Below are 63,807 nucleotides of genomic sequence, written 5' to 3' on the forward strand. Positions count from 1 at the left end.
GGCTACATGGTTCCTCCTCCTAGGGTCCCTCACAATCATGGAGAAGTTTTTAAGCTTAAGAAAGCTCTGTATGGTCTCAAACAGGCTTCTCGAGCATGGTTTGAGAGGTTCTCCAATGTTATTGCTTCTCTTGGGTTTCTCCCTAGTAATCATGACTCAGCTCTATTTGTTAAGTGTACTGATGCAGGTCGTATTCTCCTTTCCTTATATGTTGATAATATGATCATTACTGGTGATGATTTAGATGGAGTTGGAGTGTTAAAGTCTCAATTAGCTTCCTAGTTTGAGATGAAGGATTTGGGTCCTCTTCGGTATTTTCTAGGTATTGAAGTTGCCTTCTCCCCAAAAGGTTATCTTCTTTCTCAGTCAAAATACACTTCTGACATCATTGAGCATGCTCGTCTTACAGATACAAAAGTAGTTGCCACTCATTCTGAGCTCAATGTTCAGTATTCTTCTTCTGATGGCACTCCTTTGCATGATCCTGCTTTGTATCGCACTATTGTTGGCAATTTGGTTTATCTCATTATCACTCGCCCCGACATTGGATATGCTGTTCACATTGTTAGTCAAATTGTTTCCTCTCCTACTACTGTTCACTAGGCAGCTGTTCTTCGTATTTTGAGGTATCTTCGGGGTATTATATTTCAAATCCTTTTGTTTCCATCCACTTCTTCCTTGGAGCTTCGTGCATACTCCGATGCCGATCAAGGTTGTGATCCCACAGATCGGAAGTCTGTTACTGGTTTCTGTATCTTTTTGGGTGATTATCTTATTTCTTGGAAAAGTAAGAAACAAATTGTTGTCTCACAATCTTCCACTGAAGCAGAGTACCGCGCTATGTCATTTACTACTAAAGAAATTGTTTGGTTAAGATGGTTGCTTGAAGATATGGGTGTTTGTCATTCTCAACCCACTCCTATGTATTGTGACAATCAAAGCGCCATCCAGATTGCCCACAATTCAATTTTTCATGAACGCACCAAGCACATTGAGATTGATTTCCATTTTACTCGTCACCATCTGAAGCTTGGCACTATCACTTTGCCTTTTGTTCCTTATTCTTTACAGATAGCTGACTTCTTTACTAAGTCGCATTCTATTTCTCGTTTTCACTTTCTAGTAGGCAAACTCTCGATACTTATTGCTACTGCATCATGGGTTTGAGGGGGGGGGGGGTGTTAGAGTTGTTATCTTAAGGTTATTTTAGTATTTTAGTTTTTTATGCTATTTTATTATATTTTGCCTTTTATAAGGCTTTGCTGATTATTTTTTTGTATAAGAACATTTTTGCTTTTCTTTTGCAATATACTCTTTCTCTCTTCATCTATTTGTCTTTTTGCTTTCTCTTTGAGGTCTATAGATTGTGTAATATTTGCATAATTATCAGTAATTACATGTCATTTATTTTTTTATATATGTGAATTGAAATAATGGTTTATTGTTAGATGACTTCAGTAGCTTATTAGTTGAGTTAGTTAGACTTAGTTAGTTACAGTTGTAATTCTAGCGTTCTGTTACTTTCTGTTGTAACCTCTCTGTAACTCATCTTCTTCTTGTATCACTCAGTCTATATTGTAGAGTCCAAGAACTTTACTTAGCTAAGATAGATAATAGTATGATAGTATTTATAGCATTATCTTTGTTACTATGGATTTTTGGTTCAGACCGGGAATTATTTGGACACTCATAGTAGTACTTATAGATTTTCTAAGTTTAATCTATAGTTTAAGAATATTAAGTTTAACCTAAGGTTTGATTAATGTGACTGATATTAAGGATAATATTTATTATACTATAAGGTTTAGATATCAACCAATAGGAATTTAAGCACATGTTATGAATGATGATTAAGGATTAAGTATTTTTTAGGATTAAATTTAATAAGGAGTAAAGTTTGAATGTTATAGGGTCAGTCAGCAGCTTTGAATACGTTGAGGGCTTAGTCAAGGCTGTTTACTCCATTCAAACTTAGCTAAAAATGTGTAATTTCGTGTTTAATTAATCAGTGTATGCCGATATATCGCAGCTTTAGGGGGCGATATATCGCAGCACGTAGATACGGAAAACACGAGACGACGCACGGGAGCCTCGGGCATACTGGCCCAGGCGATATATCGCCTACAGGGGGCGATATATCGCCTCCACCAGCATGTTTTCAAACTCTTTTGAATTCATTTTCTTTCAGCCATTCAAACTCCTTCAACAGTCCAGCATCTCTTGAACGAGTCTTCAGCCTCTGCTGAACGATTATTCAAATGATTTTCACCTAAAAAGCCATTATTTTTATTCAAGTAAAATCAAGATCTTTTCATCTCCAAACTCTATAAATAGGACCTAGTACCCAGCCATTATTCACCTTTTGCTCTAAGTTCAGAAGCTGCTAGTGTTAAGTGAGTGTGAGAGTGTAAACACCTGGTTTGGGAAAATCATAAGCTTAAACATCATAAGCTTATCAAACACTTTGGGAAGTGAGGTTCTATAGTATTTCGGTTGAGGTGTAGATTGGTCTTTCAAGTCTTTGAGGTAACCAAAACTCTAGTTCATTTCTGTATTATGTTATTTTCTTCCTCATAGTCTTCTACTCAATCTCTAACCTTAATCTTCATTTTGGTTAGGGGATCTAAGTTCTTGAAGCACATAAGTTTGGTAAGTGTGACTTTTAATGGTTTAGTCTTTCCATCCCTTTCATTTCATCTCCTTTCTTCTTTAGACTCACTCTTTCTTATGGTTTTAGGAGTGTTCCAAAAAGTCCCAACTCAGTCCATTATATCCCGGTAATTTTGGTAAGGAAAATAGGCTAGAATCTATATGTTTATGTTTATGTTATCTTATGTGTTATGTTATGATATGTTATGAATATGTTATAAATGTATGTATGTTTGTAGGCTTGGGCATATGACCCATATGACTAACAAGACCCCAAATGGATTATGGGCATATGACCTACTTAGCTAGTAGGACCCCATTAATTCCATGAGCATATGCTTGTTTAGTCTATGGGACCCCAAGTAATAATGACCATTATAATAAGTGTATTATGTGTTATGATATGTCTTTACGTTATTATGAAATTGATGTGTATGACTATGTGTTAGATTTTTCCTTACTGGGCATTAGGCTCATTCCTTTCTGTTTATGTGCAGGACATAAGCTTTAGAGGCGGAAAGATTCGTGACGCTTAGAGGATGTGTATCGATGGTGAATGGAGTCAAGGGGCCGAGCGTTATTCGATTCGAGGATGTAGTCTTGTTTATGTTTTTTTATGGTTTTAAATGTATTTTCTGCATTTTCTATGTAACTCTTTTTACTTTAAGTTATTTTTGTTTTAAAGACAATGGGTACCCATATCCTACTTATTTTTATGAAAGTAACCTTTGTTTCTACAAGTTTATAATAAATTATGGTATTTTCGCAAATGTATGTTTTAGTAAGAATTTGTATGTATAGTTCGATAATGGTCCAAGAGTCTAGATTAGTGGGTCATTACAGTTGGTATCAGAGAAACGGTTCTTTTGCATGAAGTTCTCCTCGATACACACGCTCAAAGCTCCGAATCGGACCGCCAAGTAAGTGTTTAAGTTACTAATTATGTTACTTATGTGTATAGCTAACACTTTTAGTGTTTATGTTTTCAGTTAAGAATGAACGGAGCTTTAAGCAATGAGGATATCCGAGCCATTAAGGCTTTAAAAAGAATAAGGAAGCCAAGAAACACCGTAGGAGCACTAGAAAAGATCACTCGAAGATTGATCTTGTTCCACAAAGAGATAGGTCACCTTCAAGAGTCTAAGCAAATCATGATGAGAGTTGCAGAACAATATGTCCTAGTAATTAGGCTTTTAAAAGATTTTCCTTCAGCAATTTTAACTTTAGAAGAAATATGGGAGAATATAAATAATGATGATGACTTACAAGCAGCCCTAAGATATTATTCTCTCATGCTTAAGTTCACCTATGACTTAGAGTTTCAATTCACTAATGAGCAACAACATAGGATCTTCTTGAATCTTCCCCGAGGAAATTTTGAGGCTCAAGACAATGATGATTATAAGGAGATAGATGATGATATGCTAGATGAAGGATCGGATGTAGAAGATCCCGATTTTTAGAATAATAGTTTTCATTATTTGTTTTATTTCTTTCTTTATTTATGATTGTAATAAGTGAAAATTATTTTTCCAAATTAATTTCATGTTATTTTATCATCATGTATGAGTTTGATTCTATTTTCGCAATCATAATAAGTAATAAATAAAATAAATAATGACTAAGTTCAGTGAGGGTGGATACAAATCAATGAACCAAGTTTCTTTATTGAGAGTTAGGGGGCCTTAGTAGTGGGAACGATTTTACTGATCCCAGCCCTCCCTCAATATGGTTAACTTTGGAACAAAGATAAGTTTCGAGCCTGAGAATTAAGTCATATAGGATGATTAGAAACACACTTAGAAAATAAAGATGACTTGTTTTTCTAAGTATAGAAACCCACTCTAATAATAAATAAAGACCTATATAATTTTTCATAAGAAGTCATAATAAATAGGTCCGAGATATGTTTGTTTTAGAATAAGTTTTTGCCTTAGAGCCTATTAGGGTAAGTTCTAACAAGTTCTCGACTATTAGAACTTTTGGTGAAGATGTCGCTCCGAAGATCTGCACGCACCAACGGAAACGCCTCCAACGTTGTTCCAGCAACCAATGATGCCCTCCAGTTCGCAGAAGAGGAGTGCGTGCTACTACTAGCCGCAACGCGCCGACACTGTCAGTTGACAACATCACGGAAATCGCTAGACGGCGACAACAAGTCGAGGAACTCTTGCAGTAACAACGTTAACAGGCGCAGACTCAGCCTCAGCCTCCGCCGCAACCGCAGCTACAACAAATGGCCCTAGCACCCCAACAAGTTGGTCCATATGGGGGATGACCAGTGACGAACTACGCGCCACATCCAGTACCGAATATGGAGTCAGTGTATGAAAGATTCCGCAAGCAGCGCGCTCCAAACTTCGAAGGGACTATAGACCCCTTTGAGGCAGAAGAGTGGCTAAGGAATGTGGAGCCAATTCTTACGCACATGAATCTCAGTAATGCAGACCGCATATCCTGCGTCTCGTCATTACTCAAGAAGGATGCCAGAATATGGTGGGACTTAGTTCAGCAGACTAACGATGTCACCACCATGATATGGACAAGATTTGTGGAGCCGTTCCACAAGAAGTATTACACCTCGGCAGGCATCGCTAATGGTAGAAGAATATGCTCGTCAGTTCAACAGATTAGTCAAGTTTGCACCAGAGTTGGTCCCAACCGACTTTACGAGGTTGACCAAGTTCGTCAGAGGACTTAGACCAAAGATGGAATTAGGGGTTAAGTTAGCAAACCTGGGAACCACTACCTATGCCAATGTTCTAGAAACGGCAATCGAAGTAGAAAGGATTCTGATGAATGTTAGTAAGGAGAAGAAGGATTAAACGATGGTTCCAGACCAAAGTCTTTGCATTGACCCAAGGAGGAACCCATGCTAGTAACAAGGATTTACAGGTCAGATCCTATCCTCGATAGTATATGTTCTAGTATCGCTTGATTGGTAGCTGTATACTCGTAGATCTCGTTAGGAATGATAGAAAAACTAAACAAACCTAGTGAAAGATTTAGAACTAGATTTGTAACCAAGTTGCCTTCGGGCAAAGTAGTTCTATCATCACGAATAGTACGAGGCGTACCGATCAAGATTGAGGACATAGAACTAGAAGGAGACCTGATAGAGCTAGTGATCAAGGACTTCGACGTAATACTAGGCATGGATCGGCTAGCACGGCATGGCGCAACGACCAACGCAAGAAGGTGATGTTCGAGACTCCTGACGGGCAGAGACGATGCTTCATGGGACAAGCTTCAGGATTACGCACCCCGTTAGTGTCATCTCTCAAAGCTCAACAAAGGATAGAGAAAGGATGTCAAGCGTTCTTAGCCAGCATCACGAACGTGGAAAGGGAGACGCCACTCAAGGATGGAGATGTTTGAGTTATACAAGAATTTCCAGAGGTATTTCCTGATGACTTGCCAGGATTGCCGCCAACTCGAGAGATAGACTTCACGATAAAATTAGTACCAGGCACCGAGCCTATCTCTAAGGCACCATACCGGATGGCACCTACGGAACTCAAGGAGTTAAAGATGCAGCTACAAGAACTCCTAGACTTAGGCCAAGCCATTCACCATGGGGAGATTCGGTACTATTCGTGAAGAAGAAGGACGGAAGTAGGCGGATGTGCATAGACTATCATGAGCTGAACAAAGTAACGATTAAGAACAAGTACCCGCTACCTCGGATTGATGATTTGTTTGATCAACTCCGAGGCGCGACTGTATTTTCTAAGATCAATTTACGGTCCGGGTATCATCAGCTCAAGGTAAAGGGAGAAGATATTCCTAAGACAGCCTTTAGGACTCGTTATGGACATTACGAGTTCTTGGTTATGTCTTTTGGTCTTACTAACGCACCAGCCGCGTTTATGGACTTAATGAATAGGGTCTTCAAGGATTACTCAGATAAATTCGTCGTTGTATTCATCAACGATATCTTAGTATACTCCAAGGATGAAGTAGGGCACGAGGAACATTTGAGGATGAATTCGACGCGATTGAAGAACGCATCTGAAGTAAAAAGCTTCTTTGGGCTAGCAGGTTATTATAGGAAGTTTGTAGAGGGCTTTTCTAAGAAAGCCACTCCACTCACCAACCTGACCCGAAAGCAACAAAAGTTTAACTGGAACGATAAGTGTGAAGAAAGTTTCCAGTTGCTTAAAGATAAGCTTTGCTCAACACCAGTACTTAGTGTACCAACACCCGACGATAAGTTCGTTGTCTAATGCGATGCCTCAAAGCTAGGATTGGGATGCGTGTTGATGCAAAAACGACAAGGTGATAGCTTACGCCTCACGTCAGTTGAAGGAGTATGAACAACGCTATCCAACTCACGATATGGAGTTGGCAGCGGTGGTCGTTGCAAATCTGGCGCCATTATCTTGCTCAACCCTCGACCAGAATGAGGATCATTGGCTCACCAGACATCATACTTATAGGTAACCAACCTAGTCGCATATATTCATTTACTTCCGTCTGATATGCAATCTTGTAATGTAATTTTCATTATTATTGAGATACGGGTGTATTAATTGGAATTAAGGTCCATCGGCCCATGTAACCCATTTGAGCCTATAAATAAGAAGAAGAGGGCTCAAGGAAAAGACTTTTGAACCTTCAATCTTTGGATTAAGAGGAATGAGCATAGTGTGATTATCCATCGAAATTGTAATCCTCTCGAGACTTGTGAAACTCGTGAACCCTAGTTCATTGATCACAATATTGGGATTCAATAATAATAAGAACACTAAGTGGACGTAGGTCATTATCATATAGTTGGGGCCGAACCACTATAAATCGTTTGTGTCATTTTCTTCCCATTTGTTCTTGATTTCCTCTTGTTCTTTGTCGTTTATTTGACTCCATGTCGTTGGCCAAATCGAGGGTCAACAGCTTATTATTATTTTGTATAAGAACATTTTTGCTCTTCTTTTGCAATATAATCTTTCTCTCTTCATCTATTTGTCTTTTTGCTTTCTCTTTCAGTTCTATAGATTGTGTAATATTTGCATAACTATCATGGTATCAGAGAATGGTTTATAGAGTTGAATTTCCTAAGCGTAACCATAGCTTTCGCGGATCCAAATTTTTTCTGGCAGCTTGGGTCTTCTTCACATTGCAGCGATTTGGGTCGGAGCACCATTGCAACAGCCTGGTATGTGATTTTTGTGTTCGTCTGCAATTTTAGGGTTTCGTCAAATTGTAAAATTTGGGAATTTTTTGGCTGAGTTGGTTGTTTGAAGTTTGTTTTGTGTCTATAATGGCTAGTAATAAAGATGATTCCCTTCAGTCAATTAGTGTGAGGTTAGATGGAAAGAATTACTCTTATTGGAACTATGTGATGAAAAAAAAAATTGAAAGGGAAAAAGATGTGAGGTTATGTTTCTGGAACTGTGATTAAACCTACAAATGACAAAGCAGGTTATGCAACTTTGCTAGAAAATTGGGAAGTGGATAATTCAAAAATTATCACTTGGATAAACAACTCTGTGGAACACTCAATAGGTACCCAATTGGCTAAGTATGATACAACAAAAGAAGTTTGGGATCATCTTGCAAGATTGTATACACAGTCTAACTTTGCAAAACAATATTAGTTAGAATCAGATATTAGAGCTATTGAACAGAAAGATATGAGTATTCAAGAGTTCTATTCAATTATGACAGATCTTTGGGATCAATTAGCTCTTACCGAATCTGAAGAACTACGAGCTTTTGCACCTTACATTACTCGTATGGAGGAGCAACGTCTGGTTCAATTTTTAATGGCACTTCGTGATGAATTTGAGGGGCTGTGTGGCTCTATTTTGCATCGTACTCCACTTCCTTCGGTTGATTCATTAGTCAGTGAGTTGCTGGCTGATGAAATTCGTCTCAAGTCTCAAGCAGGAAAAGGCATCCTCCCTGTACCTAGTCCTTCTGTTTTGGTAGTTCCTCTTAGACCTTTTACTCACCATGAGAATAAACCTCACACAAATGTTGGGGTTGATGAAAGCAGTTTTTGTAAACAAAAGGGTCACTGGAAGGCTCGGTGTCCTAAAATAGTGAATCGTGCACCACAGCAACAGAGAAATCAGTTCAGACCACCTCATCATGCTAACAAACCATAATTCAGTAATCAGCCGTCTCATTATAGTAGTCAACCACATTTTGGCAACCACCCACAATCTCGACCATACCGTCCTCTGCAATTTAATGACGCTGCTACTGTACCTCCATCTGACTCATATGATTTTGGGGCCTCATCTTCCAATCTTGCTCTTGCTGCCCTCTCAAAACAATTTCAGAAGTTTCTTAGCATGCAGCCACATGCCATGTCTACCACTTCTTCAATAGGTCAGCCCCCTACTATCGCTTCAGGTATGACCTCCTCTACATGGGTTTTAGATTCTAGAGTCTCGCACCATATGTCTCCACATTCGAAATCTTTTGTTTCTTTGTGTCCTGCATCATCTGTCCCTGTCATGACTGCTAATGGTACTTTTATGCCATTATTAGGTGTTGGTTATGTTGTCAGTCCTCATTTATCACTTCCTAAAGTTTACTATATTCCTAAAATTTCACTAAACCTTGTATATGTTGGTCAATTGTGTGATTCTGGTTACTCAGTGTCCTTTTCTTCTACTTTTTGTCATGTGCAGGATCTGCAGTCTCAGAAGATGATTGGGACTGGCCGTAGGCGGAGGGGTTTATATGTTTTGGATGAGCTGAGATTACCAGTATTTGCAGCTCCTAGTGTTGACTTGTCTTCTTTTCGTTTGTCTCCCGCATTGTCTAGTTTTTATTTATGGCACTCTCGCCTTGGTCATGTTTCAGCTTCCAGTTTAAGATTCTTAGCTTCTACGGGAACCTTAGGAAATTTGCAAGTTCATGACATTTCTGATTGTAGTGGTTGTAAACTTGCTAAATTTTCTGCTTTACCTTTCAGTAAAAGTACTTCATTCTCTGTTGCACCTTTTGACTTAGTTCATTTTGATATGTGGGGACCCTCTCCCATTTCTACAAAAGGAGGGTCTAGATATTATGTCTCTTTTGTTGATGATTACACTCGATTTTGTTGGGTTTTTCTAATGAAACGTCGTTTTGATTTCTGGGATATTTATGATCGTTTTCGAGCTTATGTAAAAACTCAACATGTTGTTGTTATTAAATGTTTTAGATGTGATCAAGGTGGTGAATATACGTCAAATAAATTTTGTGATTTGCTTGCTTTTGATGGAACCGTGTATCAAACTTCTTGTGCAGATACCCCTGAACAAAATGGTGTTGTTGAAAGAAAGCATAGACACATTATTGAAATTGCTCGTTCTCTTTTGTTGTCCTCGTCTGTGCCTAGTCAGTTTTGGGGAGAAGCAGTTCTCACTGCAGTCAACCTTGTTAATAAGATTCCATCTTCAATCACTTCATGTTTGTCTCCTTTTGAAAAATTATATGGACATATTCCTGATTAATCTTCTTTGAGAGTCTTCGATTCTACTTGCTTTGTTCTTCGTCCTAGTGTAGAGCGTACAAAACTGTCATCACGCTCTGCACTTTGTGTGTTCCTTAGTTATGGTGATGGCAAAAAAGGATATCGTTGTTTTGATCAAACTTCTCAAAAATTATATGTATCTCGCTATGTTGTTTTTCTTGAGCACATACCCTTCTTTTTTATTCCTGACACTACTCACAACTTAACCAAATTAGATCTTATTCATATTGATCCTTTTTGTGAGCATACAAGTACCTCTTCTCCTCAAGTTCCTCAAACTGTAGAGTCTGAATCTTCTCCTACTCCTATAGTCCATTTTCCACTTCATTACTCTCACAGGTCTCGAGCTATTGATACTGGTATTTCGCAGGCTGACATTTCTGAAACACCTTCGCCTACAGCTGTTCTAGATCCTTCTGATATTGTGTATCCTCCTCGCTATCCTCAGCGCACTCGTAAGTCTACTAAACTACCACATTTTGTTTATTCGTCTTATTCTACCCCTTTCACTTCGTTTTGAGCGTCTACTTATTGTCTCTCTGAGCCTTTATCCTATAAAGAAGCAGTTACTGACCCTCTTTGGCAGCATGCTATGAAGGAGGAACTTTTAGCTTTGCACAAGACAGATACTTGGGATTTGGCATCTTTACTTCCTGGTAAACATACAACCGGTTCTCGTTGGGTCTATAAAATCAAGACTAAGTCTGATGGGTCTGTTGAACGCTACAAAGCTAGATTGTGGCTAAGGGGTTTTCTCAACAAGTATGGTATGGATTTTGAGGAAACTTTTGCCCCTGTTGCAAAAATGACTATTGTCTGTGTTCTTATAGCAGTTGCATCTGCTCGTCAGTGGAATATATGTTAGTTGGATGTTAAGAATGCTTTCTTGAATGGTGATTTACATGAAGATGACTACATGGTTCCTCCTCCTGGGGTCCCTCACAATCATGGAAAAGTTTTTAAGCTTAAGAAAGCTCTGTATGGTCTCAAACAGGCTTCTCGAGCATGGTTTGAGAGGTTCTCCAATGTTATTGCTTCTCTTGGGTTTCTCCCTAGTAATCATGACTCAGCTCTATTTGTTAAGTGTACTGATGCAGGTCGTATTCTCTTTTCCTTATATGTTGATGATATGATCATTACTGGTGATGATTTAGATGGAGTTGGAGTGTTAAAGTCTCAATTAGCTTCCCAGTTTGAAATGAAGGATTTGGGTCCTCTTCGGTATTTTCTAGGTATTGAAGTTGCCTTCTCCCCAAAATTTTATCCTCTTTCTCAGTCAAAATACACTTCTGACATCATTGAACGTGCTCGTCTTACAGATACAAAAGTAGTTGCCACTCATTCTGAGCTCAATGTTCAGTATTCTCCTTCTGCTGGCACTCCCTTGCATTATCATGCTTTGTATCGCACTATTGTTGGAAATTTGGTTTATCTCACTATCACTCGCCCCGACATTGCATATGCTGTTCACATTGGTAGTCAATTTGTTGCCTCTCTTACTACTGTTCACTAGGAAACTTTTCTTCGCATTTTGAGGTATCTTCGGGGTACTATATTTCAAAGCCTTTTGTTTCCATCCACGTCTTCCTTGGAGCTTCGTGCATACTCCGATGCCGATCATGGTCGTGATCCCACAGATCGGAAGTCTGTTACTGGTTTCTGTATCTTTTTGGGTGATTATCTTATTTCTTGGAAAAGTAAAAAACAAATTGTTGTCTCACAATCTTCCACTGAAGCAGAGTATCGCGCTATGTCATCTACTACTAAAGAAATTGTTTGGTTAAGATGGTTGCTTGAAGATATGGGTGTTTATCATTCTCAACCCACTCCTATGTATTGTGACAATCAAAGTGCCATCCAGATTGCCCACAATTCAGTTTTTCATGAACACACCAAGCACATTGAGATTGATTGCCATTTTACTCGTCACCATCTGAAGCTTGGCACTATCACTTTGCCTTTTGTTCCTTATTCTTTACAGATAGCTGACTTCTTTACTAAGTTCCCCAACTTAGTCAGCCAACCCAACACTAATACGCACACAACAATACTCGGATCACAAACTCACACACTCTCGTGTATCAGGTAATTAAACATGCATGAACACAAGTAAAGGCACACACCACAATTACGGGGGCCCTCTCCCAACTTTGTATATTACTCACAAATTACAAAGAACACAAGTGTACATGCGCTGGACATCACATCCCGATGTCTCAAGCGCCTAAGCCATATAAATAATATGCCAACAGTGGCAATGGTTGACAACCCCAACCACCTAGGTGTTAGCTGGACCAACCAGCATGCAACACGTCCACCAGGCAAGCCACTTGCCCCACAGATGGACACCTGTCGCCCAACCAAGCTCTTGGGACATCTACTGTTGGATTCTCCTCCAAGGGTCGCGACGTTCCACTTGAATCGTCCTCAGATCTTCCCTAATAACCGTCATGTAACTGCCCAATTACACCTGTTCGTAGGGACACCATCATCAGTCAACATGTGGACGCCCAGGAGCACGCCATCCGTCAGAGGCGCACGCACGCACAGGTGCGCGCGCACCACCCCTCTTGGCGCCATATGGCGCCAATAACCCAACACTTGATTTCCCACTTTTTTAGAAGCTTAGCAACACCTAAATATGGCCTAGACACCGTCCCTAGGCCATGGCTGAAGACCCTCCCTGGGGGCACCAAGGTCACCCCCTATATAGAGGATTCTGGAGATTTAGCCCTTTCACAGGAACTTATATGATTTTTGCTTGGGAGACATATTTCCATTTTTGGAAACCTACCCAAGCTCAAATCCTTAAGCCTTTTTAACCTCACATCCTAGACCCCTCTAGGATACTTTTCAACCATAAACCGCTTAAGGAATATTTGTTTGGCTCGGTCGTGTCCATTCGATCCAAGCCCCACGCCCATGCGCGCGCGCGTGTGCACCCTGACACGCGCGTACCTGCGCGCACACATGCTGCCTGGCCAGATGAGGGGGTAACACAACTTCACTTACATTATTATTATGTAAGTGACTTTATTATCACAATAAAGAGAGAGAAATAGAGGTTATCCATGCAAAAGTTTATCATCTAGTTAAATGGCATACTAAAATGCGATGAATATAAGAAAAAGACAATAAAACGTTAAAAAAAGTATACATGAAATTTGAGAATTTGAGTCCACAAAGAGTATGAAATAAAATTAATAAGTTCAATAAATGAGCATTGCCAATAAATTTAAAATATAAAATATTCAAATAATGTCCACATGTCAGTTATAAAAATTTTAAAATATAAAATATTTATGTCTATATGTCGTTCATGCAAAAACATAGTAATATTTTTATAATATAAAATATTTAGATAATATACACGTGAAAAATGCACATATATATATATATATAATAGGTTCAGCACTTTCCTCTTGTCATCTTCGCACTCCTTTCCCCTGATTAGGATACAGACAATAAAGAATTGAAAAGAAGCAAAACAACCAAACCAAATGGATAGCCACTCACACTGCCAAGCCAAGGTGACCAAAATCTCTTTCAACATTTCCCACTTTTTTGTTTTTTGTTCTGTTTTCTTTCCATTTTCGCAGACCCACTTAGTACTTCTCTGTTTATCATCATGCAAGGGTACGATTCTTACAATGTTGTTGTTTTAGTCTCATGACTTTTCAACTCCATGTTTTTTTTTTTTTAAAAAATCATTTTTTTTAACAAGAACCAAAAGGGTTTTGTTTTTCACAGCTAATATATATGTACATGTGAAGGAATTGATTGGGTTCTTTGGATTAAAACACTGAAATCCGAATACCCATTTCTTGTATTAAACTTTTATATAATCCATCACATTTTGCTACGTTTTTCCCCTGAAAAATATGACTTTTACCGGTGGTAACAGAAGTGTTTGCTTGTACATGTTTTTGGGTAACAAGGTTTAAAAGCAAAAAGAGGCCTTAGATCACTAATGAGTGACCAAGTTAATCAAGATAAAGACATACACAAAAAAAGTTTCTTTTTTTAATCAGCTTACTTTTGTTTTTGGTGTTCATCAGGGTTGTAATACACTTTTCCCTTGAGTTAATATAATTTCTATGCTGTTTGTTATAATTTAATGTATAATGTAAGAGCTATGAGAGCAAGTGCTTACTGTATGCCTTGAAACAAGTTCTAGCTAGTAATAAATTATTAGTTATAATAAAACTGAGATTGAAAACTATAACTAGCATTTCTGAAGTTACATGAAAAACTATTGAATAAAAATTGTTATTGGAGTCAATACTCAATGTTAGCTTAATCATTATTCACTTTAAAGTTTGCTTGTTTTTGAGCCATATTTGGATTTTGTCCTTTCAGTAATGCTATGTTCTATATACTGAAACTTAAACTTTAAGGGTATTAACACTATAGAAGTATAATAATTTCCATTGATTGAAGATCAATGAGAAAACATATTCTGCTTAGATTCAATATACCAGTTTCTACAGGCCTCACTTGGTCTCTTTTGTTTGTAACTTTTCCTTTCTCTTTTTCAGGAAAAAGTTTGTGAAATTTGCGGTGGCAATAATCCTCGTTCTGAATTTTTACTTGTAACTTGTTCTGTATGCAACACAACTTGTGAACATGTGTAAGATTCTCTCTTTTTATCTCTGTTGCTGTTATTGTTGTCCTTTTTGTTTTTGATTATAATACATGTTAACATGAATGTTTCTATTGACAATAATGGATGGAAAGAACTACATTGATGATAATTATAAATGATTTTTTCATCTTTCTGTTTTCAGTTATTGCATGGGAAGAAAAGTAAAGCATGAGGTCCCTGAAGATTGGGTCTGCGAATCATGCCTAACTGGCAGTGACTCGATTTCGATGGAATCTGAGGAGAGAGTTGCCCTTGAATCATTCCAAGAAGATGAAGCTGTCACAAGAGCAATGAGAAATGAGCAGTTCTCAGGGACCACAGTAGCAAGACTATCCTCCTTCAACGAATCGAAAGGTCAGAAATCTTTATTAACTTAACATTGCACCACTAATTTATCTCAAATGCCAACTAACTCTAAAGGGAATAGGGAGAGAAAGAGAGAGATGTGCCATAGCATATGAATTGCTATGAAATTTTGACTGTGTAATAGTTATATGACAAGTGTGTCTTTTTATTGGATAGCCCCGTCCCCGAGCTTGAGGTTTTGATTTCTTCACAGTGTTGCCTTCGTTGAAAATTGATCCTCATCCTTTTCTAATTACTAAAATGATGTAGCTTTATCTTCTTACACTTGACAGTTTGAAAACAATATTCTTTCCGAGCTTAGTTGGATACATATATCATGAAAATTAACATCACAATAGTTATTATTTGGATAAAAGTCTTTATTTCTCTTAAGCTTTTACAGTACTTATCATCCAATTTTTCATTTGATTGTAAAACTTAACACTTTTTGCATTAAACTTGAGTTGTTCAAGATTAACATTTAGTTTTGTAATAACAACTTTTGTGAAGCTCTTATCTTGAGGCCAGGGCAGCAAAGATAAGAGCTACAAAGATTTAGAAAGCTCTTATATGTCCTTATCAATGAATTTTATAAATACAAATTTATATTGGGTTTTTGTTATGATCTCAGCTTCAGAAATAACATCAGTAGCTTCTGAGAAGTTGCATGCTCGCCAAAAGGAATCTATGGATTGTGACATTTCGGTAAATAAGATGAAGAATTCAACAAAAAAACCACCTTTGTGTTCAAGACCTGTTGATCCAGGTTGGTAACTACAGTGTGATGATTCTTAATAACTGTATCTTTCTTTTTGCACATTAATATAATCTTTATGTTATAAAACATAGCATCTGTCCCAAGAAGAAGATCCAAGTCTGGATCATACAATTTGAAGAAGAAAGTTCGAGAAAATGGAGGCAAACCGCTTCCTATCCAGTTTGATTTGAAAGATGGGACATACTATGCTGTTGGGGATGATGCCAAGATGTTTGTGAGACTAATTGGGAATACAGTTGGTTGTGACATTCCTCCATATTATCCTAGTTGGAAAGATGTTCCTAATGATTACAAGATGAAGATATTACCAAAAATTGAGGTAATTACATGTCAATTACTTTTCTATATATGTGAATTGAAATTATGGTTTATAACATATTGATATATTTTTTTAAAGGAATATTTCGTTCTTGATCGTTGTCATCGCGAGTTTCCAAACATCTTGCTTGGTATCGATCGGGAGTGTGCTGATCTATACCGACACAGAAAAGGAGGATACAAGAATCATTTCAAGAAAGTTGGAGGGAGTGAAGGAGATATCGAGCGCGCTTTGAGGAATCCAGCTAAAGGTCTAGATGATGATACTTGGAAAAAATGCATAGAGCTTTGGGTTGATCCAAAAAATATGGAACGCGCTAAGAAAAACGCTGAGAATGGAAAGAAAACAAAGTATCCAAGTCTTCATGGATCTCAATCATATGCAGCTTTTAGATACAAGAAAGTAAGTAATAATGATTTTGTTTTGTGAGATTAATAATAGAATAATTATATGTGTACTTATAATATACACTCAAATATTACACACAATGGTGTGACAGTTTAGCCTAGTCAATCACATTTATAAAAACAATGACACGTTACTATGTGTAATATTTGGGTGCACATATCATTACTCTTAATAATATTATTAAATACTTATACTAATCTATAGTTTTAATTTGTTTACAGGCTAATCCTGAAACTAAGGAGTTGCCAAGCGTAATCAGTACTTGGTATGATTTCCACTATAGGCGTGGCATCGGATTTGTGAACAAGGCGGCTGAAGATGATTATGTAAGTAATGATTTTAATTTATTTTAATTATTCTAATTTAATAGATTAAGTTTCAAATATATGAATTACTAATTATTCTTTTCAAAGTATAGCTAAAGATGAAAGCAAAATTATCATCTTCTTCAGCTAAAAGTGCCTCTGTCAATGAGAAAGAGATTTTTGCCAAAGTACTTGGTGAACGTCGAGGCCACAGTCGAGGATTTGGACGCAAGTTAAAGGGGTCTCTTCTCGGTTCCTCTTCTCAATCATCTGCACCATTCTCACCGCAACCAATGGCTCCACCACCTGGTTCGGTTTCGATGGATGTCACACAAAATGTGACATCTTCTTCAGCCACCAAAAGTGCTGAACTCGGTGAACGTCGTGTTCTTGGTTCCTCTTCTCAATCATTTGCACCATTGTCAACGCAACCAATGGGGCCGCCACCTGGGACGGTTTCGATGGAGGTTGTTCAAAACATGATGAAGCAGTTTGCTTCGATATTGCAGCAACAGAACACCCAAATAAATCAGATGTTTCGGATGATGATGGATAATGCATCAACGGCACAGCAGCAACCACCGCAGCATTGAGAAGACAGTAATGAAGATGTTGATGATGATAATACTGATATGGATTTAGAGGATATATATAGATTAGAGTTAACTTGATGAAGAAGACATCTTAACTTTAGTTTTTATATTAAGTTTAATGTATTTGACAATATTATAAAGCAATATAAATTTTAGTTTTGTTTAGTAAATTTTTATTTTATTCTTCTCATCTTTATAGACTATTAAAAAAAATAACATAGGTTGAGTTTGGTAAAGTTTTTGTTTTTGAATTTTTTAAATACTAAAAGTTGAAATTTTATTTTTATCTTTGTTTCTTTATTTTTAAAAAATAAAAATATGTTTGGTAATTATTTTTGTTTTTTGTTTTTAAAATCAAAAAATAATAAATACGTTTGATAATTTTAATTTTAATTTTTTGTTTAATAATATAAAATGAGGTATTGATTTGGAGAAGAGATGAAAAAAAAATGAAAAGTCGAAAACAATTTAAAAAAAAATTGAAAGTGAAAAAATTCTATTTTCAAAGTTTAATAAATTTTAATTAAAATTTTTAAAAATAATAAATAAAAATAAAGTTATCAAACACTGTTTTATGTTTAATTGTTACATTTTTAATTAATTAAATAAAACATTATTTTTTAAGTGTTACCAAATATCACCTTAGTGTTTTGTGTTTTGCTTAAATATCCACTTATACTTTTGTATTTTACAATAATCCCCTTAATTTATTTACTTGATTTTTATTTATATTTTCTAACACATAATAAAAATCATCAAAAATATTGTATTTGAATAAAATAAATACTTAAAAATATGCTTTTCACTTTTTTTTTTAAACTACATGAAGAGATTAAATTAATACTTAAATGATAAAAAAAAAATATTTTGAAAGGTGAAATTATGGTTGTGTTTGGTAAAAATTTTATTTTTGAATTTTTTAAATACAAAAATAGAGATATTATTTTATTTTTGTTTCTTTATTTTTAGAAAATAAAAATATGTTTGGTAACTATTTTTGTTTTTTGTTTTTAAAAACAAAAAATAATAAACGTGTTTGATAACTTTAATTTTTATTTTTTGTTTAATAATATGAGTTGTTGATTTGAAGAAAAAAAACGAAAAGTCGAAATCAGTTTTAAAAAAAAAATTGAAAATGAACAAATTCTATTTTAAAATTTAATAATTTTTAATTAATATTTTTAAAAATAATAAATAAAAATTGAGTTACATGTTTTATGTTTAATTGTCAAATTTTTAATTAAATAAATAAAAATTTATTTTTTTAACTGTTACCAAACAACACTTATATATTTTTATAATGTTTTGTTTTACATAGATAAATTCATTTAAATGTTGTTAAAAAATATTTCAAAATAGAAAAGTAATTTCAAATAAGTAAATGAAAGGTATTATTGTCTTATTAAATTAAGTTTGACCAAAAATTTGGTCAATGGGTATTGTTTGATGAAACATAAGAATGTAATTTGTATTATTGAAACATAAAGATACAAGTGTAAAATAGTATATACTTTTTATAATTTTAATAACTATTGTGTGACGACAATCGTCGCAATAGAGTATATTTTGTTTATTATTGAAAGTAAATTGTGCTTAATTGTGAGTGGAAATATTAGGTTGGATTCATATTAATCATATTGTTTAGTTTAATACAAAATCTTATACATCATAATGAAAAATTAACTCAAATGTTTCAATACAAAGAAAAAAAATGATTAAAACTCTTTTTTTTTTAAATCAAATAATTAATTATAAAAAATTATTTTTTTAAATATAAAATGTCAATATACTGAAAAATATATTCATATGAATACATGCTTTAATTTAATTTGAAGTATTTTTAAATTAATTACATGTGAGTTCACCATATAATTGTGGGAATATTTAAAATCACATTATTGATATAGAAAAAAAAAAAGATAAACTTCCTACCAAACACAAAAATATTAAAGATTAAACTATTATTTTGAGCATTATTATATAATATCCAACACCATTTTAATGTGACATATTATAACTTATATGTAATTGGATTTAATTATTTATTATATTAAATTGTAAGCTATTTTTAATTCAAACATATTATAATAAAAAAATTACACACATTGTCGTAATAAGTTTAACATAGTGAATCATATTTATCAAAATTGAAACTCAATGTTTTAAAACAATAGTGCCACATCACTGTGTATGATATTTGGGTACATATCTTTGGGTCAACATTAGTGATGTACACGGGGCGTAAAATTGGCGGGAGTGCTCCTTCCTTCCCCGTTCCCGTCCCCATTTATATTTTTAATCTTCGTCTCCACTCCATCTTCGCCAGGGGCGGGGTGGGTAATCCCAGTAGGGAACTCATTTATTTAAACAAAATTAAATTAAAATTTTAAAATAAAAATCATAAATTATATGTAAATTAAAATATTACACAATATTTATTATTTTAAAATATTAAACATCATTCTAAATAAAATATAAAATATAAAAAAAAGTTACTACTATACTACAATAACACATAAAGAAATGTATAAAATACATATAAAATATTACAAAAATATATAAAAATTTAAACGGACCCCATCAAGGCGGGGAGTGCTATCATCGCTCCCACCCAATTTAACATTTGAAAATTAAAAATTATCTCTATTTCTGCCCCGTTCCCCATTTAAATGGGATTTTCCACCTCATTAGGAGCAAATCCCCACGGGGGTCAACATGAGAAAATGTGCATCAATGGTCAACATATGATTACTTTATTTCAATATAAGACTCCATATTAAATGTAAGAATAACACTATACACTCTAATCTAATGTTGGGCACCAATATAATAAGGGAAATTTGATAAATCATGCTTACATTAGCTTAATATTTAAAATTTGAACCAAAGTTAACTACCATATGAAACAAATGCTCATCTTTCATTTAATACCAAAAATACCCCCATACCTTTCCTCTCTATTCTCCATCTTTCTCTCTACCTTTCATTTAATAGCTTAATAATTAAAATTTGAACCAAAGTTAACCACTATTTAGAATGCTGTTTAGATGTTGGATTTGTAGTTTGTTGGTATTTTTTGTAGTTTTTTGGTTGAAAATCGTGTTCTGTGAAAATCTGCGTTTTTTTTTGGTTCCTTGAGTTTTTTTCGAAATGCCCGATAGAGGCCTGATTCGGGCACGATAGTTGTTGAGTTTCAAGGTTAGGGATGAAGGTCCGATGGAAACCCGATAGTTGCTCGATAGTTTTGGTTACCCGATAGTTGCCCTATCGTGCTAATGTCGTACCATCATCGTACATTTATGGCAAAAACTACAGTATTATACACCATCGTACCCACTAGCGTCCCACTGTCGTACCATCATCGTACCATTGACAAAGTAAGTTAACAATTTGAAACTAACTATTATCGTACTACCATCGTACCTATATCGTCCCACTACAAATTCTAAAATTACGATGTTATAGTAACTACTTAACAAATTCTATCGTACACCTATCGTGCTAATATCGTACCATCATCGTACCCATTATGGAAATAACTACAGTATTGCACACTATCGTACCCACTATCGTAATACCGTCGTACCACCATCCCTAACCTTGACTATCGGGCAACCATCGGGTTGTCATCGGACCTTTATCCCTAACCTTGAAACTCAATAACTATCGTGCCCGAATCGGGCCTCTATCGGACACTATCGGGCATTTCGAAAAAAACTCAAGGAACAAAAAAAAACGCAGGTTTTCACAGAACACGATTTTCACTAAAAAAACAGCAAAAAATACCAACAAACTACAGATCCAACATCTAAACAACATTCTAAATGGTGGTTAACTTTGGTTCAAATTTTAATTATTAAGCTATTAAATGAAAGGTAGAGAGGAAGAGGGAGAATATAGAGGAAATGTATGAGGATATTTTTGGTATTAAATGAAAGATGAGCATTTGTATCATATGGTGGTTAACTTTGGTTCAAATTTTAAATATTAAACTAATGTAAGCATGATTTATCAAAATTCCCTATAATAATACCAACTATAATATGCCTTTGTCTCGTACAATCAATATTCTATTATTTTCCTTTTTAAAAAAAGAATATATATTTTCCCTTTGAAAAAAAAAATAAAAAAATAAAAAAATCTATTATTTTAGACGGGAATGAACTCTGAGAAATTCGATTTTCATGACATGGTTGTAAATGTACCGCTTATCCGAGACAAACCCATAATATAATAGCCGCAGAACTTTCTCCTCTCCTTTTTCCAGATGACGATACAGTCAAGGCAATGAAGAATTGACAGAAGAAAATCCAGCAAATGGGTAGCCACTGCCACACCAAGGTCACCAAAATCTCTCTCAACATTTCCCACTTTTTTTCTTTTTTGTTTTGCTTTTTGCAGACCCTACTTCACTTTCTGTATCAGACTTTTCAGCTCCATGTATCGTTTTTGTAAAATAGAACCAAAATTGAACGAAAGAAAAGGTTTTTTTTCATGGCTGTTATATATGAACACTAAATGCCGAATACCCATTTCTTGTATCAGAGTTGTGTGTGTGAAGAAGTGTTAGCTCTAGCTTTTAATATAAGCTAAAGCTGTTACATTTTGCTTTGATTTTCCCTGAAAAAGATGCGATTTTTATCTGTGTTTTGGGGGTAACAGAAGTGTTTGTACATTAGTAACAAGGTTTTAGTTGCTGGCATAGTCTGGTGGCCATATATTTTCCCAATGTCCCCACTCAAGGGCCTTAAAAACAGAAAGAGGTCTTAGATCACTATTGGGTTCCATGACTAATGAGTTGATTAAGTAATCAAGATAATGATTTAGACAAAAGATTTGTTTTTTTGAATCAATTGGGGCTCACTTTTGTGTTTGGTGTTCATCAGGGTTATAATATACTTTTCTTTCATCCTTTTTAATTATCTTTTATAAGGTAATCTAATTTCTGTGCTGTATGTTAGTATTTGATGTTGAATTGGTCCACCGTTAAGAGTGCAAGTTCTTACTGTATGTCCTGAAACAAGCTCTAGCTAGTGATAAATCATAGTTATGATTAGACTGAGATTGGCTATAGTGCATGCTTAGATTCAGGACATACCGCCTGGAAATTTGGTACCTAATAGACTTTGGAATCCTATGCCCCAGTTGGAGCTTTTATTGGAAATCTAGTACTGGTTGGATAAAATGGGATTATTGGCTACACTTAGGGTTAGGGATTCAATGGGATGCAACAGACTTATTTATTTCTTTTTTTCATAACCAATTTGTTTTATGAGTACATAGTATGATCATAAAATACTATTAAACAATCTCATGCAGATGGAAATGATTCCTTGCTTTAATAATATAAGTTTTGTGTTGGTGTAAACTGGTCTTCCCATCTCTTGTTCTTGTCATATGCTATAAGAAGTGTTTCCAACAAATAATTGTATTGAAATATTTGGATTAGTGAGTGTGACTCAAGTTGTACCTACATTATAGCCTGACATGCCATTCAGAGCTTTTGTCTGGGAAGTTTAAATTTACGCTACTCGAATTTGGTTCAATAAACTATAATCATCATTTCTTTTCTTCTTGCCCTTTTGGAAGAACTATTGAATAAGCATATCATAGTTATTATGCCAAGCACTTGCCTACTTGTGGAGTCAATATTGGCTTAACTATTATTCACTTGAAATTTTGCTTGTTTATGAGTCATGTTTAGATTTTGTCTTTTAGTACTAATGCTATGTTCAATATACTGAACTCAAACTTGTAAGTACTTGTAATATATTATTCGCTATAGCTTCATGCTCCTCAAATATCGTAGGGTTAGGCGAGGAGCTTAGTTTCCAAAATAATATGCAACAATATTCTCCAAGTTAAGGAGACTGACTTGGAGTGCCTTTGGAAAAGAATCAAGTTGTGGGTTGGTTGCTATATGGCTAAAGGGTGTCAAAGTTTTTTCCTTGTTTTCCTTTTTTGACTTGTTTAGGAACTGAGATTGCTTGATGTAATTTTATCAGTTTCAAGAATTTTTTACTGTTATGTTAGTTGTTTGGGTTTTGTGAGTCTAGCTATCGGTGTCAAAATAGCATAACACAGTAGAAAAAAAGAAGAAAAGGGTAGAAGAAAATTCTGAATTGTATTGATTACCAAGATTTCGAGAGCTTGGTTCTCTCCAAACAGGTATTAAACCTTACAAAATACTTGACAACCTCTCCTCTCTACAGACCAGCCTATTTACTCTAAAGGACTAGGAAAATACGGTGCACTCACCCATACTCTAATACAACCCAAATAACTAACTCTTAATTTTTATCCCCTGCTGCAACCCCACTGGTATTCTTCTTGTGCTTCCTAGAATACACATAAGTGAGGGAAGGTCTATCACGGTGCTTAATATAATAGCAACATCGTTTTTTTTATATAAACGAAACATTAATATGATTTCTTCCTCTCTTTTTCAGGATAAAGTTTGTGACATATGCGGTGGTAATAATCCTCGTTCCAAATTTTTACTTGTAACTTGTTCTATATGCTACACAACTACTGAACATGTGTAAGATTCTCTCTCTCAGCATGAGAACATGCATATACCATCGTTTATTCTAATTTTGATTATTGAATTATCTTTATGATCTTATATAACTTTTTTTGAGAAACCAATTTATATTGATATAAGATGACTGGCTATCATCTACAGCTTCTGATTTTTTATATTAAGGGAAATTATCTTTATGTGAGATGGATTAGATGCCTGTGGTTGTTATTGTTGTCCTTTTGTTTTTGACTTGTTGCGTTTATGTTTTTCAAGTATCACTCTTGCATTGGCTGTGATCATAATACATACATACATAACTGTTTTTATTGACAATAATGATTTTTCCAGCTTTCTGTTTTCAGTTATTGCATGCGAAGAAAAGTAAAGCACAAGGTCCCTGAAGATTGGGTATGTGAATCATGCCTAACTGATAGTGACTCGATTTTGATGGAATCTGAGAAGACCGAGGATGTTGCTCAAAATGACCATTTAAATGTTCAGCTTAATACCCCCGGGCTTGAGAGGATTAAGAAGAGATACAATTTCCTTGGCAATCTGAGGCTAAGGATTGGCGGGGCAGATGTGCAAGCTTGTTGGCCAGGTGGAGCATGGAGTGCATGGAGCGGATATCATTGTAGTGCAGGGGTAATCCTTCCCCTCAAACAATACTTCATCGATATCTGCGATTATTTTGGAATTGCCCCATTCCAGCTCGTTCCCAACAGTTATAGAATTCTATCCACCTTGAAGGTGTTGTACCACCAGAAGAAGTGGCCAACTCCTAGCCCATTGGAGATCCACTACATGTATAATTTAAAAGCCAATCCTGGTCGCGACGATCACAGTACCGATGGATTTTACTATCTAAGCGCCTGGCCGCAAGCTTCTATAAACTTGGTAACGGACATCCCTAGTAATGCGGGTCCATACAAGAAAAACTTTTTCTTCACCACAGCAATCAAGTCCCAAAACTTGAGTTTTCAACGAGCTGGTAAACTTCCTTTCGTAAACCTTCTTTTTCTTCCTAGTTTATTCTATTGAGCCTTCCTCGTAACTGGGATTCCTTTTTAGGGCCATACAAGCGACCCAAGGCTGATAATGAGATAATCAATCGGGTAGAGCAAATATGCGAGCTGCCTTCGGAGGAGAAGAGTACTAAGGTTTTGCTCACTGATGTTAACCTTCGTGAATGCGGGCTCTTTGATAGCTCGCATTCTCTCGGGCTGTCTGACTCTTGTCGCCTAGGAGTTCCTCACGTCTCCTCATCCAAGGCTCCTCTTGTTGAGACTTCCCCCAGCATAATCCAAACTCAGGCTGCTAATGAAAAAGTCATATCTTCTCCTCCTTGCATCAAGAAGGCATATTGTGGGCCTGCCCCTCGAATCATTCTTCCTACAGAGCTCCATGGTTCTCCTGCAAACATAGATATCGACGAGGAGGCTCTCGGGGAGACTTTGGATGACCTTCCCCAGTGCGAGGAAGCTAACAAAGTTCCCGAGATTATCAGTATGGCCCACAAGGATGACATTCCTTGCGAATCCCTTAAGCAAGGATTGAGTCATAAACAAGATTGCTTGGAAGAACCCTCGATAGTTAACCTTGAGCCCGAGAGCTCCGAGGGTATTAACTCCTTACTATTGCCTTTAATACGAGTACAATTCTTTGCTCCGAACATTTTTTCTTTGTCTTTGCAGGAAGCATGGATATATTTGCTTGTTTCTCCAACCCAACTGTCAACCCAAAAAGAAGGAAGAAGAGAAAAATAGCTGCTGAGGGTATTAACTCCTTACTAATGCCTTTAATACTTGTACAAATCTTTGCTCCTAACACTTTGTTTTGTATTTGCAGGAAGCATGGATATATTTGCTTGTTTTTCCAACCCAACTGTCAACCCAAAAAGAAGGAAGAAGAGAAAAATAGCTGCTGAGGGTATTAACTCCTTACTAATGCCTTTAATTCTTGTAAAAGGATAAAACCCCACAAACAAACCCACCCCGAAAAGTTAAGTCCAAAAATTTCTCCAATCCCTAGAAAGATCAGAGAAAGCGATTCCAACAAAACATTTGTTTCTATACACCCAAGTAGCCACCCAAAATTGGATCTTCTCCCAAATATTATCTGCTGAGTTGGAGATATCTTCGAAGATTCTGTTATTTCTCTCTAGCCATAGAGCCCAAAAAGTTGCCAGCACAGTAGTTTGTCAAAGACAGGAAACCCTTTTTCCGCCCCCTAACCTAGCCATAGGTGCCCTCCGCCATAAGTGAGGGCTCTCAATTTTATTGGGAGGAGGTCAACTTCCATTGACCTCTGTCTCTTTTTCAAAAAAAAAAAAATGCCTTTAATTCTTGTACCATTCTCTGCTCTTAACATTTTGTTTTGTCTTTGCAGAAAGCATGGATATATTTGCTTGTTTCTCCAACCCTACTGTCAACCCGAAAAGAGGGAAGAAGAGAAAAATAGTGGCCGAGAGAACAGAGGTCTGCAGGGACACTTCAAGGCAGCCAACGGCCACAGCTCCTGAGGTCGCAATTAGGACTACAGAACAGCTGCCAATGGGCACTGAAGTCGAAGCGCAAAAAACTGCACCAACTGAGTCGATACCTGCTCGCTCTCAAGCAATGTCCGACGTTCTTGAGAGGTTCCAGGCCTTTGCCTCGCCTATGGTAAATGTCTTCGAGAAGGAAGTTGGAGGCAACCTGAGGAAGGATGGGTTGTGGATCGATTCTGAGGACTTAACCGACCTAGCTCTCAAGCAGCAGAGCTTGATGAGCTTGGTAAGTGATTATCATTGTTTGTGTTTTATAAGACTTTTGTATCCACTGACTTTTTCCTTTGTTTGTCAGACCACTGTGGTAGCCTTCCAACAGGCTAAGCTTGTGAAGACCTGCCAGAACAAACTGGGTTGTCAGGAGAAGGAGCTGATAGAGTTGAAAGGAGAGCTGGGAGAAACCAGAAAGGAGCGGGACCATGTCCGACAAGAACTTCAAACTTTAAAGGACAACTTCGACCACAAGCTGAAGGAAGAAGTGGATTTGGTTGCTGATCCCTTAAAAGGTGAGATTCAGTTTCTCCAAGAGAAGCTTGCCAAGGCTGAGGCAACCGAGACTTCACTGAGGAGCGACCTTAAGGGAAGAGATGAACTCGTCGAAGAGCTCCAAAGGGCACAACGAGTTAACCTCGAGGAGTTCAAGAAGGAAAATACCAAGCTGAAGACCCAACTCAACGAGATGACCATGAATGTGTTCTACACTTGCTGGAAGCACAATCGAGGTGGCGATTATAGCTTCCTCGAGAGCAACCTGGAGAAGTGCATGGCGGACTTTAAGAAACGCTTGGCCGATGAGGAAGCTGCTACTGTTGATAGCGAGGACGATGACACCAGGTCGATCCACGAACTGGCTGATGAGACCACTCCAACCAAACCTTAATATCCTTTTTTCTATCTTTTTGTTTAGCCTTATTAGTGCAGCCTAATCAGCATTGTTAATCAATTAATTGAGTTTAACATTGCAGTCTTTTTAAGTAGAAATATTTAGGACTTTTTCAAGTGTGAACACTCATTTGATTGAATTCTCAAAACTGGCCAAGGATTAATGCCATTAAGGCTACCATTGTAAAGAGAGCATTATATATATTAATATATATATATATATATATTTATATACAAGTTTTTCTAGTTATTCGCATTTTTACATTAATAGGCCACAATCATTTATTGAACACTTTTAAAGAGCTGTCATTATAAACAGGGTTTATATCTTTTTGGACCCTTCATTTTTTTCCCATTACCTATTTGGATTCTATGTTTTGACAAATTATTTTTTGGACCTTATGTTTTGTAAAATAGTTAAAATAGAACCCTAAACTCAATTTTCGTCAATGTTTTTTAATTAATATTACAAATAATTTACCAAACTAACAATTCAGAACAAAAATAAAATCATTTTGCTTAAAAATTGTGTTGTTATATTCAATTTTTTCTTTATCAAAATTGAGTTTAGGGTTCTGTTTTAATCATTTTACAAAACATAGAGTCCAAAAAATAATTTGTCAAAACACAGGGTCTAAATAGGTAATGAAACAAAACGCAGGTCCAAAAAAATATAAACCCTTATAAATAAACTCAAAAAGGGCTTAAACATCTTAATATTGAATATTCAACTTTATAACGTGTGATTATATCACTTTTTTTTATAAAAGAATATTGAACTAAGTCTCATTAAAGAGCAATCACTTTTATTAAAATTAAAATTGTCAAAGAGAAACCATTCAATTTCTTCAAAAATAATCTCTTATCAGTTCAAGATTTAACCAAATATGCAAGTGTGGATACTTGCGGAGATTTGATTGAATTAAAGCACTTTCAATATGTTGAAAGTAACTAATCCAATCATTACATACTTTATTTATATAATTTTTTTAAAAATATATATGAAAATAATTATTTAAATTTTTATATATTCGATTCAAACAACAATAATGATATAATAACAATTATTTTTTTAGAAAAAATAATACTCAAAATTTTAATTTGTGAACGTTTTATGTCAAATTTAAATGCAAATGTTATATTTAATTTTAAATATTAATACTTTCTATAGCATATAGTTTGGAATTTCATTGCATTTCTCATCGCTTTTTGAGTTATCTGTCGTTTCTCCTAGCTGTGACGTTTCAGTGGTTTTGACGATTGTGTCGTTTTGGAAGTTTATTGTCGTTTTCCAAATTATGTCGTTTTTCATTTTATTGTCGTTTGTTACATTTCTAACGTTTTTTTGTTTTTTGTTTTTTCCTTTTCTTTAAGCCAGTTCCTCATGTTTTCTTCTTTGATAACTCTTTTTTAACACGACTTTTGAATGAAATCTCTGCTAATTCAGTTTAGCACACTATTATTTTAGACCAAATGTTGTTACTTTGAGCCATTAAAGAAAAAAGACTTGCACCCAGAAATTTCTTCTCATTTTCCGACCCTTTTTCCCAGAAAATGATATAGAAATGGCAATAACGAATTCACAGACGAAAATCCAGCAAATGGGTAGCCACTGCCACACCAAGGTGACCAAATTCTCTCTCAAAAATTTCCCATCTTCTTTTTTTTTTGTTTTCTGTCAATTTCTGCAGACCCACTTTAGTACTTGACTTTATCTATGGTGTTTTTTTAGTCTCCTGAATTTTCAGCTCCATGTTTATTTTTTTTCATTTTTTATTTTTGTAATAAGAACCGAAATTGCATGAAATGAAAAAAGGGGCTTTTTTTGTTTTTTTTATCCTCATAGCTATTGAATTTATCCTGTGAGATTGGCATGCCATGAACGATTCGTGGCACCCAAATCAACCTATGAATTGCATATTTTTTTCCTGTATCGAGAAGCTCTGGACCAGCCCTGGCTGAAATGAAAGCGAAGCAGAAGCTTGGTGACGCAGTAGACCTTTTGTACTCTCGTGGCTGCGCCTCCTCCGAAGCCTACACACGCCTCGTCCTCGAATGTGTTCGGTCCCGCGATGTTGCCCAAGCCAAGAGATTGGAGTCTCACATGGAACTTCACTTATTCCATCCCACCAATACTTTCCTCCATAATCGCCTCCTCCATCTATATGCTAAGTCCGGCAGACTTGACGATGCCCGCAACTTGTTCGATAAAATGCCCAAGAGAGATGTCATTTCTTGGAACGGCATGCTTTCTGCTTTTGCAAAATCCGGGTCGGTTGAGGATTTGGAAGAGGCGTTCGAACAAATGCCTGATCATGATTCGGTTTCTTTTGACACGATGATCGCGGGTTCTTCAGGGAATGAGTGTCCAAGAAAGGCGCTAGAGATTTTCGTTAGAATGCGGAGGGAAAACTTTGAGCCTTCGGAATACACTTTTGTCAGCCTCTTACGGGCATCTTCTCAGTTATTGGCTCTTAGGCTTGGAAAACAAATACATGGTAGAGTTGTTGCTGGCAATTTGGCTGGGAATGCCTTCATTTGGAATGGGTTGACTAATCTGTACGCCAAGTGCAGCGACATCGACCGTGCTCGTTGGTTGTTCGATCACATGGTGAATAAGAGTTTGGTTTCCTGGAATTTGATGATTACAGGGTATTTGAAAAATGGAGAGCCCAAGAAATGCATTGATTTGTTTAGAGAAATGCAACTGTCGGGGTTAAAGCCTGACCAAGTTACGGCATCAACCATTATCAGTGCCTACTTTCAAACTGGATGTATAGACGAAGCAATAAAGACTTTCCATAGTATCAAGCAGAAGGATAAGATTTGTTGGACGACAATGATAGTGAATTGTGCACAAAACGGTAGAGAAGAAGATGCTTTGATGTCGTTTGGAGAGATGCTAGCAGAAAACATCATACCTGACAGTTTTACCATTTCAACTGTGGTTAGTTCTTGCGCTAAATCAGCATCACTATTCCATGGCCAAGCTATTCATGGGAAATCAATTTTGATGGGAGTTGATGATGATTTGCTTGTTTCGAGTGCTCTCGTCCATATGTATTGCAAATGTGGAGTTACTAATGATGCTTACTTAGTCTTTGAAACAATGCCAGCTCGAAATGTGGTTTCTTGGACTGCTATAATCGGGGGTTGTGCACAAAATGGACAAGATCTGCAAGCTTTGGCCCTCTATGAACGAATGCTGGAAGAAAACATGAAACCAGATAACGTTACTTTAGTAGGTGTCTTATCAGCTTGTGTCCATGCTAATTTGGTTGAAAAGGGCCAAGAATATTTTGATTCAATCAGCAAAAGACATGGTATGACTCCCACTTTGGACCATTACGCCTGTATAATCTGCCTCTTAGGTCGTTCAGGTCACTTAGATAAAGCTTTAGATCTTGTCAAAAGTATGCCCCATGAGCCAAACAGCCTAATATGGTCTACACTTCTGTCCATTTGTGCAACCAGAAAAGACATTAAAAATGCAGAGATGGCGGCTGAGCATCTCTTTAAGTTAGAACCTTTCAATGCTGGACCTTATATTATTCTGTCTAACATGTATGCCAGCTTGGGAAAATGGAAAGATGTGGCGTCCATTAGATCTCTAATGAAGATTAAGAATGTGAAGAAGTTCTCAGCTTATAGTTGGATCGAAATCGATAGCATGATCCACAAATTTGTATCTGAAGATCGATCGCATCCGGAGACTGAAACAATTTATGAAGAGCTGAACAAACTGGTTAAGAAAGTGCAAGAAGCTGGGTTTACTCCTAATACAAATTTTGTGTTGCACGACATCGGAGAAAAGGAAAAAATTGAGTCTATATGTTACCATAGTGAGAAACTTGCTCTTGCATTTGGATTGATCAAGAAACCTCAAGCATGGATACCAATAAGGATAATGAAAAATATTCGTGTCTGTGGTGACTGCCATCAATTTATGAAGTTTGTATCGAAAATTACTGGAAGGTCAGTCATATTGAGAGATTTAAACAGATTCCATCATTTTGAAGGGGGGACATGCTCTTGCAAGGACTATTGGTGATCAATAGTTCTGTTAAGGCGAACTGCAATGCAAAGTTACAGCGGCGTAAATATGCCGTGATTCCCTCAAAAAATTTGTAGGTATAAATAAACTCCGTGTGAAGGAGTTGATTTGGTTTTTTTGACTAGAAAATCCACTAAATACCGAATACCCACTTCTTGGATTAAAGTTGTGTGTGTTTAGAAGTACTTGATGTAGCTTCTTATATAAGCTATTGCATTTTGCTATGTTTTTCCCCCCTGAAAAAATGTGAGTTTTGGGGTATCAGAAGTGTTTGTACATGAGTAAAAGAACTTTAATTGCAGGCATAGGGTGGTGACTAAGTTTAAAAACAAAAAGAGGCTTTAGATCACTATTGGATGCCATGACTAATAAGTGACTAAGTTATCAAGATAATGATTTAGAAAAAGATTTGTTTTTTTCTTTAATCAATTGGGCTCACTTTTGTGTTTGATGTTCATCAGGGTTGTATTATACTTTCTTTAATTCTTTTTATATATCTTTTATAAGGCAGTATGATAAAACTCAGTTCAAATCTCCTGAACAAGTCAATAAGCCATCTTCAGGGATCATGGGAACAGGATTATCAACCTTCAAAGAGTCAAAAGGTCAGAAATCTTTGTTATCTTAACATTGCACCGCTAATTTATCTCAAATGCCTACTAATCTAAAGAGTTCAGAGAGATCTGCATTTGATTTCCTAATGTTTAGATACATATATCATGAAAATTAATATCATTATAGGTAAGTCTTTATTCCCCATAAGTTTTTACATTACCTGTCATCCCACTTTTCATTTTATTGCATTAAAATGATTTTGTTGTAGCTCCTATCTTGAGGGCAGCTTATTCTCTCGTTTTTTTCTCTTTCTGTTGATAATCCTTCTTGATGGGTATAATGTATATAGCTTGTTATGCATTTGTGCTTGTGGGCAAAGATTAAAAAAGCAATTGGTTCACTACATATAGAGTACATACTTTTTCTGATGTCCTTATAAATGAATTTTATAAGTACAAATCTATAAAAAAATTATAAGTACACTTTTTTTTTTTACTATTGGTGTGCTATTATGAGTTATCAAGTGTAAAATGATATACAAATTGCTTATATTGCCTTTTTTTTTCTTTTTTTTTTTCACAGATATCAATCCTTTAGATGATGATTATTCATTTCCTGAGGATGTTGATGAGGAAACAAATGATGCTGAGGGGTTCGATAATGATGACAATATGAGTGGTGATGAGGAGATAGAGGAATATGTAGCTGGTAGAGGCCCGACATTGATGCATGAGGTATTTAAAGCCCGGAGTGAGGTAATACGCACACCAATAGAGTTCAATGAGTTTGGACAAGTTATTGGTCCTGCGAGAACAAGGTTTGCATCGACACTTGGATCCATTGTACGCAGAAGTATTAACATTAAGCATTGTGGGATTTGAGTTCCTATAAGTCATTACAAGACTTTGACTGTTATGTTAGTTGGTTTATTAACTAACTTAACGGTTTAAGTCAACTAAAGTCTTGGCTATATATATATAGAGGCTTCTCAGATCAATGAAGAGTCAGAAAAACATACAGAGCCATTTTTCAAGACATAAAGAAATAGAGAGTGAGATCTTGATTGAGTGAATAAGAGAGAGAGCTAAGGAAAGAGCAAGCTTAGAGGGGTTTCGGGTTTATGTAATAGGCTACATATGTTGATGAATATGCAAGCCTGGTTTGTGTGATTAGAAGAGAGATTTCTTCATTGTTGTTGTATGAGCTACTCGACTGTGTTGGCCTCCTCTTTATTCGATCAATAAAGAATTACAAAGGGTGTTTCCAAGACTGGATTAGAGCCAATAAATCATCCTGATTTATTGGTCTTGAACCAGTATAAAAACTATGTCTTGTGTTGATATTAGTTTTCTGTTTTGAGTTTTAATATTTGTTTTATGATCATCGTTTTGTGTAGTGTATTGTACTAACTTCTGTGCAGGCTCCAAGATCGACTTTAAGGCATCAGATTTACTATAAGCATGATAGTTGGGCGAAGGTTCCTACTTCCGAGAAAAATAAATTATGGCATATTGTTGAGGTATGAGTCTATTATCATAACATGTTTTGTTTGTAATGTGTTTAATGCTACGAGTCTATTATAATGTACTGGTTGTATTTGCAGGAGACTTTTGAGACTGATCCTAAAGCGAGGAAAAAGATTTTACAGACAGGTGGCAGATATTGGAGACTTCACTAAGGAGCGACCTTAAGGGAAGAGATGAACTCGTCGAAGAGCTCCAAAGGGCACAACGAGTTAACCTCGAGGAGTTCAAGAAGGAAAATACCAAGCTGAAGACCCAACTCAACGAGATGACCATGAATGTGTTCTACACTTGCTGGAAGCACAATCGAGGTGGCGATTATAGCTTCCTCGAGAGCAACCTGGAGAAGTGCATGGCAGACTTTAAGAAACGCTCGGCTGATGAGGAAGCTGCTACTGTTGATAGCGAGGAGGATGACACCAGGTCGATCCACGAACTGGCTGATGAGACCACTCCAACCAAACCTTAATATCCTTTTTTTTTCTATCTTTTTGTTTAGTCTTATTAGTGCAGCCTAATCAGCATTGTTAATCAATTAATTGAGTTTAACATTGCAGTCTTTTCAAGTGTGAACACTCATTTGGTTGAATTCTCAAAACTGGCCAACGATTAAGGCTACCATTGTAAAGAGAACATTATATATATATATACAAGTTTTTCTAGTTATTCGTATTTTTACATTAATAGACCATAATCATTTATTGAACACTTTTAAGGAGCTCTCATTATAAATAAATTCATAAATGGCTTAAACATTTGAATATTGAATATTCAACTTTATAACGTGTGATTATATCACTTTTAAAAATAAAAAATAAAAAAATATTGAACTAAGTCTCATTAAAGAGCAATCACTTTTATTAAAATTAAAATTGTTAAAGAGAAACCATTCAATTCCTTTAAAAATAATCTCTTAACAGTTCAAGATTTAACCAAATATGCAAGTGTAGATATTTGCACTTGTGGAGATTGGATTGGATTGAAGCACTTTCAATCATTACATACTTTATTTATATAATTTTAAAATATATATATATATATATGAAAATAATTATTTAAAAATATATATATGAAAATAATTATTTAAATTTTCATATATTCTATACAAACAACAATAATAATATAATAACAATTATTTTTTTAGAAAAACTAATACTCAAATTTTTAATTTGTGAACGTTTTATGTCAAATTGAAATGCAGATGCTATATTTAATTTTAAATATTAATACTTTCTATAGCATATAGTTTGGAATTTCATTGCATTTCTCATCGCTTTTTGAGTTATCTGTCGTTTCTCCTAACTGTGACGTTTCTGTCGTTTTGACAATTGTGTCGTTTATTTCCAATGTCTGTCGTTTATTTTAATTGTGTCGTTTACAAATTAAATTATGTCGTTTTGTAATTTTATTGTCGTTTTCCAAATTATGTCGTTTTCATTTTATTGTCGTTTGTTACATTTATTACGTTTTTTTTTTCCTTTTCTTTAAGCCAGTTTCTCAAGTTTTCTTCTTTAATAACTCTCTTTTAACACGACTTTTGAATGAAATCTCTGCTAATTCAGCTTAGCACACTATTATTTAAGACCAAATGTTGTTACTTTGAGCCATTAAAGAAAAAAGATTTGCACCCAGAGATTTCTTCTCATTTTCCTACCCTTTTTCCCAGAAAATGATATAGAAATGGCAATAACGAATTCACAGACGAAAAGCCAGCAAATGGGTAGCCACTGCCACACCAAGGTGACCAAATTCTCTCTCAAAATTTTCCAACTTTTTTTGTTTTCTGTCAATTTCTGCAGACCAACTTTAGTACTAAACTTTATCTATGGTGTTCTTTTAGTCTCTTGACTTTTCAGCTCCATGTTTATTTTTTTCATTTATTATTTTTGTAATAAGAACCGAAATTGCATGAAATGAAAAAAGGGGCTTTTTTTTTTTTTTATCCTCATAGCTATTGAATTTGTAGGTATAAATAAACTCTATGTGAAGGAGTTGATTTGGTTTTTTTGGCTAGAAAATCCACTAAATACCGAATACCCATTTCTTGTATTAAAGTTGTGTGTTTATAAGTACTGGATGTAGCTTCTTATATAAGCTATTGCATTTTGCTATGTTTTTCCCCCTGAAAAAAATGTGAGTTTGGGGGTATCAGATGTGTTTGTACATGAGTAAAAGAACTTTAATTGCAGGCATAGGGTGGTGACTAAGTTTAAAAACAAAAAGAGGCTTTAGATCACTATTGGATGCCATGACTAATAAGTGACTAAGTTATCAAGATAATGATTTAGAAAAAGATATGTTTTTTTTTCTTTAATCAATTGGGCTCACTTTTGTGTTTGGTGTTCATCAGGGTTGTATTATACTTTCTTTAATTCTTTTTATATATCTTTTATAAGGCAGTATAATTTATTGTGCAAGTTGTTACTGTATGCCATTGCCCTGTATCAAGCTCTAGCTAGTAATAAATTTATAGTTATGATAAAACTAAGATTAGCTATGGTGCATTCCATAATTTAGGACATACCACCCTTGGTGAAGATATAAGTTTGGTACTTAATAGACTTTGGAGTCCTAGGTCCCAGTTGGTGCTTTTATTAGAAATCGGATATTCCCAAAGATTCAAAGCTTATTACAAATATATTGGAGGAATTTCATAGTACACCTATAGCTGGACACTCAGGGGAAACAAAATGTATCTCAGACTTAAAAAAGAGTTCTTTTGGGTGGGAACGAGAAAGGATGTAATTCATTTTGTGCAACAATGCTCCACACGCCAACAGAATAAGTATGCAGCTACAACTCCAGCTGGGTCATTACGATCGATAGCACTTCCAGCTCAAGTTTGGGATGAAATCTCTATGGATTTTCATAGAGGGTTTGCCCAAATCGGAAGGGAAAGACACTATCTTGGTCAAGGTGGATAAGTTGAGTAAGTATGCCCATTTCATACCCCTAAACATCTTTTACTGCTGCTACCATGGCTGCAACTTTTCTTCAAGAGGTGGTTAGGCTCCATGGCATTCCCCAATAGATTGTTTCAAATCAGGAAAAAAAAAGGAGCACGGCCTACCACCCTCAAACTGATGGGCAAACAGAAGTGGTGAATAGAATGTTGGAAACATACTTGAGATGCTTCATTTCCGACAAACCTTGACAGGGGCTCAAATGGTTACCATGGGCAGAGCCCATTCCGCCACCAAATGCACACCCCTTTTAAACTCCTATATGTCAGGGATCCGTCCTCTCTAACCACGTACAAACCTGGTTCTTCACTAGTTTCAGCAGTTGACTCTATCTTAGAAGAGTCCGAGATGCAACATTGGATGAACTAAGGATGCACCTCCTACTCAAAGCTTAGCTGCGAATAAAACTATATGCCAACAACAAGGGACACCATGAGGAATACGCAGTAGGGGAGTTTATGTTCCTAAAGATAAAGCCCTACAGGCAGCAATCTTTAGCTAAAAGAAGAATGAAAAACTGGCTGCAAGATGCTGTGGCCCTTTCAAAATCATTGCTAAAATAGGAGAAGTGGCTTACTGCCTGGAGTTACTAGCTAATGCATCGATTAACCCTGTATTCCATGTTTCCCATTTCAAAAGAGCACACGGACAAAGTATTTCCTCGGCAGTGCTGCCGCGACAACTATCCCCAGATTTGGAAATGATAACTGAACCTGATCCTGAAGCACTAAAAGAAGTCCGGCAAATCCAGGTGGAAATCCAGGAGACATTGAAGTACTAATAAAATGGAAGGCTTTACCAGATTTTGTGTCAACTTTGGAAGACTACAACATGATCAAGAACCAGTTCCTAGCTTTTCAAATGTTTGGGCCAGGGGTAATGTTAAGCTTACTTATTGTTTTATTTATTTGGTTGTAAGGTAGCTGAGCTGTCAAATGTTTTGGTGGTTAGCTAAGGGCTTAGCCTTGACTCGGTTTGGTGTTATACACCCCAGTAGCTTCTGTCAAGGGTATCAGATCATTTTGTAAAGTGTGAAAGAGTTCTTTGTGAAGATATACAATTGTCTGAAGACTTGGAATTGTTTGTAAGCTTTGTGATATTAATAATACAACAGCACAGAGGTTATTGCACTGGATTTCTGGGTGTGTTTTCCAACAGAAACCTAGTACTGGCTGGATACAATGGGATACATTGGCCATACTTAGGGACTCAATAAGAAGACAGAGAATGTCCTTTGCTCAAATCTCATTTATTTCCTTTTGATGACTTAGTTTGCTTATGAGTACATAACATGATCATAAAATACTATTAGGCAATCACATGCAGATGGAAATGATCACTTGTTTTAATAAAGTAAGTTTTAAGTTGGTGTAAAGTGTAAACTGGTCTTTCGATCTCCTGTTCTTGATGTATGATATAGGTATCAATTTGGAGCACCAAAAATTAAAGAAGTGTTTCAAACAAATAATTGTATTGAAATATTTGGAACATTATGTTTGACTCAAGCTGTATCTAGGTTGCAGCCCGACATGCCCATTCAGAGCTATTGACTAAGAAAATTAATTTTATGTTAATCTTCCATTTAAAGGGGACCATATAAAAGAAATGAATTTGGTTCAATATGAAGTAAATCTATGACTAGCATGTCTTTTCTTCCTGCCCTTTGAGTCAGTATTGGCTAAACCATTATTCACTTTAAATTTTGCTTGTTTTTGAGTCATGTTTAGATTTTTCTTTTTGGTAATGTTATATGTTCAGATTGGGAGACTGACTTGGAGTGCATTTGGGAAATAATCAAGTTGTGGGATGCTATATGGCTAAAGAGCGTCAAAGTTTTTGCCTTGTTTTCCTTTTTTGACTTTCTAAGAAACTGGATCTGCTTGATGTTATTTTATTTTATTAGTATTGTGGATTTTTGTCAGTTTAGCTGTTGGTGCTTCACCTCAGCTGGTCTCTTTTGATTGTAATTATACCTTATATAAAAAAAATTAATATGATTCCTTTATCTTTTTCAGGAAAAAGTTTGTGAAATATGTGGCGGTCATAATCCTCATTCTGAATTTTTACTAGTAACTTGTTCTGTATGCAACACAACTTGTGAACATGTGTAAGATTCTCTCTCTCTCTCTCTCTCTCTCAGCATGAGAACATGCATATACCTTTTCAGTTTTCATAGCTGGAATGCCTGACTTCCTTTGCTTATTCTGATTTTGATTGTTGAATTATCTTTATGACTTTATATATAAAGTTGAGGAAACCATCTTTCTGTGAGATAGATTAGATGTCTCTGGCTGTTATTGTTGTTTTTTTGTTTTTGACTTGTTGCCTATATGTTGTTAGCATAACTGTTTCTATTGACAATAATGTATGGAAAGAGGTACTTTGATAATAATGAAAAACGATTTGTCTGTCTTCCATTTTCAGTTATTGCATGCGAAGAAAAGTAAAGCACAAGGTCCCTGAAGATTGGGTCTGTGAATCATGCCTAAATAGTGATGACTCGATTCTGATGGAATCTGGGGAGACAGATGCTCTTGAGACATCTTCATTCCAAGAAGATGAAGTTGTGACTATGGCAATGAGCACTGAGCAATTTTCAGCTTTGCAGCAAAAGCCTGTAAAAACGGGTAAAGTTAAGTTCAATTCTCATGAACAAGCCATTAAGCGATCTTCAGAGATCTTAGGAAAAAGATTATCCACCTTCAAAGAGTCAAAAGGTCAGAAATCTTTGTTAACTTAACATTGCAACACTAATTTGTCTCAAATGCCTATTAACTCTAAAGGGAGTAGAAAGATCTACATTTAATTTCCTAATGTTTGGATACTTATATCATGAAAATTAGCATCATTATCGGTAAGTCTATATCCCCCATAAGTTTGTACATTACTTATCATCCCACTTTTCATTTTATTGACATAGGGAAATTGTTGTCTGATTTTTTTGTAGACGTGTATTTATTTTGTTTGGTCAATGTGTGTTTATTTTGTGTTTTTGTTTGGATTTTTTTTAGAAATAAGAGTTGATATGAATAAAAAATGGATGATGGATGTCAGCTGATAGGTTGTCAATGAAATATAAGGATAAGATTGAATTATTCTTGAAATTTAGTTTGGATGAAGCCGAAAATTCAAACTTTGTTTCTTGTTTTAACTTATTTTGGTCGGTGTGTATCTGAAATGACAAATTCATCTAGTAATGTGACAGACAACATTAAGTGAATGTCACGCGGTCCTTCTTTGAATGTGGTTAAGTATCCATCGTGTACGGTCAATGGTGCTCAACTTAATACTAGAAAGCGTAATAACATAAAAACCACACCGAATAGTGGAATTAGCACTGTTGCCAAAAGAGGGCAAATCTCTAGTTAGAAAGGGAAAACCTTGATAGAAGGTGATGATTTTTATGGAGTAATCCAATAAATTTGAGAGTTAGATTATATAACAAGTTAGAGTACTTGTCTTTTTGTGTGACAGAGGACGATGTAGGTTTCAATTTAGTTGATCTAAATCGATTAGGGTACACAACTGACACATATATATTGGCAACAAGTGTTCTATGTCAATGGTATATAAGACACACAATGCTCAGTTATGCTATCACCACTAACTTGAAAGATTGAAGAAACAAAGAGAGATGTGCCTGACATACCACTCCTTGATGAATGACATTTACTGCACCACAACTTTCTAACGACGATATTGATGATGATGGTGACAATATATGTTTCCTTGTAGATGGTGAAAGTGTATTAAACTTGAGATAACACTATATTGCTTATTTGTTCGTCCTCTTATAACCCTATCTAATACACCTCTTTTATTATCAGTTTGCTCTTATGATGTGTGTTATTCTGATTTATCAAGTGTAAAATGACATACCAGTTTATTTTTTCACAGATATAAACCCTTTAGATGATGATTATCCATTTCCTGAGAATAGTGATGAGGAAATGGATGATGTTGAGGGGTTCGATAATGATGAAAATATGAGTGATGATGAGGTAATAGAGGATTATGTAGCTGGTAGAGGCCCAACATTGATGCGTAAGGTATTTAAAGCCCGAAGTGAGGGTATACGCACACCGATAGTGTTCAATGAGTTCGGACAAGTTATCGGTCCAGCAAGAACAAGGTTTGTGTCGACACTTGGATCAATTGTACGCAGAACCGTCAACATTAAGCATGACAGTTGGGCGAAGGTTCCTACTTTCGAGAAAAATAAATTATGGCATATCGTTGAGGTAAGAGTATTATAATGACATATGTTGTTTGTAATGTGTTTTATGCTATGAGTTTATTATGATGTAATGTTTGTAATTGTAGGAGACTTTTGAGATAGATCCTAAAGCAAGGAAAAAGATTTTACAGGCGGGTGGCAGATATTGGAGGAACTTCAAAACAAATCTCACCAACAGATGGATAGAAAAACATAGATACACTAAACCCCACAGGCTAATGCACCCACCGAGAGGATATATATCAGTGATAAGAAAAGTTGATTGGGACAACTTTGTCAAAGTAAGACTAAGCCCAGAATGGGCTGAGAAAAGAAAGAAAATGCAAGCGGTACGGGCGAAGCTTCCTCACAATCATAACATGTCTAGGGGAGGTTATGTATCTAAGGAGGAGCAACTAATGAAAGAAAGTGATGGCCAAATAAGTGAGTTTGATAGAGCTGAGTTGTGGAAATTAGGCCGACAGAACAAGAGAGAGCTGTCGGGCGAGGAGGCATCAGCGGAAGCTAACATTGTAAGTGTATAATGTTTTACTTCTTGTTGTTATTTCACAATACTATGTATGTGATAACTTTTTTATTCTTTGTTTTGTAGGATCATTACAAAAAAGTAAAGCACGAGGTCCCTGAAGATTGGGTCTGTGAATCAAGCCCAACCGTCAGTGACTTGATTCTGAGGGAATCTGGGGAGAAAGATGTTCTTGTGACATCTTCATTCCAAGAAGATGAAGCTGTGACAAGAGCAATGAGCAATGAGCAATTTTCAATTTTGCAGCAAATGCCTGCAGAAACTGATAAAACTAAGTTCAAATCTCCTGAACAAGTCAATAAGCCATCTTCAGGGATCATGGGAACAGGATTATCAACCTTCAAAGAGTCAAAAGGTCAGATATCTTTGTTAACTTAACATTGCACCGCTAATTTATCTCAAATGCCTACTAATCTAAAGAGTTCAGAGAGATCTGCATTTGATTTCCTAATGTTTGGATACATATATCATGGAAATTAATATCATTATAGGTAAGTCTTTATTCCCCATAAGTTTTTACATTACCTATCATCCCACTTTTCATTTTATTGCAAAACTTGTATTGCATTAAAATGATTTTGTTGTAGCTCCTATCGTGAGGGCAGCTTATTCTCTGGTTTTTTTCTCTCTGTTGATAATTCTTCTTGATGGGTAGTTGTTATGCATTTGTGCTTGTGGGCAAAGATTAAAAAAACGATTGGTTCACTACATATAGAGTACATACTTTTTCTGATGTCCTTATAAATGAATTTTATAAGTACAAATCTATACAAATTTTATAAGTACACTTTTTTTTTTTACTATTGGTGTGCTATTATGATTTATCAAGTGTAAAATGATATACAAATTGCTTATATTGCCTTTTTTTTTTCTTTTTTTTTCACAGATATCAATCCTTTAGATGATGATTATTCATTTCCTGAGGATGTTGATGAGGAAACAAATGATGCTGAGGGGTTCGATAATGATGACAATATGAGTGGTGATGAGGAGATAGAGGAATATGTAGCTGGTAGAGGCCCGACATTGATGCATGAGGTATTTAAAGCCCGGAGTGAGGGTATACGCACACCAATAGAGTTCAATGAGTTTGGACAAGTTATTGGTCCAGCGAGAACAAGGTTTGCATCGACACTTGGATCCATTGTCCGCAGAAGTATTAACATTAAGCATGATAGTTGGGCGAAGGTTCCTACTTCCGAGAAAAATAAATTATGGCATATTGTTGAGGTATGAGTCTATTATCATAACATGTTTTGTTTGTAATGTGTTTAATGCTACGAGTCTATTATAATGTACTGGTTGTATTTGCAGGAGACTTTTGAGATAGATCCTAAAGCGAGGAAAAAGATTTTACAGACAGGTGGCAGATATTGGAGGAACTTCAAAACAAACCTCACCAACTGCTGGATAGAAAAACATAGATACACTAAACCCCACAGGCTGAGGCACCCACCGAAAGGGTATATATCAGTGATAACAAAAATCGATTGGGACAACTTTGTCAAAGTAAGACTAAGCCCAGAATGGGCTGAGAAAAGAAAGAAAATGCAAGCGGTACGAGCGAAGCTTACTCACAATCATAACATGTCTAGGGGAGGTTATATTTCTAAGGAGGAGCAACTAATGAAAGAGCGTGATGACCAAATAAGCGAGTTTGATCAAGCTGAGCTGTGGTCATTAGGCCAAACCAACAAGAAGGGAGAGTTGTCTGGTGAGGCGACATCAGTGAAAGTTAACATTGTAAGTTTATAATGTATTACTTTTATTGATTTTAGTTCACAATATTATGTATGTGATATCTTTTTTATTATTTGTTTTACAGGATCATTTCCAAAAAGTAAAGCACGAGGTCCCTGAAGATTGGGTCTGTGAATCATGCCCAAGTGGCAATGACTCGATTCTGATGGAATCTGGGGAGAAAGATGTTCTTGTGACATCTTCATTCCAAGAAGATGAAGCTGTGACAAGAGCAATGAACAACGAGCAATTTTCAGTTTTACAGCAAAAGACTGCAGAAACTGGTGGAGTTAAGTTCGATTCTTCTAAACAAGTCATTGAGCCATCTTCAGGGATCACAGGAACAAGATTATCCACCTTCAAAGAGTCAAAAGGTCAGAAATCTTTGTTAACTTAATATTGCACCATGAATTTATCTCAAATGCCTACTAACTCTAAAGAGAATAGAAAGATTCGCATTAATTTCCTAACGTTTGGATACATATATCATGGAAATTAACGTCATTATATGTAAGTCTTTATTCCTCATATGTTTTCACAATACTTATCATTTTATAGCAAAACTTGAATTGCGAGGGCAGCTTATTCTCTCGTTTTGCTCTTTCTGTTGATATTCCTTCTTGAGAGGTATAATGTTTATAGCTTTTTATGCACCTGTGCTTGTGGGCAAAGATTAAAAAAGCAATTGGTTCACTACATATAGAGCACATACTTTTTCTGATGTCCTTGTAAATGGATTTTATAAGTACAAATCTATATTAGGTCTTTGTTCTTATCCCAGCTTCAGAAATAATTTCAGTAGCTTCTGGGAATTTGCATGCACATCTGAAGCAATCTATTGGTGTTATTTCGGTTCTCAAAAATCATTGTGACATTTCTGAACATAAGATGTAGCTTACTGATGACTGTTTTGATGATGATGACAATATATGTTTACATTATAATAACATCACATTGTTTATTTGTTCGTGCTTTTATAAACCTAGCTAATACACCTTTTTTTTACTATTGGTGTGATATTATAATGTTTGCTATTACGATTTATCAAGTGTAAAAGGACATAACAAATTGCTTGTTTTTCTTTTTTTTTTCAGATATAAATCCATTAGATGATGATTGTCCATTTCCTGAGGATGGTGATGAGGAAATGGATGACCCTGAGAGGTTCGATAATGATGACAATATGAGTGGTGATGAGGAGGTAGAGAATTATGTGGCTGGTAGAGGCCCGACATTGATGCGTGAGGTATTTAAAGCCCGGAGTGAGGGTATACGCACACCAATAGTGTTCAATGAGTTCGGACAAGTTATCGGTCCAGCGAGAACAAGGTTTGCATCGACACTTGGATCCATTGTACGCAGAACTATTAACATTAAGCATGATAGTTGGGCGAAGGTTCCTACTTCCGAGAAAAATAAATTATGGCATATTGTTGAGGTATGAGCCTATTATCATAACATGTTTTGTTTGTAATGTGTTTAATGGCTACGAGTCTATTATAATGTACTGGTTGCATTTGCAGGAGACTTTCGAGATAGATCCTAAAGCGAGGAAAAAGATTTTACAGACGGGTGGCAGATATTGGAGGAACTTCAAAACAAACCTCACCAACTGCTGGATAGAAAAACATAGATACACTAAACCCCACAGGCTGAGGCACCCACCGAAAGGGTATATGTCGGTGATAAAAAAAATCGATTGGGACAACTTTGTCAAAGTAAGACTAAGCCCAGAATGGGCTGAGAAAAGGAAGAAAATGCAAGCGGTAAGGGCGAAGCTTCCTCACAATCATAACATGTCAAGGGGAGGTTATATTTCTAAGGAGGAGCAACTGATGAAAGAAAATGATGGCCAAATAACTGAGATAGATCGAGCTGAGTTGTGGACATTAGGCCGAATGAACAAGAAGGGCGAGCTGACTGGTGAGGCGGCATCAGTGAAAGCTAACATTGTAAGGGTATACTGTATTACTTCTTTTATTGTTAGTTCTTTCACAACATTATGTATGTGATGACTTTTTATTATTTGTTTTACAGGATCATTACAGACAGCTGCAAACAGAGGGCAAGTGGAAACCCCAAGGATCTAATGATTTGCTAACTATGGCATTGGGGACCCCTGAGAGGAGAGGGTTTGTTAGGGGTATGGGTGTTGGTGTGACGCCCACTCAATTTTTTGACACTCCAACGCCCACGTCGAGGAAGGTGAAAGCAAAAGAAATTTCGAACAACGCCCAGGTTGATGCATTAAGAAGAGAGTTTGAAGAAAAACTGCGCCAACAAGAAGAATTTTTCCGCCAACAACAAGAAGAATTCTTGCGCCGACAAGAAGCCATGATGAAAGCATTCATGGAGTCTGCGAGAGGCTCTTCTCATGTCGGTGGCTCTTCTCATGCATCAACACCCGAGTTCGACACAACATATAGTAGTTGTGTCCCAACACCACCGCAACCAGCAGGTGTAACAAGCCTTCATCCTGATTAATAGAAAAATGCATGAGTTTTTTTTGTCTTCAGAGTATGGCTTAGCAAGGAATGAAAATCCAAACTGGCTATGTAGATGATCATTGTAGAAGTTAGACAGTTGTAGTGTCAAAAATACAAAGTAAAGACTATGCTAAACTCTATGTTGAGATGTATATATAAAAAAAGCTCAATGGCTATGATTTTGCCAAAGCCTGGAATGGGATATAAATTGTCATTATGTGCTAGATGAATGGGATTCACAACTACAAAATAAGAAAAATTAAGCAATATAAGTAAGGAATGAAATTTGGGTGTTTCATTTTAGCATGTAAATTTGCTATTTTGGGTGTTTCATTATTCATTTTCCTTGTCCAAGACTAGTATGAATGTGAAGGTCAATTTTAGAATAAAAAATTATTAAATGTTATATTTAGTACCATAGTTAATATTATGCTTCAATGTATAGATATGCAGTGCTATATGTAAATAACATCTATAAAATCTATCTGTGTAAATATCTATTGTTGTTCACTTGTTGCAATTTTATAATTATTTTGTGATTATGATTGTTATGATAATAGTATTATTTTGTGATTGAATATTGTATCATAAATGAATGTTAATATTAATATGGCAATGATATTGTAGATATTGAGTTTGTGTATTTGACTTTTAGATGATGAACATGAAGAACATGAACTTTTTTCTCTTTTTGGGGAAACATGAATACACATTTGGTTTTAACTAAAAAGATATGAACACTTAATTTTAACATAATTTTTTAGTTTATGAGTTAACTGAGTGCAACCATGTGAGTATAAATGTAGACAATTAATGCAGATAATGAAGTAATTAGAGGAGTGGATGGTACATTACATCCTAGAATGAATAGAAAAGTAAAGAATGCACTTTCTTATAAATAACTTGGATATGTTTGCTTTGAAGCATGAAGACATGGAGGGGATTGATCCAAAAATTATGTGTCATAAGCTAAACATTCATCCCATTACAATACTTGTTAAAAAAAATTAAGGGCATTTGGATGTTGTTAAGTATATGGCTTTGAAGGAGAAAGTTGACAAACTCGAAAGAAATAGTTCGTTATTCGATTTAGTACTTAATTTTAACATAAAGTAGAGAATTTGTGTAGATCTCACAATAAAGAGCTGGTTGTTATAATTTTTGAACTTCGTAAAAACTCTTCTACAAGCACAACGTTTTATAGCTTCTTAAAAAAGAGTTTTTTGAACTAAAAATCACTTTTGTACAATAAACCTAAACATGTATGGGAAAGTCTTTTTAAACATCAAAAGTCAAAAAATTACCTAAAAGTATTTTTGCGTAATAATATGTACACTCAAATTTTTGAGTAAATCTCAAGTGTATTTTCGGGGAGTGGCAGCTGAGGTTAAAGATGATATTCTTAGGTCTGTTGCTCTTGGTGAGGGGCAATTTCCTCTGAAATATTTGGGGATTTTTCTAAGGCCTGCACGTTGGCTGATAGCTGATTGTGGTGAAATTCTAAAGAAAATTCATAATAGACTCCATGTGTGGGCTAGTAGGCATCTTTCTTTTGCGGGGCGAACCCAATTGATATACTCTGTGTTGCATGGTATTCGCAATTATTGGATGAACATCTTCTTGCTTCCTATTAGTGTTGTTCATGAAATAGATAGACTTTGTCGCAACTTTCTTGGGGGGGAGAGGAACAATCGAAGCAAATTTCACTGCTCCTCTTGGTCCCAAGTTTGTCTGCCGAAAGCAATGGGAGGTCTGGGTTTCATAGAAGGTTGTCTTTGGAATAAAATCCTCTTGGCTAAGTACCTTTGGGCTTTATCTTCAAAGCAAGATGTCCTTTGGGTGAAGTGGATAGATGGAGTCTATTTAAAAAGTAAATCTATCTGGGATTACCATCTGAAACCAGATGTCTCTTGGTATTGGCGTAAGATTTGTTATTTGAGAGAGGATTTTTCTGGCAAGGTTTTGGATAGTGCGGCTCCTCATGGTGCTCTAATTTTGCATCAGTTGTATAGCATCATGCTGAAGCAGGATCAGGTGGGGTTTGCCAAGGCAGTTTGGAATAGTTATCCTGTGCCGAGACATCGATTTATATTGTGGCAGGCGGTTCTTGGGCACCTTCTAACGAGAGATAATCTGGCCCGTTGTCACATTGAGATTGATTCTGTGGCTTGTCCTGTGTGTGAAAGAGATGAGGAATCACATAGTCATTTATTTTTTTACTGTATTTTTTCTCAAAAAGTCTGGGACCTGTTAAACAGCTGGTTAGGTGCTGTTATGTGGCCGAAGCAGTGGATCAATTGGAGGCTCTGGCTGATCGGGAAGCCAAAATCAGTGATGCAACGCATTTATTTGGCTTGTTTAGCTTCTTCAGTGTACCATATCTGGTGTAACAGAAACTTGTGTTTTTTTATCGCATATGTCGTACACTCCCCACAGCATAGTTACGATGATTAAAAGGAATGTAAAGAGTAGATTACTGGGTAGAATTAGTCATAAAGATTTGAGTAAGAATTGTAGTCTTTATGATTTTGTTCAGCTGATTTAAGTTGTTGTGTGGTTGGTTTTTTGTAATCTGGTGGTTGTAATTTGTTTGGTGCAATATAATCTCTCCTTTTCATAAAAAATAATAATAATATGTACACTCAAAATATGTACTAAAATATTATACACAGTAACAGTGGGTCCCAATTTTCATCAGTTTTCATAAATATGATTAGTTAGCTAAATTATCACATTACTATGTGTAATGTTTTTGTGTATATTTTAAGTACACATATTATTACTCAAGTATTTTAAAGAAGTGTTCCCAACCAAGTGCATTTATTACCTCTTATACCAATAGTGATATATGCACACAAATTGTGGACCGCACACTAGATAAATTAATTAACATTGCTTTTGTGCCTGCATTTGCTTGCTTTCTTAACTTTTTTGATTTGTAATATTGTGAAGTCATTAATAATTAAAAGGAAGAATATCTTTTTTGTACTTCAAACAATTAAAAAAATAAATTGGCTTTACATAAATACCTTAAAGCATATGAGACAATTGAGTATACCTTTCTCTTAAAAAATGAACATAATTTTATGTGACATTATTTTGAGAAGATTTTGTTATTATGATTTAAAAACTAAGAGAGAGTGGACGACTAGGTATAAAATATTAGTAGTTAATTTTTACTTTGTCAAATTCATATTTTTTAATGCATTCTATAACACTAGTATATACAAGCAATTAGCTAAGACATAAAATAGGTTTATTTTTCTATTTTATTTCAATTATTTAACAATTATAATTAATTAAATACTTATCAAAATTAACCCATTATAATTTTGATATTTATTTAATTTATTTTATTAATATTAATATCAATTTATCAATATTAACAAAATTGTCTCAGTTGGCTATAATACCCTCTTTTTGAGACTTTGCAATAAAACCTCAAAATTTCTTCTATTTATTTTCTCACAAAATATCAATAAATAATTTAACATTATTTGTTGTCGTTGACACAGTCAATATGATATTTTTATAATTAAAAATTAAATTAACTATTCAAGACTATTAAGTTCATTTTGATAAGAGATGACACGAGGGTCATGGATCCATAAACTCAAGCTCCAATAAGTTACCGTGAGTTTATTAATAACAAATAATCTCAGTATCTTATTAATTCCTCGTGACTCCACTATAGACTCAGAATTGCACTATTGAATTCATAGAACGCTTTACACCAAATGTAAATACGTTATTCATTGTTATAACCATAACCGTCATTCAACCATCTATAGATGATATACTAATGAGACAGGTGCAAATTACCGTTTTACCCTGTATTGGTATTTTATCCTTAACCCCCACTAAGTCCCTTGTAAATGATATTTCTGTAAACTTAATTAAAAAAATGAGTACTCTATCATTTAACACTTGAACCAAGCTATAAGGAAATCATCGTTTCACTTTTTAAACAAAAACTATAGATTTCATGTGTTCTGATAAGTGTTCACACTCAATTATATTACCAAATCTTCAATATGTAAGTTTGAGCTAGTTCGTAGGGTAAGTTGGTAGCGAACAAATCAAAATATTTGAATAATATAATTAGCAGAATATTAATCACAATTAAGAGTGAATTGACATATGGTCAACGTTGTGATATGATTGGATAATAATGATACTTACTTATCTTATCAATAATCAATATTGGTCTAATCCAATGTAACAAAATACATCTGATATTATCTACTTGGTCAATGTCTTGGATAAAACATCACACCCCGAATGTGTAAGTAGATCATATCGTAGATTACCAAATCAGTGAAAATCCAATGCACTGACTCAATCTTAGGACTCGTTGTTTTGAACATATTATTATAATTATACTTCAATCACTACAACAAAAAATGTCATCTGCGTCAGTTTATAGCTGTCACAATTGAGTTTTTGCGTCAGTTTTATATGTGACGTGGAATCCCGTGACACAAACCAGACTGACGTTTGCGTCAGTGGGGCACTGTCACAAATGCTAATTTGGCGTTTGCGTCAATGCTCCACTGACGCAAACGGGTCGTTATAGTCAGTGGGTCACTGATGCAAATGGTCCCACTAACAACGTCAGTGGCCCACTGACGCAAACGGTCCCGTTCAACGTCATCAGTGAATGTTATGATGCAATTGCCCCCGCATTTGTGGCAGTACCCAACTGCCACAAATGCTAATTCTTGGTCAACTGCGTTGACTAACGCGTTTGACTGACACAATTGTCATTTTTTTCTAGTAGTGAATGTGATCTAGTCACTATAATTGTAACTATTTATATGCTCGTAATTTTATAAATATTTGTATTAGTCCAATAATTATGTAATAAAACAAGCAAGCAACATAGTTGTCAAACTAAATAATTTATACTTTTTTTTATTGACAATATAAAATCGTGTTACATGGTTTTATAAGGGCATAAAACCCAACACCCAACCTGAAAATTACTCGCCCTCGAGTAATACTCAAAACAAAAACTAAATAAGAAAAACTAAACACACTCACACAATGCGAATCAAACCATCAATAACAGTCAAGCTTCAATTTCCTTAATACCATGCTCACATAAAGTTTCAGAAATATCCCAACAACACAATCCAGAATTTCAACCTCAACTATTGCCATAATCAACTAATTATCATTCACATCCTTTAACTATTCACCATAATGATTAAAACTCAAGTAATTGACATAGTTATGCACATCAAATTCTCACCGTCATACCACAATCCATATTATTCCATAAGTTTGCATTACTCATCATTCTCCACTAATGTAAACAACACATGCTTAAGAATCAATAGGACTTTAATGGCTTACAATGTATGGCATAGGTAAGGTAGATAAGAAAGTCATTTAGGCACTAATACCATAAGCATACCAACCTTTCAAACAACCATGTACACATAAATTCCAAACACCCATATTGAACAACCTTGACATGAATGAGAGATATATATATTTTTTCTTTCTCAGCTCTTTTTTTTTTTTTCTTTTTAACACTCACTCCCCAAAACTTTGTGTATACAATATATTTCCTTAAGGGAGTAAGTCTCCATGATAAAAAATATTTTTTTTTTTTTTTTTTTCAAGAAGAAACTTTCTCTCATTCATCTTTTCCTCTCTTGAAAACCCAAAATACTTTCCATTACAAAACCCCTTCCCACATTATCTTTGTATGCTCATGATATTAATATGGTTAGGATATTTGATAAGATTTTCGTTAGGTTTCAACAATTTTGAGGTTTCAACAAAAATAAGCCTAGGCTCAATTAGGGTGACTAAGGATACAATTTTGTCTCGGGTTGGCTAGAAAGGCTCAAACGGACCAAACAAAATTGCCTACATCTTCTTCTTAAGCACACATTATCTAGGATTTCGTCTCAAATAACAAGTAACACAAATTCTAGAGTAATCAACCAAATCTTTCCACAAATCCCCTTTAACATGCATAACACAGTCAATTAGCACGAATTTAACAATCATGGCAAAAAGTTCAATCTTTCCTCATATATTAGTCAATTATGGCAACAGACAAAATCAAGCACACGGATGCAAAGTGGTTTTATTTCCTAACTTTATGTTCATAGCATTCATTATGTGACCTTGACTTTTATTATTGACTTGATTCGAACACGACTCACACCACCCCGACTCTAAACACATATTTACAAAACAAAAGAAACTTTCGAAAGAAATCCCTCCCCCAAACTTTGAAACAAACATTGTCCCCAATGTATAACTACAAAGAAAAGAAAAAAAAAACTTACAAAAGGTCCATGCTTACGGATAAGGAGAAGGTGGTGGTGGTGGTGGTGGTGGATCTTGCATCCCTTGAAACGGAGGGGGATAAGCGAAATAGTTATTCTGTCCTCTGTTCAACGTCCACTGAGCCACCAACAAATTTAGTTGATCCACCTGATTATGCTCATATGCCTCCCGAGCAGCCAAATAGTTATGAGTGATCGTGTTTTGTTGAACAATGTAGCGCAGCATGTCATGCGAGTATTGCATATTAAGATCAATTGGGCCACCAAGAGCCAAAGGAACATCCACATTCATTGGCCCCTCTACATTCTCCGGAACACTGTCATCCTCTTGATATTCAAGGTCCTCATCATCACTCTCCCGCCTTCGTCGTTGGCCTTGTCGTCGTGGAGGTGCGGCTGGTGCTACTAAAGATGCATTAGGATAGCGCGCAATTCTTGCTTTAGTAAGTTTCCCTTTGACTGGCACCACTATATCAGTTTTTTCCCTTGGTACTTCATACACTACACACATATCGGTGATAAATGACCCAAACGGAAATCCCCCAGTAGTGGTGCCACGAAGAACAAACCTCATACCCTGACGAATAATTCGTCCAACATCGATGGTCATCCCCTTCATGATAGCAAAAACCAACCTCATCCGGTCATTCGTCATATGGCTAACATGACTAGTTGGGATCAATTTGGCTGCCACAAAATAAAACCATGCACGAGCTTCTTGATTAAGTTGCCATAAAAACATCCCATTAGGCTCATCATGAGCATATGCAATTCTAGCTCCTGGGCAACCCAATGTTTCCGCTATAAGAACATGATCATGCTGATCTTGTAGAAACAATTGGTACTCATCATGCTGGTTATCAAAGCTCTTAGTATTGAAAAAATCATCGATGGCCTTATAACTCCCCACTGGTAGCCATTTTCCTCTCACAAAACATTCCCCCTTCTCATTTAACTCCGAAAAATTCGCATAAAATTCATACACCCAAGAGATATTCATTTTAATTTCCGGTTGTTTCACAACAGATTCCCACTGCCTACCTTCTATGTTGGCTCTAATTGGCTCAAAGATAGCACACGAACTAGGTTGAGGATCATATTCAATACCTCTTTCCTTGAGCACCGGTTTCCCCATAAAAGAAGTATATCGATCTTCCGCCTCCTTACTTACAAATTTGGTGGTATCAAATGGTGGTGCCCTAGAGGATGAGGGTCTTGAAGATGATGGTCTTGAGCTATTTCTCTTAGGTCCCATGGTTACTCGGAACAACCCGCCAAACACCCAAACAATACCTCACTTCCTAATTAATCACAGATTAACCCCCTTAACAACTAAACAATCCCACCAAACTTAATTCACAACTTCTTCCTCACTACAATTAAGCAAAAATCACCAAGAACAGTCACTTAAGCAATTTCTCAAACACTTGGTGGGCAACAATTATTCTCACTCTTCCCTTCCACTTTTCTCTCAATCTTATTTCCCCAAATCACAATAGAACTTCAAAAACTATCCAATAATCATCAATTCGCAACATTCATCAAAATCAAAATTGCCTCTTACATGACATATCCATTCAAAAACTTAAGTGATTCAAAGAGAGGATTAAATGGCTTACTTGATGAATGTGAGTGTCTTGTGATCTTCAATGAACTACTCCCCTCATAGAATTCGGCCCCCCTTGAGAAGAGTATGTGAGAACTTGATCAAAATAGAAGTTTGATGTGGTATTGATGATTAGGGTATGGAAAAATGAAGAAATGGGATGAGAAATTAGGAATGGGAATGAGAAGAGTAGGATTTGATGGTTTGAAATTGGGGAATAAGCAAAGAAAATTGAGTTATGGGTATGGAATATGGAATTTCGGGGTAGAGGAGAAAGGAGGAGAAAAAATGGTGGTTAGAGAAAAAGAGGGAAGAAAAAGAATTTAAAAAAAAAACTTATTATTTTTTTTTTCTTTCTGTTCGAAGTGGCGCTGCGGCGCCAAAGGTCCTGAAGCTCCAGATTTTTGTTGCGCGATTTGGCGCTGCAGCGCCTAGTGATGGCGCTGCGGCGCTTGGGACCCCCGAAAGACACCCTCTCTGTTTGGGTGTGGCGCTGCAGCCCTTAAGTAAGGCGCTGCAGCGCTAATTCCTGCCTTAATTGCGCTGCAGCGCTATGAAAGTGGCACTGCAGCCCCTGGAACACTGATTTTCATTTTTTTTTTTTCATTTTTTTTTTTTCACGATTTTCACGGCTCAAAATAAACTAAAAATTTACAAAATAAATAAAATAAAGCCTATTAAAATAAAATAAAATAAAATAAACTAAATAAAAATAACAATACTAAAACAATGGGTTGCCTCCCATTAAGCGCTTAATTTATCGTCTTTAGCTAGACATTGATGACGCTTCAGTTGCTGTCTTGGAGATACATCGTCTCCACCTTCTTGTGAATTTCACCAAAATAATGTTTCAACCTTTGTCCATTCACTTGAAAAAGCGAACCGTCATTATTTCTTAATTCCACAGAACCAAAAGGAGAAACTTTGGTGATAACAAACGGACTAGACCATCTTGACTTTAGCTTACCGGGAAATAACCTCAAACGAGAATTGAAAAGTAAAACTTGCTGCCCCGGCACAAATTCTCGCTTTAATATCATTTGATCATGATATTCTTTGTCCTCTCCTTGTAAATACGAGCATTTTCATATGCATCATTCCGGAACTCCTCCATTTCATTCAGCTGCAATAACCTCTTCTCACCCGCTGCTTGGTAATCAAAATTAAGCTTCTTGATCGCCCAATAAGCCTTGTGCTCCAATTCTACTGGTAAGTGACAAGCTTTGCCAAATACTAGTCGATAAGGAGACATACCGAGAGGAGTTTTGTACGCTGTCCTGTAGGCCCATAAAGAGTCATCAAGCTTTTGAGACCAATCTTTTCTATTCAAATTCACTGTTTTCTCCAAGATAGACTTGATCTCTCGGTTTGATACCTCAGCTTGGCCATTAGACTGGGGGTGATAAGCCGAAGCCACCTTATGTCGAACTCCATATTTCATCAAGAGTGGTTTAATAACTTTGTTGCAGAAATGTGTTCCTTCATCGCTTATTATCGCTCTTGGAGTTCCAAAACGATTAAATATAAACTTCTGCAGAAAATAAGAAACCACCTTGGAATCATTTGTAGTAGTGGCTATCGCTTCGACCCACTTTGAAACATAATCAACAGCGAGTAAAATGAACAAGTTCCCAAAAGATGGTGGAAAGGGCCCCATGAAGTCAATGCCCCACACATCGAATAATTCCACCTCTAAAATCACATTCATAGGCATTTCATTTCTTTGCGAGATATTTCCAACTCGTTGACATCTATCACAGGTCTTGACAAAAGTGTAACAATCTTTAAAAATTGAAGGCCAATAGAAACCCGATTGCAAAAATTTCGCTGCTGTACGCGATGGCCCGAAATGCCCACCGTAAGGTGCCGAATGACACTGCTCTACTATTGATTGAGTCTCTTCCATTGGTACACAACGACGAATTATTCGATCCGTACTCATTTTAAACAGGTATGGATCATCAAAGAAGTAGTATCTACAATCATGAATCAATTTCCTCTTTTGATGTGCATTAAAATCATGAGGTAACTTGCCACTAACCAGATAATTCACGATATCGGCATACCATGGAAGTTCTGTTGATACAGCCAGCAGTAACTCATCCGGAAATAATTCTTTAATCGAGTCTTTACATTCAGCATCTTTATTCTCTAATCGTGATAAATGATCTGCCACAAAGTTCTCTTGCCCCTTCTTATCCACAATCTCAATGTCAAACTCTTGAAGTAACAATACCCAACGTATCAGTCTTGGCTTAGCCTCCTTCTTTGCACAAACAAATAACGCAGTGTTGCATGGTCTGTGTATATAATGACTTTGGAACACAAGAGATATGGTCTGAATTTATCGCATGCAAACACCACAGCTAATAGTTCTTTTTCAGTGGTTAAGTAATTTCGTTGAGCATCATCAAGAGTCTTGCTCGCATAATAAATTGCTCGAAAAATCTTCTCTCTTCGCTGCCCCAACACAGCCCCTACCGCATAATCACTAGCATCGCACATAATCTCGAATGCTTGACTCCAATTCGGGACACTCATAATAGGGGCTGACACCAACTTCTCTTTTAACGACTCAAATGCCTTCCTACACTCTTCATCAAAAACAAAATCAGCATCTTTTTCTAGGAGATTGCATAAGGGCTTGCTGATTGTTGAGAAATCCTTGATAAACCTCCTGTAAAAACCCGCATGCTCCAAAAAACTTCTTATCCCCTTGACATTCACCGGTGGAGGAAGCTTCTCAATGATGGCTATCTTGGCTCGATCTACTTCAAGACCTTCCTTCGAAACTCGATGCCCCAAGACAATCCCCTCTTGAACCATGAAGTGACATTTCTCCCAATTCAGCACAAGGTTCTTCTCTTCACATCTACAAAGGACTAATGCCAAGTTGTGCAAGTACTGGTCGAATGACGACCCAAAAACAGAAAAGTCGTCCATAAATACCTTCATTATCTCTTCTACCATATCTAAGAAGATGGCCATCATACACCGTTGAAAAGTGGCAGGTGCATTACAAAGTCCGAAAGGCATCCTCCTGTAAGCAAAAGTGTCGTAAGGACATGTGAAAGTTGTCTTTTCCTGATCTTCAGGAGCGATTGCTATTTGATTATAGCTTGAATAGCCGTCTAAGAAGCAGTAATATGTATAGCCAGCCAAACGATCGAGCATCTGATCGATAAATGGAAGTGGGAAATGATCCTTTCTAGTCGCCTTGTTCAACTTCCGGTAATCAATACAAACTCTCCACCCCGTCACTGTTCTTGTCGGAATCAATTCATTGGCTTCATTCTTGATCACTGTCATTCCCCCTTTCTTTGGTACAACTTGCACAGGACTAACCCAATTACTATCCGAAATAGCATAAATGATCCCAGCATTCAATAGCTTCAATACTTCTGCCCTCACTACTTCTTTCATGGCTGGGTTCAATCGCCTTTGATGCTCAATAGAAGGCTTATAATTTTCTTCAAAAAGAATCTTGTGCATACAAACAGTTGGGCTTATTCCCTTCAGATCTGAAATTTCCCATCCTATGGCAGATTTATATTTCCTCAAAACTCTTAGCAATTTTTCAGTTTCACATTCTGATAGTTTTGATGAAATGATCACTGGGCAAGTGAAATTCTCTCCTAGATACTCATAACGCAAATGCTCTGGGAGTGGTTTCAAATCTTTCTTTTCCACCACTTCCTTCTCGACTTCTCCTTCCTTGGCTTGACAAAGAGTTTCTTCCACTTTAATACTACTAGCACAAGGAATAGCACTGAGAGCCATCACGCATTCAGCCACTTCGTCACCCACAAACTCACCATTCACCTTTTTCAAATCAGCCTGAGTAATACTAGAATTAAGGCAATGTTGTAAAGGGTCAGCACATAATTCTTTTCTCATTGTCTCTTCTACTACTACCTCAATAGAATCCACACGGTGACATGTGCTCGTGTTGTCATGCTACTGTAGTGCTTGATAAATGTTGAATTTAACCTCTTCATTGTTAACCCTCAGTGTCAAATGACCACCTTGCACATCAATAAGAGCTCTTCCAGTAGCCAAGAATGGACGACCAAGGATAATGGGGATTTCATGGTCCTCCTCCATATCCAAAACCACGAAATCAGCGGGAAAAATAAACTTGTCCACCTTAACCAATACGTCTTCAATCACTCCCCTAGGATAAGTAAGTGACCGATCTGCTAATTGAAGAGTGATGGTTGTGGGTTTCACCTCTCCTACCCCCAATTTCTTGAAAACTGAAAGTGGCATCAGATTTATACTCGCTCCAAGATCACACAAAGCCTTATCAAAGGACGACCCTCCAATAGTGCATGGTATGGTAAAGCTACCTGGATCTTTCACCTTTTGAGGCAACTTCTTTTGTAGGATGGCGCTGCATTCTTCTGTTAACTTAACAGTTTCAAAGTCTTCTAATCTTCTTTTCTTAGACATAACTTCTTTCATGAATTTCACATAATTAGGCATTTGCTCAAGAGCATCTGCAAAGGGAATGTTTATGTGAATTCGTTTGAAGATTTCTAGAAACTTTGCAAACTGTTCATCTAATTTCTTCTTCTGAAATCGTTGAGGGTATGGAATGGGAGGTTGATACACTGGAAGGCTATCTTTCTTCATGTCATTCTGGTCACTTCCACTCTGCTTCTTGGCTTTCTCTTCTTTGTCTCTCTCTCCTACCACTGGCTCAACTTTCTCCTTTGAACTAGCTTGAACATCACCCTCTTTAAGCACCCTACCACTTCTCAAGGAAACTGCTTGGCATGATTCCTTTGGATTTACCACAGTGTCACTAGGAAAACTTCCATTCTGATTCGAATTCACCGCATTAGCTAATTGCCCCACTTGAGTCTCAATTTTCTTCATTGAAGCACCCATGTTAGTCATATGGGTTTCTATGTTGTCGAGTCTTGCTTCATTTTTTCCGAACCTCTTGTTAGACTCCAAAATAAAAGTGCCCAAAATGTCTTCCAACGACTGCTTTTTCTCTTGTTGCGGTTGAGAATTGAATCCCGGAGGTGGTTGCAGCACATTTTTATTATTGGCATAAGAGAATTTTTCATGATTGCGCAATCCTGGATGATAATAATTAGGCATGTTGTTGCTTCTGTAATTATTGGGGAAAGAGCAGTTTGCCATAAACTAGGCTTGTTCTGGACTCATTTCTTGCCCCTGCATTGCAGCAGCCGCTGCTACACTCTCCATAACCGTTGGATTATTTTGCGCTGATAGAGCAGCCATTTGGGTTTGTAGAGCAGCAATTTGGGCATTCAGGGCTGTCATCTGATCAACTTCATATAACCCAGCAACTTTCCTTGGGCCTGACCTCTCATTAGGCCACTGATAACTGTTGGTGGCCATTTCCTCCATCAAAGTGAAGGCTTCATCCGCTGTCTTGGCTAATAGAGCACCCCCTGCAGCAGCATCAACTATTGTTCGTGTTGGAGCGTTCAACCCTTGATAAAAAATCTGAACTTGCATCCAATTTTGATAACCATGTTGTGGGCAACGTCGTAATAATTCCTTAAACCTCTCCCAAGCCTCATAGAATGGTTCTTGATCTAACTGTCAAAATTGTCCAATATCGCTACGTAACTGGGTTGACTTGGAATGAGGGAAAAACTTAATCAGAAACTTTCTTGCCATCTCATCCCATTTTGTAATTGTTCCAGGCTGCAAAGATTGCAACCAACTCCTGGCTCTTTCCCTCAAGGAGAAAGGAAAGAGACGCAATCTGATGGCATCATCAGTAACGCCATTCATCTTCATTGTGGCACATACCTCCAGAAATATGGCCAAGTGAATGTTGGGGTCTTCAGTAGCTAGACCCCCAAACTGATTTTGTTGCACCATGTTGATTAGTGCAGGTTTCAGTTCGAAGTTGTTGGCAGCAATGGCTGGATTTGCTATTCCAGTGAGATTCTCATTCACAACAGGCATGCAAAAATCACGCACTGCCCGCTGCGCTGGATTAAGAGGAGCCCCAGCAGCTGCTGGTTGATTGTTATTATTGCCATTGCCACCGTTGTTGTTCACCCCGTTGTTGTCCATATTATGCTCTTCAGTCCTTTTCTTAGATCTCAACTGACGGAGTGTGTGCTCAATTTCAGGATTCAGAGGCTCAACAGGTGTAGAACTCCTAGTCCTTCGCATATACTGAGAACACAAGAACAATCTATAACGTTAGTAACAAAATAAATAAAAATCTAATTTAAAATCAAGACTTAAAGTTTCAATATTAGTAAAATTAATTTTAATCCCCGGCAACGGCGCCAAAAACTTGATACATAATTTTTCTACCGCAAGTGTACGGTGTATTGCAATATAGTTTTAAATTAAAAGATGTCGAACCCACAGGGATTAAATATTAAATTCACTAATTACTATCACTGTTAAGTCTATAATTTTAATTAGAAATGTCAATAAATTAATCTAACAATAAAATAAAGAATATGAAATAACAAGATAACCAAATCTTATGCTCTTGAAAAGTGATTAAATAGAAGATAAATGTACTAGAGTAATGATTTCACTATTCAATTATGAACATAGTTTCTTTATTATTCTAATCAATTCTCCTCATCTGTAATTTCTAGAATTATAATATAATGCATTTATCTTTCTCAAGCATATATGCAATTAATCTCAATTAATCAATATGATATCTCTATTCGCTATTAATTAATCAAGACGTCATTAAGCAATAGTTATTCTAAACCAAATTCATAGAGTTCAAGGAATCTCTCAATCTCACAATCACTCTATGTCAAATCTTCTTATGTCCAAACTATGTTTATCTTTCTCAAGCATAAACCCTAGATTTCAATTCACAATAATGATGGCCAAACATTAATATGATAAAAGTAAATCAAGAAGATATGAACAAACGAGAAGAATTTCATAGAAATAATAATAGAAACCACAATTCAATAATCAAAATAGATTCATCTAATACTCTAGCACAAAAAGGATTTAGTTCTCCATTATAAACATAAACATAATAACAATGTATTTGTTCATAATTAAAAAACTAAAAATGAAAGGAAGAAGAAATAGACTAGATGTAATGGTGATGATCTCGATGATGTCTAGCCTCCTCTTCTTCTCCGAGCCTCTAATCTCTGTCTAATCTCCTCCCAAAAACCGTCCTTAGACCCTTATTAAACTTTTCCTTATATATCCCTTGCAAAAAGCCCTCTTTTGCCCTTCAAGAATCTCAATTTACGATTTCCGTACGGCTCCCAGTGCTGCAGCCCCTTAAACAGGCGCTGCTGCGCTACAAATGTGCCAAAAACGAGTCTCTGTTTCAGTCAGGCGCTGTAACCCTTAAGGATGGCGCTGCAGCCCTAATTCATCCCAGAAATAGCGATGCAACCCCTGAATATGGGGCTGCAGCCCTAATTCACGAATTTTGCATTTTTCTTCGGTTCTCTTCCGTTTTGTACCAATTTCGCGCCACTTTTCCTTGGACCCTACACAAACACAACACAAGCATAAAACCAAACAAAAACACCCTAAACACCTACAAATTAGATATAAAACGACACTAATAAGTGAATCTAAAATTCACTTATCACAACCCAGCCTAGCAAAATCCAATTTGCTCTTGATACCAAGAGGTGAGAAGTAATAACTCCACTTTGCAATACCCCAACCCCACTCATCGTTAAAGTAATGGACCATCAAAGAATTTAGCGAGACATTGTGCTAAATTCTTAGTAGTCAATTTTTACCTTGTCAAATTCATCTTCTTTAATGCATTCTATAACACTGGTATATATAGGCAATTAGCTATGACATAAAATAAGTTTAGTTTTCTATTTTATTTCAATTATTTAACAATTATAATTAATTAAATACTTGTCAAAATTAACCCATTATAATTTTGATATTTATTTAATTTATTTTATTAATATTAATATCAATTTATCAATATTAACAAAATTGTCTCAATTGGCTATAATACCCTCTTTTTGAGACTTTTCAATAAAACCTCAAAGTTTCTTCTATTTATTTTCTCACAAAATATCAATAAATAATTTAACATTATTTGTTTTCGTTGACATAGTCAATATGATATTTTTATAATTAATAATTAAATTAACTATTCAAGACTATTAGGTTCATTTTGATAAGAGATGACATGAGGGTCATGGATCCATAAACTCAAGCTCCTATAAGTTACCGTGAGTTTATTAATAACAAATAATCTCATTTTCTTATTAACTCATCGTGACTCCACTATAGACTCAGAATTAAACTCTTGAATTCATAGAACGTTTTACACCAAATTGTAAATACTTTATTTATTGTTATAACCATAACTGTCGTTCAACCCTCTATAAATGATCTACTAATGAGACAGGTGCAGATTGCCGTTTTACCCCTTGTTGGTATTTTATCCTTAAACCCCACTAAGTTCCTTGTAAATGATATTTCCGTAAACTTAATTAAAAAAGTGAGTACTCTATTATTTAACACTTGAACCAAGCTCTAAGGAAATCATCGTTTCACTTCTTAAACATAAGCTATATATTTCATGTGTTGTGATAGGTGCTCACACTCAATTATTTTACCAAATCTTCAATATGTAAGTATGAGCTATAGTCTGTAGAGTAAGCTGGTAGCGAACAAATCAAAATACTTGAATAATATATGTAACGACCTAAATTTACTAATAAGGCTTAAGGGCCCTGATTAGTGTGCCGGGAGGGCATAACTAGATTGTATGTGATTTAAATGATTAAAAGCATGTTATATGATTATTTGGATATCTGTGATGCATGACTATGTGTATTAGTATGCATGTAGGCCCTGATTAGGTTAGAAGGGCATATTCGTAATTTTTGCCCGTTGAGGGCATAAATGTAAATGTCTGTGATAAATTGTTGAGACCACATTATTATGTGGATATATTTGTAGCTTGTGACTCGAGGCGATCCTAGTGAGCAGTTTAGTGGAAAAGTCACAGCGGGGATTTATACCTGGCGGGGCGAGCCTAGGGGTATTTATGGGAATTTAGGAAATATATCAGAGATTATTTGATATTGAGGAATATAACTGGTAATTAGTTAGGTGTCGGGAAGTAAACGGTAAATATTAGAGACATTCGAGGAATTAGCGGGAATTGGGTGTAATGACTAAAATGCCCTTAGGAGGTTTAAAATCTTAGTTTTAAGTGGGAGGGCAATATGGTCTTTTGGTGTTTAGAATCAGAGATAAGGGTCATATTGCTTTATGCCTTAGCGGATTGTGTAGAAAGCTTTAGAAGCCTGGAGAAAATAAAAGAATAAGGAAAAGGAAAGAAGGGAAAAAGCATGAGTCTTCTCTCTTGTACGGTTTGGGCTTTTCTTCACCAATTCTTCTGGAAATTTGGAGCTAAAAATCAGAGAAGGCTTAGGCTAAGACTCAACACTAGGATCCTTGATTTGGCTTGGGGAATTAGCAGAGGTTATTCATCATTTGAGGTAAGGTTTTGAGGTTGTATTCAATTCTTGGTTTTGGTATTGAATTGGTTTTCTAAGCTGAGTTTCTGTGGGAATTCTAGGGAATTAAACCTAAGGGTTTGGGGAGGTGAAGGCTAAGGAAGTGTGGAAGATAACCTAGGTTGAGCTCATCCATCAAAGGTAAGAAATTCTAGTTTTAAGTTTTGTGATTTCTGTTGTTCTGGTGAGTTCTTGAGCTTCAAACTTAGCCATGGTGATTTCCTTGTGTTTGGGGTGCATGTGATTGAATTATTTGTGGTTAGGTTGTTTGGGTGATTTTGAGATGTTGGTAGGCTTGTTTTGGGGTATGGTGGAGGTTTGGTTGAGTTTTGGAGGGTTTTGGCTCGAGGAAGTTCGAAGGGAAAAACCTGAGTGTTGTTTGGCAGTGACTAGCGTTGTAGCACTAGCTTCAGGGCGCACAGCACTAGGCTTGGGTGTCTGGGAGCCTGTTGGCTCTGTTTGTAGCGCTGTAGCGCCCACTTTAGGGCGTTGTAGCGCTACCCTATTGCCAAAAGGGAATTTTTTGGGTTATTTCTTAGGGTTTTTGCCCAGGGACTTGATTCCACCACCCTATTTGGTGGAATTAGGGCTTCCCGAGGGCTCGAGATTGGTCCCGAGGCTAGGTTTTGGGTTTGAAGTTTGGAGTTGGTTCTAACTTGTGATCGTGACTAGGTGTACGCTAGGGCTCAGACAAGATCGTGCTTGAGGGTTGAATTGAACAAAGCTATCGAAATCTAAAGGTAAGAAAACTGCACCCGGTTATGTGATTGTGTTGGGACTAAGAGCTCCCTATGTCTGAATAATGTCATAGATGGTATTATGCCATGGGACATGTGATAAACA

General features: G+C 36.1%; 4 protein-coding genes across 11 annotated transcripts; 3 read left to right on the plus strand and 1 right to left on the minus strand.

Moving 5' to 3' along the window:
• The first annotated feature begins 21,677 nt into the window (after window positions 1-21,677).
• Window positions 21,678-27,716, plus strand: LOC133829661 (uncharacterized). Of its 4 annotated transcripts, none has more exons than XM_062259407.1 (8): window positions 21,679-21,854; window positions 23,963-24,054; window positions 24,399-25,027; window positions 25,108-25,656; window positions 25,731-25,811; window positions 25,885-25,965; window positions 26,425-26,810; window positions 26,880-27,716. In XM_062259407.1, exons 1-8 carry the CDS (start codon window positions 21,831-21,833, stop codon window positions 27,462-27,464), a joined length of 2,427 nt encoding a protein of 808 aa, XP_062115391.1. In that variant the 5' UTR covers window positions 21,679-21,830; the 3' UTR covers window positions 27,465-27,716. The 4 variants fall into 4 exon arrangements, with proteins under 4 accessions (XP_062115392.1, XP_062115391.1, XP_062115394.1 ...); XM_062259410.1 differs by having other exon boundaries at window positions 21,686-21,854; window positions 24,385-25,027; XM_062259409.1 differs by having other exon boundaries at window positions 21,686-21,854; window positions 23,963-23,987.
• A 1,133-nt stretch (window positions 27,717-28,849) lies between these two features.
• LOC133829663 (putative pentatricopeptide repeat-containing protein At1g68930) lies at window positions 28,850-34,270 on the plus strand. Of its 5 annotated transcripts, none has more exons than XM_062259412.1 (4): window positions 28,850-29,091; window positions 29,313-32,125; window positions 32,658-33,594; window positions 33,679-34,270. In XM_062259412.1, the coding sequence occupies exon 2, from the start codon at window positions 29,430-29,432 to the stop codon at window positions 31,515-31,517; it is 2,088 nt and encodes a 695-aa protein (XP_062115396.1). In that variant the 5' UTR covers window positions 28,850-29,091; window positions 29,313-29,429; the 3' UTR covers window positions 31,518-32,125; window positions 32,658-33,594; window positions 33,679-34,270. The 5 variants fall into 5 exon arrangements, with proteins under 5 accessions (XP_062115396.1, XP_062115397.1, XP_062115399.1 ...); XM_062259413.1 differs by lacking the exon at window positions 28,850-29,091 and having other exon boundaries at window positions 29,105-31,597; window positions 32,028-32,125; XM_062259415.1 differs by lacking the exon at window positions 28,850-29,091 and having other exon boundaries at window positions 29,105-31,597; window positions 32,032-32,125.
• An 865-nt stretch (window positions 34,271-35,135) lies between these two features.
• On the plus strand, window positions 35,136-45,774 carry LOC133829662 (uncharacterized). Its single transcript, XM_062259411.1, has 12 exons — window positions 35,136-35,338; window positions 38,577-38,668; window positions 38,986-39,278; window positions 40,459-40,802; window positions 40,885-41,310; window positions 41,391-41,679; window positions 42,211-42,554; window positions 42,639-43,067; window positions 43,150-43,438; window positions 44,159-44,502; window positions 44,588-45,016; window positions 45,102-45,774. The coding sequence occupies exons 1-12, from the start codon at window positions 35,279-35,281 to the stop codon at window positions 45,546-45,548; spliced, it is 3,786 nt and encodes a 1,261-aa protein (XP_062115395.1). The 5' UTR covers window positions 35,136-35,278; the 3' UTR covers window positions 45,549-45,774.
• Window positions 45,775-57,421: 11,647 nt separating this feature from the next.
• On the minus strand, window positions 57,422-58,618 carry LOC133830568 (uncharacterized). Its single transcript, XM_062260552.1, has one exon. It carries the CDS (start codon window positions 58,616-58,618, stop codon window positions 57,422-57,424), a length of 1,197 nt encoding a protein of 398 aa, XP_062116536.1.
• Between the last annotated feature and the right edge of the window lie 5,189 nt (window positions 58,619-63,807).

The sequence above is a fragment of the Humulus lupulus genome, chromosome 4 (genome assembly GCF_963169125.1).
Source record: "Humulus lupulus chromosome 4, drHumLupu1.1, whole genome shotgun sequence".
Lineage (NCBI taxonomy): Eukaryota > Viridiplantae > Streptophyta > Magnoliopsida > Rosales > Cannabaceae > Humulus > Humulus lupulus.

Excerpts from the sequence above, each read along its gene's own strand:
- LOC133829661 (XM_062259407.1), top strand. The coding sequence starts at position 21,831 with ATGGGTAGCCACTGCCACACCAAG. Across the intron at positions 21,855-23,962 it reads GTAGCCACTGCCACACCAAG|GATAAAGTTTGTGACATATG; the intron begins GTCACCAAAATC and ends TCTCTTTTTCAG. Across the intron at positions 25,812-25,884 it reads GAGAAAAATAGCTGCTGAGG|GAAGCATGGATATATTTGCT; the intron begins GTATTAACTCCT and ends TTGTATTTGCAG.
- LOC133829663 (XM_062259412.1), top strand. The coding sequence starts at position 29,430 with ATGAAAGCGAAGCAGAAGCTTGGTGACGCAGTAGACCTTTTGTACTCT.
- LOC133829662 (XM_062259411.1), top strand. The coding sequence starts at position 35,279 with ATGGCAATAACGAATTCACAGACGAAAAGCCAGCAAATGGGTAGCCAC. Across the intron at positions 38,669-38,985 it reads AACACAACTTGTGAACATGT|TTATTGCATGCGAAGAAAAG; the intron begins GTAAGATTCTCT and ends TTCCATTTTCAG. Across the intron at positions 43,439-44,158 it reads CACCTTCAAAGAGTCAAAAG|ATATAAATCCATTAGATGAT; the intron begins GTCAGAAATCTT and ends TTTTTTTTTCAG.
- LOC133830568 (XM_062260552.1), bottom strand. The coding sequence starts at position 58,618 with ATGGCAAACTGCTCTTTCCCCAATAATTACAGAAGCAACAACATGCCT.